General features: G+C 33.2%; 1 protein-coding gene across 1 annotated transcript; it reads left to right on the forward strand.

The window, feature by feature from the left end:
• The first annotated feature begins 42268 nt into the window (after positions 1-42268).
• On the forward strand, positions 42269-60681 carry LOC139847122 (lysine-specific demethylase JMJ17). The gene is made up of 34 exons (XM_071836732.1): positions 42269-42393; positions 42512-43861; positions 44673-44730; positions 44867-44989; positions 45276-45333; positions 45408-45544; positions 45678-45839; positions 45939-46025; positions 46159-46341; positions 46490-46642; positions 46742-46933; positions 47012-47083; positions 47165-47260; positions 47352-47438; positions 47533-47649; positions 47734-47941; positions 48069-48133; positions 48406-48464; positions 48554-48685; positions 48986-49136; positions 49247-49582; positions 49676-49855; positions 50035-50096; positions 50270-50348; positions 52041-52190; positions 52354-52487; positions 52597-52702; positions 57942-58015; positions 58442-58586; positions 58719-58868; positions 59458-59553; positions 59658-59753; positions 59860-60065; positions 60183-60681. Exons 2-34 carry the CDS (start codon positions 42549-42551, stop codon positions 60418-60420), a joined length of 5505 nt encoding a protein of 1834 aa, XP_071692833.1. The 5' UTR covers positions 42269-42393; positions 42512-42548; the 3' UTR covers positions 60421-60681.
• The last annotated feature ends 4511 nt before the right edge of the window (positions 60682-65192 follow it).

Here is a 65192-nt window from a genome sequence, read left to right on the forward strand (position 1 = left end):
AGAAAAAGTTTCTGCATCACCCTTTAATTTCAGGTACTTTAGAAATTCTAAGATATCATCGTATTTTTCGTTATAAATACCTTCGATATTCCTAAAGATACCTTCACAGCTATTCTTGTCCGAAATTAATTATCTCCCCGTGCTATCTATGCTATATCATAAAAGAAACTGTTTTAGTTTCTATCCTTCTATAAAATTTGAGTTTAAATTATGAATGATTTTGGAGAAGTGTAGGGAATTGAAGCATGAATTAGTATAATATAATGACGCCCGGCCAACGTGATTATATTACATTAAGTCATGCTAAATTTCTAATGGAATGTGATGATGGTTCACAGATCGTACCCTCATCATGTGTCATGTTACACGACTCTTTCATTCTACCTAATATCTAAGCATATCACGGAATTATTTCCTTGATATTTCTGTTCTTCCGTAATTCCAATAGTTTGCTAATAAATCGTGCTATTTCATTTTCTTTCTGAATAGAAGATTTCCTTAAATTCCTTAAATTTCAGAAATCCACCATGACTACGTCAAAAGTTAAGACGAAACTTTTCACTCTTTTGAGATAGCTTCACTCGTACGCTTCACATGATCGAATCGTTTTATCTATATTAATCAATAATGATAAACTCTATTTATCAACTCCTTTTCGTCATGAAAAACAATTCTTATTGTTAGCCATGACGACCTCACTCAAATTTCGAGGACGAAATTTCTTTAACGGGTAGGTACTGTCACGACCCGGAAAATTCCGACTAATTTTAAACGAAATTCTTGATACGATTCATTATCTTTGACACGATAAGCAGAGTCTGTTAGGTTGAGTCTCAAATTTTTTTGAACGGTTTCATATATTCAATTGACCTTCGACTATTCTCGACGATTCACGAACAACTATTTGTAAATAGATACATATATATGTATATATACATGAATGTTAATTGTAAATATATTTATTTGAAAATATATATATTTAGTTATATAATAAGACCTGATATTAAAATGTATTTATATATACATATAGTATATGGAAAATAAATGATTTCGAGCTTAATTAGTAAACATCTATAACATTCGGTTGACATCTCGTTAATGTTCATATAGATCTAATACGACTTTAAGAAGATTTAAAATAAAAGTTGAACTATAAATCGATTACGAAGATTATAGGTTTGATAAAAATATTTTTACCTTTTTAGTATTAAATTTTAGTACTCCGTACATATTAAATAGAACAGAAAATAAATAATTATCGAACATCATTGATCAGGTTTCAAAAAGTTAATGAGTGAAATAATTAAATATATTTAATCTAAAAATTTGGGATTTTTAGGAACAATTTTATACATTAACTGTTTAGCAATGGACACGATATAGCACTTCATGGGAAATGTGTCGGTAGAATAAACCAAAATATTGGCTGGTGAACTATTACATTCACAGGTGTAATTACTGTATCTTCTTTGAATTTTAACTTCATTATTATATTAATTATTATTATTATTATTATTATTATTATTATTATTATTATTATTATTAATTATTATTAATATAATTTTAATTTATGAGTATATATGTGTAAGAAGGCAGAAAGAAGTGAGATATCTATTCACCCATATCTCCTCATCCCTTAGGCTATCACTCAACCAAAATCACATCCCCACTGCCGGAACAACCATGCTATCACCACCTTGCACTATCATCTCTCTCCCTCTTCTCTCTTTCTTTCTTGATGAAAATACTCTAACCGCCATCACCATCTTATGAGCTATATAAAAGAGGCAGCTGCACTCTTTTTTATGTTCGGACCATGAACATCTACAACCACCCTATTATCAAGCCATTATCAAGAACCGTTGTTCGATCAAACAACCACCATCCTCACTATCTTCATCACCCAACTCGATCACGAATAAAACTATCATTTAACTGCTGTCCGAACAGCCATGATCCACTCGAAAACAATCACTATTTTCAACCCACTAATCACCTTCATCACCTCTATAATCCCTGCTGCGTTTTCCTCTTTGGTCTCAACCATCGAGACCACCACCTCATCTCTCTTTCTCCCTTTATTGATCGAGAAACCACCACCTGTGATATTTTCAAGAACCACCATCACCAACTGTTGTTGGATTTTGATTACTACTCCAAAACTTAAACCCATTTGCTCACCATCGAAACCCACTTCCCATCAACAAACTCGTTTTACTCTTGCTGCTGTGATTCACGACCACCTCACCCTTCGGTTTTCATCCTCAAACAAACATCGTAACCATCTCTCATCCAACCCCTTGTAATTTTGTTCTTGTGAAACCCATTTCTACTACTACGATACCGCTATAATCTGTTTCTATTCGAACTTTAGAACCACCACCATCTTCAACTCCTAATTATCTAGTGCTGTTGCTATTTGTACGTGTTCAACTCGAATTTTTCTACTGTTTTTGCAGTCACAAACCGTCACCCATAGCTGCTATTCCTATCCATTTGAACACCACTCATTACCACTTAAAACCCATCTCAATACCATTGCTGCTGTACGCCTTTCCCTTTTTCTGTTTTTACTGCTACAGCGACTGTTTCTACTTCTGTATTCTGTTAACAAAAACAACGATGGTGATGATGTTATATTAGGGAAAAAGGTGATGAAGATTAGAAGTAATAAAAAGAAAAGTTAATGATTGTGAATGATGATTGATGTTGTTGTCCTTAGCTAAACACCGAACCCCACTTGCTTTTCACAAAATCAAATAAAATCTAAGTAAATATTCTGGCTGCTATGTCCCTGGTTCCGAATTAAAACACAAACAAGTGTTGGGCCGTGATTTTTTTAACTTGAGCCACATTTGTTTATGATGATGGGCCAATGTGTTCTATTTTCTAGTTGGGCCGAAAATCCAACACATGTTTCTTACTTGGTCTGTATTACGAATCATACCATAAAACGTTTACAGCCACGTTTCAATTCATGTTTCCTTGTATGATTAAGATTCATTGAAATGATGGTGAGACGATGAAGGGGATATACAGTGAACGGTGTTACAAAAGTGATGATAATAATTATAGGCGTAAGTGATTCGATGTGATGATGATGATGTATAATCTATGATTTTATGTGACCATAATCGTGATTTGAAGGATGATGAAGATCGAATCTTATTTAGATGATGGCGGCAATAATCATATGATGATAGGTATGATGATGATAATAGAGATATAATGATAATAATTATATGATAATAATAAGTGTATATTGATAATAATTAAATGATGATGACGATACAGTGAGTATGATGATGGTGAAATTATCTCATGTTGAATATAATGATAATATGATTATGATTATGATTATGTTCATAATGATGATCATCGTGATGATGATCATGGATGTGGTGACGATTATAATTATTAGATGATGAATAAGGTAATGGGTCCTTTAAAAAGGAAATCGAATTTTGTGTTAAAACGATTTGGATCCGTATTATACTAGGAAATCACAAATGGAGTAATAGTTAAGGATGTTATGGGTTAGCGGGACGTCGAGGGTTCAAACCCGGGCTTGGGCATTTTTAAGGACTACTTATTTGAGGTAGTTATTTATTATTTATTTATTTTTATTATTATTATCTCATAAATACTACCTAGATAAAAAAAATATATTCATTTCATATATCATAACTAAATTAATATAACATACTAATTTTTAAATAAAATGTTATTAAATATAAAAATATAAAATAATTATAATTAATCTAGTTATTACAATAACATATAAATTATCAAGATAACAAGTATATTAATATTAATAAATAAATTTGTGTGAATATTACATATTTAATTTATATAACTGATATAGGTTCGTGAATCTGAGGCCAACCTTACACTTGTTAAATGTCGTCATATGTATTTTTACTACAAAATACAGTATGGTGAGTTTCATTTGCTCCCTTTTTAATTGCTTTCGCAATATATATTTTTGGGCTGAGAATACATGCGCTGTTTTATAAATGTTTTCGAAATAGGCACAAGTACTAAAACTAATTCTATGTGGGTTTAAACCAGAAATATACCCTTAGCTTGGTAACATTAAACTACTTGTCTATGTACGGTAGGCGCGAATCCTAAAGATAGATCTATTGGGCCTGACAAACCCCATCCTGACTATGGGATGCTTTAGTACTTCGAGGTTATTTTAAACACACCTAATCTGGTGTACCTTAGAGGGTAAAACATAAACGTTAATGCTTGTTACCGGGTGCCTACAACTTATAGAATACTTTTATACACTTGCGAGTGTACATATATTTATAAATGGAAATCTTGTGGTCTATTAATATATTGAAATGATTGTTACGATAAACCTATGAACTCACCAACCTTTTGGTTGACACTTTTAAGCATGTTTATTCTCAGGTACGAATTAAGTCTTCCGCTGTGCATTTGCTCATTTTAAGGACATTACTTGGAGTCGATCATCGCAATGGGACCAAATGTTGATGATTTCGTCCAGATGGATAAGGACGGGGTTTTACATTGGTTGATCCATTCCGGTCACAATGCTTTCGGAGCTGAAGTGGGATTCCATTTTGGAATCCGAGGAACTTGAATTAATGACGAATTCCATTTTGTACGATTGAATAAAGGATTTTTTTCGATATAGAAATGATTTTCCGGCTATCGGGTGGTATTCTATTTACATAGGATATCTATATGTATAGATCAAAAGATTTAGTAGATTACGGAGGAATTTACGAAATATATCAGGCAAAGTTTAAAGTAACAGATACAATAAGATATAATTTTTGTCTATACACTACTCATGCAATTAATGTAGCAAGACGTGTCTAGACTAATAGGTAATTTCCTAAGGATGATAAGCAAATGATTTTCGACTAGAAATGATAAGCAAAACTTTTGACATGCAGACACGGTCGAAGTCCAGACTCACTAATGCATCCTAACGACTTATCAGTTAGACACACTAATGCAGACCTGGTTCGCTAAGACCACCGCTCTGATACCAACTGAAAGGACCCGTTCATATACATTATAAACGATTCACAATAGTTGATTACTTCGCGAGGTATTTGACCTATATATGATACATTTTACAAACATTGCATTCGTTTTTAAAAGACAGACTTTCTTTACATCGAAAATTGACAGACATGTATACCATTTCATAATATCCATTATCCAACGATAAATTGACTTAATAATAATCTTTGATGAACTCAAAGACTCGAATGCAGCGTTCTTCGAAATATGCCATGAATGACTTCAAGTAATATCCTTAAAATGAACAAATGCACAGCGGAAGATTTCTTTCATACCTGAGAATAAACATGCTTTAAAGTGTCAACCAAAAGGTTGGTGAGTTCATTAGTTTATCATAATCATTCATTTCCATCATTTTAATAGACCACAAGAATTTCATTTCCATTTCTCATAAATATACGTCCCATACATAGAGACAAAAATCATTCATATGGATTGAACACCTGGTAACCGACATTAACAAGATGCATATAAGAATATCCCCATCATTCCGGGAAATCCATCGGACATGATATAAAAACTCGAAGTACTAAAGCATCCGGTACTTTGGATGGGGTTTGTTAGGTCCAATAGACCTATCTTTAGGATTCGCGTCAATTAGTAGACCGGTTTACTAATTCTTACTCTACCAAGCAAAAAGGGGCATATTCGGCTTCGATCATTCAACCATAGAATGTAGTTTCAATTACTTGTGTCTATTTCGTCAAACATTTATAAAAGTTGCGCATGTATTCTCAGCCCAAAAATGTAAAGGGTAAAAAGGCAAATGAAACTCACCATACTGTATTTCGTAGTAAAAATACATATAACGTCATTGAACAAGTGCAAGGTTGGCCTCGGATTCACGAACCTAAATTAAGTATATATATTTATATGTTGGTCAATATTTGTCTAACAAATTAGGTCAAGTCATAGTGTACCACAATCCTAATGCTCGAGACTAATATGCAAAGGTCAACAAAAGTCAATTTGACTCAAACTGATTTCCAAAATTTATACATGATTATTATATAGTTTAAATATCGTCGTCTTATATTTTTAAATATTTTTAAAAGATTATATTAGAGTAACTAATATAATTCATTTATTATTAAAATTTATATATTAAAAATATACTTTTATATATCTTAAGTAATAAAATTTATAAAGTTCATTTAATATAATAAGATATATAGTATTAACGTAATTATTTTACACGTAGTAAAATATCTTTGTATTACATATTTATTTAATAAAATAACATTGATAATAATAATAAGTAAAATTTGTATTATTTTGTAATAATAATTATTATTACTCTATTAATAAAAATATCAATATTTATATTTACTAAAAGTGATATTATGATAAAACGATAATTCTAATTATGATAACATTAATATTTACGATACTTTTTGATATTAACTTTAAAATAATAATTTTATTTAAAATGGTAATAATAATGATATTTTATAATAATAATGACATTTCATTTAAAATGATAGTTTTGTTAAAATGATAGTTTTTGTTAAAATGTTAAAATGATCATTTTTAATAATAATACAAAATTTCAATTGACTATAACTTTTAATCCATTAATCGAAACCATTCGATATCTAAATGAAAGGTTCTTAATTTTTCGCTAGCTTTCCAACGACATGCATATCTTATACCTTATCTCAACCGCATATGTAACTAATTCAGGATTCAACATATCCTATCTAATGACAATATCAAGAATACAAGCATGCATAATCCTATATGCTCGAGCACTAGTCAGGGATACACTATTAGTATGTAAAAATTAAATTATGAGCGCTTACGTATCAATATTGAGATTCAATATTGCAGGAAAGGTTCGTAAACGCAACGGAGATGATAAACACTATATTGACCTCACGAGCATACCCATAAACATTACCCATCACCTCCATAGTTATAACCCATAATTTCCTTAGCCCTATCCTACTCGAAAACCAGTTTTGAAAAATCCGTTTTAAATCACTCGAGCAGCACTCCGTCGTAGTATTTTAGGTGTAATACTAATAATAATATTACTCCTAACCATAATATTAATCTAAGTAATAATAATAATAATAATAATAATAATAATAATAATAATAATAATAATAATAATAATAATAATAATATAAATAATAAAATTAATAAGAACAGAGGGAGTAATATATTGAATGTATATGTGTGTGTGTGTCTAAACTGATCGAGCTCGCAAGCTTTATGCAAGTTTTCTGATTCCAGCATCCATGCGATCGCATGGTGTATGTGAGGGAAGGCCATGCGATCGCATGGCTCCCATTTACAGCTAATATGCACGATCAAATATCTTGCCGACGGTTTATAATAATGTTTTAGATATAATATATTTAATTTATATAATTACTTATATATTATATTATATTTACGTGCATAGTTAAATTGTAATTTTTGTTCCAAAGTCTCGTACATTGTCACTCGACTAATGTCTCGGTTTTGGTTTCTCGAACTCTCGTTCGTACGTTTAGATAACTAACCTTTTACGTTATGCGACGTGTACCCCTATTAATAATTTGACTTACTCATCAAAAAAATTACCTTATGATAAATGTAACTTACAAAATTGAGCGTTGTGGTCATTTGCTTCTATAAATCAGAGTCTCGTGGTTTATCAAAATGTATCATTTTAAATCATCTGTTAGATATTATATTTTGTCACTCGTATAATACATATATATATATATATATATATATATATATATATATATATATATATATATATATATATATATATATATATATATATATATATATATATATATATGTATATGTATATCCTTATTTAAAATATATATTTGTTCATATTGAAATATGTAATAATACAATATTTAGTTTTTCAACTAATTATATTTTTAAAGTTTATTTTGGAATTGTTTAGATAGTAGAAAAATATTATATCAATCACGTTTACATTTTTGAAACGCTTTATCTACTTGTAATTTATAATATAAACTTTATTTAAATTCTTCAAAAGTCATATATAAATTATCTTATAAAACGTCCTAATTAATAAAGTTCTTTTTAAACTGAAACGTTTTTATACATTTAAATCAAATATGATAACTTTGTTTTTTTAAAACTAAATATATAAAATAATCATTTTATTAAAAGGTTAAAATATAAGAAGTTGTTATATCATAAAATGTTTTAGAAAAGTAAGATTAAATATACTTTTAATAGATTTCAAGTTTTTAACGTTTGTTGGTGCAACGTGATATAAAGTCTAAAGGTTATATAAACATATAAAATCATTTTAATGTAAAACGTTAATTTACTTAACTTGTCGATATCCATCTTCTAAGCTATCTATATTCTATAATTTTACTTCCACGTTAATTAATATACAAGTTTAATAGTTTATCTTATCAAAAGTCACGAGACAATTATTGTAAAGCATAAATTGAAAATCAAACGGGAATCTCCACTAACCCTTGTCTAGTTCCCGTTAATTGACACTTTTGTTCCTTCTAATAAATCACTTTACCAATTATTTCGAATACCGTTAAAAAGAATAGATTTCTTAAATCATAGTGGACCTCTTAACAGAGACTCGTAATTATAATTCAATGTATCTAATTATTCAATCTTTTGATATCATCTTTTAATTCCATCGATAACTATTAGAATATATTTTGAAATAAATACGTTTATATAAAGTATTATACGTCTAATACTTTGTTAATGTTTTCAAGTTATAATATATACACATATACATATATAATCATGTTCGTTCATATAATGGTTCGTGAATCATTGAAATTTGGTCGAGGTTAAATGAGTATATGAACACAGTTTAAAATTCTTGAGATTCAACTTACAACCTTTACTTATCGTGTCGGGAATATATAAAGATTAAAGTTTAAATTATTTCATAAATTTCCGGGTCGTCACACAATCCATACCTCGAACTTAATCATCGTTCTACGAATCCTCCTACATCGATTATCTTCATTCGACATGGCGATTATGTAATCTCTAATGTTTTAGAGATTATATATTCTTATTCTAACGGTAAATCAAATGAGTTTAATATTATGTTAACTCATTAAATCCATGATTACATCTGAAGAAAATATATATGTATATATATTTTCATAAAGACTGTAATTAAAAGTTCTTTTGTACATGTTAATGGTGAAAATATTTTAACAGGTAGGTAATACCCGAGGAATATTTAGATTTCATATTAACATGCTATATTGTACATTCTTCGAATCTGATTCAACAGTCATTTACTATCCCACTTACATCCACAGATATACGAATCCGTTCACCACAGAATAACCATTTTCATTCAATTTTATATTTGGATTTTGACTTATCAGAATCCAACAAGTGGCATAATGAAGAAAACATTGGACAAAATAAAATTTGTTAGAAACAAACAAATTAACTATGAGAAATTTTGTTAAGAATCCACGCTAACAAAATCCTAGCTAACTGTTCCTAACTAATTGTTAATTCCTTATTACATTTTATTTATCGCAATTTTAATTCTCACAATTTTATTTATCGTCATTTAATTTCTGTTATTTATTTTACGCACTTTAAATATCGTCGGGACACATATACAGTATTTTGACATATCATATCGACGCATCTATATATATATTATTTGGAATGACCATAGACACTCTATATACGGTAATGATCGAGTTAGCTATACAGGGTTGAGGTTGATTCTAAATAATATATATACTTTGAGTTGTGATCGAGTCTGAGACATGTATATAATGGGTCAAGACATGTATTAATTAATTCAAATATTATATATTAAACTATATATGAATTGTTAAACTACTAATTGTAGACTACTAACTGTGGACTACTAATATTGGATAATTAAAATGAATTAAAATATTGATTATAACATATGAAACTAAAAATTTCTTCAAGTTTTCCACTTGATCTCATCTTAAACCTCATTTGTATCTTGACGATTACAATCTTCGTTCAAACCTTTCATGATTCTTGAAAATACCCCAATCGAGAGTGATAATGCTAAAAACGAACATATATTTCATAGCATTATTCCTCAAGAAAGACAAGCTTTTAGTTGCAATTGTTCTATTTACAAGTGATATTCGTTTAAATAATAAATGGTGAAGACAAAATGAAAGGATCCGAAACTAATCATCCGGACATCGTCCATATAGATTAAAAACGAATTACAATAGTTGATAACATCGCGAGGTACTTGACCTCTATATGATACATTTTACAAACGTTGCATTTATTTCTTAAAGGCAATATATTATTACATCGAGAGTTGACATATTAGCCTAACATTTTATAACCACCAAATGATCTAATCTGCCATTTTCATAACAATAGTCTTTAATGAACTTCAATGACTCGAATGCAACGTCCTTGTATCATAGCTTAAATGGTCCCAAGTAGTATCCTTAACATGAGCTAATGCACAGCGGAAGACTTAATTCGTACCTGAGAATAACATGCTTTAAAACGTCAACATAAAGTTGGTGAGATATATAGGTTTGATGCTAGCAGCGTTATAACAATGGACCACAAGATTTCGTATATAATTATTTCAATAAAAATATTCTAAGTGGTTGAGCACTTGGTAACCATACTTAACATTTAATCACGTCGCATATTCCCTTTAATATGAAATCTTACTACACCGTACCAAGGTGTAGTCGCAAAACGAAGTACTGTGCAACCGTTGAATACTGGTCGTCCAGTCCGGTTGGGGTTGTCAGGCCCGATAGATCTATCAACAGGATTCGCGTTTACAATACCGCTGTAAATAACAGTTACCAAGCTACAGGGAAGTATGCCAGTGGTACAACTCAACGTAGAATATATTTTTCAGTTACTTGTGTCCATAACGTAAAACATAAAATACATGTATTCTCATCCCGAAATATTTAGAGTTTAAAAGTGGGACTATATACTCACTGTTGTCTCGAAGATATATATATTTTTGACTTGGTCTTCCGGTTGATATCACGAACCTATCCATATATAATATATCAATATATTTTCATTTTAAACAAACATCTCGTATATATATTTATAATACTTTTAATACTTTGAATAATTCCTTAGTCCGTAGTTAGCGTTTCGATGTTAGTAATTCAATTTTAATGGTTCATTTTTAGATGTTTAATATACCCGCAATAAATAAACCCCCAACGAAATAAATAAAACTCCCATAAAACCCCATCGTATATGTGTTGGTCGAGATTAATCTTGACCCATGGTACCGGTGTTGTCAAATGACGTGTTGCGTACATAAAGTACCGGTGTTGTCAAATGACGTGTTGCGTACAATCATGGGATCTTATGATTAATCTTCTCGTGTTGTTTACGGGTGATCCTGAACCATATGAAATTGAATTATGAGTACATATATATAAAATATCATGTTATCTTAGAAATATGTGATTTATATCTTTTTTTCCAATTGATCCCGTAGTTGAAATGATCTAGGATAACCAATTTTGTTTCGGTCATAGTTTCTTCGTTACAAGTCCGTTTTCGTTGATTCAAATTGCCATCTTCTTGGATCGAGTTCTTCTTTAAGACTATGAACTGTAAATACCTTGGTTTGTATTCAAAATCATACGGCATAAGTGAAACATTAGTGAAACATATGAAGTTAAACATTTTGTTACAAAAAAAAATCATTTAATGACCATTTTTCTAAAAATACTTATACTTTGAAAAACCAAGTTTTACCTTATTAAATTAGCATATATTTAAGTTATATTACAGGTCTTGAAGTATTTTAAAAGTTAAGTTAGAAGGATCTATTTAGTTTGCAAACAAGTTTGAAAACATTCAAACTATGTTCTTGTTGTTAAACTTTTGTACCACAAAATAAGATAGCTATATATATATGAATCGAACAGGGTTATGAACATAGATTCTACCTCAAGTTCCTTGGATAAGTTTGCTGTAAAAGAGGAGTAAGAAGCTAGAATCAAAAGGGTGATAGAAGTGGATGAAAGATTGGAAGTAAGTTGGTGTTCTTGGAAGGTTTTCTTGAAGTGTTTTTGTATGGTTTTCTTATGGTGTTTATGTAAGGTTTTTGAAGCTAGATCTTCTTAGAACTTTACTGAATTGTTGAAGGTGTTTAAGGGTTATAAGTGTGTGTGTTTTAGCTAGGAGATTGAAGTAGTAAATGAATCAAAATGATGATACATATATACTCCTAAAAATGTGATCTTTAAGGATAACATGACAAAATTTTAGTTTGTAATCTTATGTATTTGTCAAACAATAATACAAAAGCAATTACCTTATACCTAGGGTAGTAACAAGGGCTGGTTAGGTGGTGATTTGATGTGTATATACCAATAGTAAATACGTATAGAAGCTAGGTATGATACGAGTACAAATACTCTAGATATACGTATAGAAATTTTGTGAAAAATGGAATGAGGATTCAAATATAGCTATCTTTTGTGAATACACTTATATGATTTTATGTATTTAAGTCTTAAAAGTGAGTAAATACATTACTTATACGATATATGTATAAACATTATAAGTCTTAGGTATTTATGTCAAATAACGTTACGTATAGTTATCGTTTTGAAAACTTAAGTTAGTAGTTTCAAAATATACTTATAACTTATAGTTTTTGATACAAAATAAGATATTAAAACATTCATTAATCATGTTAAATATGTATATATACATATATATACGCAAACGTATAATTATCATATATTGTATAGTTCGTGATATCGTCGGTCAAACTAGACGGTCAAACGTTGTGTAAAACTCTTTTCGGAAATATAAATCTCGACAATTTGGATTACTTATCATGTTGGTAAGTTTTAATTTATGTAAATATTAATCTTATAAGTATAGAACGATCGAAAAAAAATGCGGGTCAACTTTAGGGTTTTTGCTTATCGTGTCGGAACCATATAGAGATTAGAGTTTAAATTTGGTCGGAAATTTCCGGGTCGTTACAGTACCCATCCGTTAAAGAAATTTCGTCCTCGAAATTTGGTAGAGGTTGTCATAAATAACCATAGGAATGTTTTCATGACGAATATGAGGTAATAATGAAATTTTATCATTATTGAAAGATTTAGATAAAACGATTTGGTTATGTGAGACGCACGAGCGAAGCTATCACAAAAAAAAAAAATGAAATGAGTAAATATGGAATCGTTTTTAATCGATGACGTGGTTTAGAATTGATTTCCGGGATTTAAGGGATTTAGGAAAAATCTTACGTAATAAGATTTGGTTATTCGGCGATCAGAATCTTCTTTGATTTAATGCGGTAATCTGTTTCGATTTCTTTGTCGGATATTTCACTATAAATCCACCCCTTCGTTTCCTTATTTTTCACAACTCGCATCTTCTACTCTTTCTCCTTAATTCCTACTTTAAGGTATCCTTTGAAATGCTTCATCCCGTTCTGATTTTTGTTATACTTCTAACTTTTATATCTTTCATTCTTCTCTTCCATCTACCGCCAGAAGAATCTATTCACTTTTATGATTTTCTTGGAATTATAATGTTTCTAATTCTCCCGTGTCTTTACGTCGCCATACGTATTGATATACATGGTTTGTAGTTTCTGGGTGGTTGTTGGGTTTGATATCTTTCCTTATACTTCGATGCTCCTGCTTCTGTTTTCCATAATCATTGTCATCCATAGTTAATATTCTCTCCTATTTGCTGTGATCTATACCCCAATTTCTATTTTGGGACTTTGTCCCTTCGTTTCTTCTTCCCGTCCTTGAGTCAAGCGATCAATAGTTCAGAATTCGTAGGTATAAAATTTGGAATGAACCTAGCTATTGGTTTTAGAATAAAATTGTAATGGCACGATCTTGATTCGTTAAATTACTCGAATATTCCGGAAAAATAGAACTATCAAGGTGATACGTTCTAATATGTTTGGAGACTTGATAGAATGTAAGAGCCGTGTAACATGGCACATGATGACGGTACTGTGAATCATCACATTCCATTAGAAACTTAACATGACTTACTGTAATATAATGAAGTTGATCAAGTTTCATTATATTATACTAATTCATGTATCAGTTCCCAATACTACTTCAAAACATTCCTATTTTAAACTTGAAGGTTTTAGAACTTAGAAACTAACACAGTTTCTTTTATATTGTAACGCAGATATTACGGAGAAATACATGATTTTGGATAAGAACAGTTGTGAGAATATCTCCAGAAATATGGAGGATATGTATAACAAAAGATATGAAGATATCTTATAATATCTAAGATAAGATGATGATGAAGAATATCATCGGGAAAGGTTTAGGATAAGGGGTAGGTTTTTTTTTTTTACTAATGGTTTCAGCAAGCACTGAATCGTTTGAATCCTTTGAAAGCAGATTCAGTTCTTGTGATTTATCTACATCCTCCTTCATACTTTGCTCAATCCGTTTTCCAGTTCCAACTCTCCTCTTTTTCTAAGTTTTACCAATACAATGTACTTCATCATTAAACTTTTGACTGTTAAAGTCGTTTACAGTTTTTTTTTTTTTTTTTTTTTTTTTTTTTTTTTTTTTTGCTTCTTCAGCATTTCAAGAATTACTTCATAGTCCAGGATGTTTTTCAGAACTTCACATTCGAAAAATGTAATTCTTAGGGATAGTCGTTCTCGGTATAACTGGGAGAATTTCTACGAGATTTTCAAAATACTGATTGCGGGTTTCGCCAAAGAGATAACGAGTTGCTGGTACGTCTGCTGATGATGTTGTGAAAAAGGTTCTCCGGTAACAACGTCGAAAGGACAAAGTATAAATATCGAGATTATAATAGGAGTAGTCTCACTGAGAAGTCGAAGTGGAGCTGTGACAAAATTAGCTTCTTGAAAAGGAATCGTATGATTGTTTTTGATAATGAATGATAAGGAATTCGACGCGGATACGTTTTAACTATAACTTCGGTTTCGAAAATTTTTCAGGTGCATCACTGTATGCATAAATCTTTCTTCCGTAAACGAGGTGCGGCTGGTTCAACTTCTCGATCGAGGTGTTTTCAAGAATCATGAAAAGATTTGAATGAGGATTATAATTGTCGAAGTACAAATGAGGTTTAGGATGAAATCAAGTGGCAAAATTGAAGAATTGTTTAGTTTCATATTTTATAATCAACATTTTATTTCATTTTAATTGTCCAATGTTTCTTCTTTATGCCACTTGTTGGATTTGGATAGGTAAAAAAAAATTCAAATATGAAATTTAAATGGAAATGGTTATTCTGGGGTGAACGGATACGTATATCGATGGTTGTAAGTAAAATAACAAATGACCGTTGAATCAGATTCAAGAATGTACAATATAACTTATTAATGTGAATTCTAAATATTCCTCGGGTACTACCCACCCGTTAAAATATTTTCATCATTATTAGTTTGTACGAAGGAATTTTTAATTACTATCTTTATGAAAATATACTTGCATATATATTTTCTTCAGAGATAATCATAGATTTAATGAGTCAATAAGATAATAAACTCATTTGATTTATCGTTAATTCTAGATTACATAATCTCTAAGACTTTAGAAATTACATAATCGTCATACGATACGTAAAGCGAAGATAATCGATGTAGAACGATATATAGAACGAAGATCATACTCGAAGTACAGATATTGAGTCGTGTGATGTTGATATTCGAGATACAGATTGTGATGTTGAGATTTTGGGGGTGACAAGAGTACTGTCGGCGTTGATGATGGTGGTATAGATTATGCTGCTGGTGCTGCTGCTGGTGTTTGTAACCTTCGCACCGTATTTTCTAAAGCCACTACCCGAGCGCGAAGCTCGTTGACTTCTTCTATTATACCGGGATGATTGACGGTTGGAACGAGCGAATGAACAAGATTCGAAATATGGGATAGTATGTAATCATGACGAGATACTCTAGAAATGAGCGAGAAAATGGTGTTTCGAATAGGTTCACCGGTAAGTGCTTCAGGTTCATCGTTAAGAGGACAATTTGGTGGATGGAATGGATCACCTTCTTCTTGCCTCCAGAGATTTAGTATATTACGAACCCATCCCCAATTCATCCAAAATAGATGATGGGAAATTGGTTGATCCATTCCGGTGACGCTGTTCTCGGAGCTCGAATGGAAATCCATATCGGCGTAGCTATCGAAGTCGGAGGAATTCGAACTGGATGAAGAATCCATCTTGTATAGTCGGAGAAGTGAATTTTTGGTTTGGAATAGATTATAGGAGTTGGGTTTGGTACTCTTCAATACATAATTTACATATGTATATATAATATCAAAATCCCATGAATTACGGAGAATCTTTGAAATACGTCAGGCAATGTCTATAGTAACAGATACGCTAAGATATGAATTTTGTCTATACACTATCGATGCACTAAATGCAGTAAGACGTGTCTAGACTTAAGAATGATAAGCAGGCAGTTCCCTAAGGATGATAAGCAGATGATTTCCGACTAGGATTGATAAGCAAAACTTTTGACAGGCAGACACGGTCAAAGTCCAGACTCACTTAATGTATCCTAACAACTACTAGTTAGACACACTAATGCAAGGCCTGGTTCGCTAAGACCAACGCTCTGATACCAACTGAAAGGATCCGAAACTAATCATCCGGACATCGTCCATATAGATTAAAAACGAATTACAATAGTTGATAACATCGCGAGGTACTTGACCTCTATATGATACATTTTACAAACGTTGCATTTATTTCTTAAAGGCAATATATTATTACATCGAGAGTTGACATATTAGCCTAACATTTTATAACCACCAAATGATCTAATCTGCCATTTTCATAACAATAGTCTTTAATGAACTTCAATGACTCGAATGCAACGTCCTTGTATCATAGCTTAAATGGTCCCAAGTAGTATCCTTAACATGAGCTAATGCACAGCGGAAGACTTAATTCGTACCTGAGAATAACATGCTTTAAAACGTCAACATAAAGTTGGTGAGATATATAGGTTTGATGCTAGCAGCGTTATAACAATGGACCACAAGATTTCGTATATAATTATTTCAATAAAAATATTCTAAGTGGTTGAGCACTTGGTAACCATACTTAACATTTAATCACGTCGCATATTCCCTTTAATATGAAATCTTACTACACCGTACCAAGGTGTAGTCGCAAAACGAAGTACTGTGCAACCGTTGAATACTGGTCGTCCAGTCCGGTTGGGGTTGTCAGGCCCGATAGATCTATCAACAGGATTCGCGTTTACAATACCGCTGTAAATAACAGTTACCAAGCTACAGGGAAGTATGCCAGTGGTACAACTCAACGTAGAATATATTTTTCAGTTACTTGTGTCCATAACGTAAAACATAAAATACATGTATTCTCATCCCGAAATATTTAGAGTTTAAAAGTGGGACTATATACTCACTGTTGTCTCGAAGATATATATATTTTTGACTTGGTCTTCCGGTTGATATCACGAACCTATCCATATATAATATATCAATATATTTTCATTTTAAACAAACATCTCGTATATATATTTATAATACTTTTAATACTTTGAATAATTCCTTAGTCCGTAGTTAGCGTTTCGATGTTAGTAATTCAATTTTAATGGTTCATTTTTAGATGTTTAATATACCCGCAATAAATAAACCCCCAACGAAATAAATAAAACTCCCATAAAACCCCATCGTATATGTGTTGGTCGAGATTAATCTTGACCCATGGTACCGGTGTTGTCAAATGACGTGTTGCGTACATAAAGTACCGGTGTTGTCAAATGACGTGTTGCGTACAATCATGGGATCTTATGATTAATCTTCTCGTGTTGTTTACGGGTGATCCTGAACCATATGAAATTGAATTATGAGTACATATATATAAAATATCATGTTATCTTAGAAATATGTGATTTATATCTTTTTTTCCAATTGATCCCGTAGTTGAAATGATCTAGGATAACCAATTTTGTTTCGGTCATAGTTTCTTCGTTACAAGTCCGTTTTCGTTGATTCAAATTGCCATCTTCTTGGATCGAGTTCTTCTTTAAGACTATGAACTGTAAATACCTTGGTTTGTATTCAAAATCATACGGCATAAGTGAAACATTAGTGAAACATATGAAGTTAAACATTTTGTTACAAAAAAAAATCATTTAATGACCATTTTTCTAAAAATACTTATACTTTGAAAAACCAAGTTTTACCTTATTAAATTAGCATATATTTAAGTTATATTACAGGTCTTGAAGTATTTTAAAAGTTAAGTTAGAAGGATCTATTTAGTTTGCAAACAAGTTTGAAAACATTCAAACTATGTTCTTGTTGTTAAACTTTTGTACCACAAAATAAGATAGCTATATATATATGAATCGAACAGGGTTATGAACATAGATTCTACCTCAAGTTCCTTGGATAAGTTTGCTGTAAAAGAGGAGTAAGAAGCTAGAATCAAAAGGGTGATAGAAGTGGATGAAAGATTGGAAGTAAGTTGGTGTTCTTGGAAGGTTTTCTTGAAGTGTTTTTGTATGGTTTTCTTATGGTGTTTATGTAAGGTTTTTGAAGCTAGATCTTCTTAGAACTTTACTGAATTGTTGAAGGTGTTTAAGGGTTATAAGTGTGTGTGTTTTAGCTAGGAGATTGAAGTAGTAAATGAATCAAAATGATGATACATATATACTCCTAAAAATGTGATCTTTAAGGATAACATGACAAAATTTTAGTTTGTAATCTTATGTATTTGTCAAACAATAATACAAAAGCAATTACCTTATACCTAGGGTAGTAACAAGGGCTGGTTAGGTGGTGATTTGATGTGTATATACCAATAGTAAATACGTATAGAAGCTAGGTATGATACGAGTACAAATACTCTAGATATACGTATAGAAATTTTGTGAAAAATGGAATGAGGATTCAAATATAGCTATCTTTTGTGAATACACTTATATGATTTTATGTATTTAAGTCTTAAAAGTGAGTAAATACATTACTTATACGATATATGTATAAACATTATAAGTCTTAGGTATTTATGTCAAATAACGTTACGTATAGTTATCGTTTTGAAAACTTAAGTTAGTAGTTTCAAAATATACTTATAACTTATAGTTTTTGATACAAAATAAGATATTAAAACATTCATTAATCATGTTAAATATGTATATATACATATATATACGCAAACGTATAATTATCATATATTGTATAGTTCGTGATATCGTCGGTCAAACTAGACGGTCAAACGTTGTGTAAAACTCTTTTCGGAAATATAAATCTCGACAATTTGGATTACTTATCATGTTGGTAAGTTTTAATTTATGTAAATATTAATCTTATAAGTATAGAACGATCGAAAAAAAATGCGGGTCAACTTTAGGGTTTTTGCTTATCGTGTCGGAACCATATAGAGATTAGAGTTTAAATTTGGTCGGAAATTTCCGGGTCGTTACACAAAAGACAGATTCGACGAATTGAAGACGCAAACGACCAAAAAGCTCAAAAGTACAAAAGACAATAAAAAAGGTTCCAATTATTGATAAGAAACGTCTCGAAATTACAAGAGTACAAGATTCAAAACGCAAAGTACAAGATATTAAATTGTACGCAAGGACGTTCGAAAATCCGGAATCGGGACCAGAGTCAACTCTTAACGCTCGACGCAACGGACTAAAAATTACAAGTTAACTATGTATATAAATATAATATAATATATAATTAATTATATTAATTATTTATATATTATATTTATAAATAAAAACCGTCGGCAGAGAAAGACTCTAAAGTTGTGAGCTGGAATTTCAAACTCCGCGACTCGCGGAGTTTGAAGGCAAAATATGCCGCTAGTCGCGGAGCCCCAAAATGAAAAACTCCCTATAAAGCAAACCGAAATCTGATCATTTTCATCATCTTTTTCTTCTTCTCTCATATATACGTAAAATATATATTTATAATTTATATTTTAATTTTAATTATAATTCTAATAATAAGGGTATGTTAGCGAATGTTGTAAGGGTGTAAGTTGAAATTCTGTCCGTGTAACGCTACACTATTTTTTTAATCATTGTAAGTTATGTTCAACCTTTTTATATTAATGTCTCGTAGCTAAGTTATTATTATGCTTATTTAATCCGAAGTAATCATGATGTTGGGCTAATTACTAAAATTGGGTAATTGGGCTTTGAACCATAATTGGGGTTTGGACAAAAGAACGACACTTGTGGAAATTAGACTATGGGCTATTAATGGGCTTTATATTTGTTTAACTAAATGATAGTTTGTTAATGTTAATATAAAGATTTACAATTGGGCGTCCCTATAAATTACCATATACACTCGATCGGACACGATGGGCGGGGTATTTATATGTACGAATAATCGTTCATTTAACCGGACTCGGGAATGGATTAATAGCCACTAGAATAATTAAAACAGGGGTGAAATTACATTCAAGGGTAATTGGTGTAATTGCTAACAAAGTAGCAAAACCTTGGTTTACACGCAGTTGATAACCTGGTGTATTCATTAAACAAAGTATTAAAACCTTGTTACAATTCGAATCCCCAATTAGTTGGAATATTTAACTTCGGGTATAAGGATAATTTGACGAGGACACTCGCACTTTATATTTATGACTGATGGACTGTTATGGACAAAAACCAGACGGACATATTAAATAATCCAGGACAAAGGACAATTAACCCATGGGCATAAAACTAAAATTAACACGTCAAACATCATGATTACGGAAGTTTAAATAAGCATAATTCTTTTATTTTATATTTAATTTCCTTTATTTTATATTTAATTGCACTTCTAATTATCGCATTTTTATTGTTATTTTATCGCAAGTTTATTTTATCGCACTTTTATTATTCGCAATTTCATTATCATTATTTACTTTATGCTTTAATTTAAGTCTTGTATTTATTTTTTTACATTTGGTTTTAACTGCGACTAAAGTTTTAAAATCGACAAACCGGTCATTAAACGGTAAAAACCCCCCTTTATAATAATAATATTACTTATATATATATTTGTATTTTTATAAAAGTAAACTAATATAGCGTTAAGCTTTGTTTAAAGATTTCCCTGTGGAACGAACCGGACTTACTAAAAACTACACTACTGTACGATTAGGTACACTGCCTATAAGTGTTGTAGCAAGGTTTAAGTATATCCATTCTCTAAATAAATAAATATCTTGTGTAAAATTGTATCGTATTTAATAGTGTTTCGTTGTAAACTTCAATAGTATTTTATACCCCTTAGCTTTGACATCAAGTATTTTTGGCGCCGCTGCCGGGGAACTCTCTTAAACGCCGGAAGCGCAACGCTAATAAAAAAAAAAAAGATTTTTAGTTTACTTCTATTAAAAGTCGCTTTTGTAAAAATACGTTTTAAATATTCGAAAATATAAAAAGAAAAACAAAAATATAAGTATTTTTAAGATTTTGTTAAATATTTAAGTTTTATAAGTTTCTTTATTTTTATTTTAGTTTATAAAAATATAAGTTTTATTTAAATATCTTTTATTTATATAAAAACAGAAAACAGAAAATAAAAAAAATAAATAAAGAAAAACGCGTCGAATTTAATAAGCTGTCATCTGAATTTCTGAACCCCGCGACTCGCGGGGTTTTCTTTATAAATTACCGCAACTCGCGGAGTTTCTCTGACACCGACAGAAACCCTAAACTGCATTTATTACGGATTATTATTAATTATAATTATTATTAACCCTAATTATTATTATTATTATAATTAAGTTTATTTTTAATTTAAGTTTTATTTAATTTATATTTTAATTAAATTAGTTTAATTAAATTATAAAATTAATAGTTTAATAAATAAATAATATAAAAATAATATTTTTATAAAAATTGTACTTTTTACAACTTTTTGTATATTTTTATATTTTGTCCCTTTTTCAATCGTTTTAGCGTAATATTTGTATTTTTAGCTCATATGTAATTTTAAACTTAGTTTTTGCCATAGTCATTTTTACTCCTAGATTTTTAGGCCTTGCCGTAGAATTCCTTAAGTGCTTTTTCTTTAGACTAAGATTTAGGTACTTTAGAATTTTGCGACGCCTTTTTAAGTTTTAGTTTCTTTTTAAGTTATTTCCATTTGGGATTTAGTTTTTCCTGTAAGCTTTAATATTTTTAGACACCTTTTACTATGTATCAATTATCATTCCAATTAGTAATTTCAATTTGCAATTATAATTTTAAGTTAGTTGTAGTAATAAGGTTAGGTTAGTCAAGTATTTTTAAGTTTTTATAAGTTTCTTTTATTTTTCCGTCACCTTTTATTTTTCAACCATTTTTCTTTTTCGACCTTTTTCAACGAACTCTTTTTCTTTCTTATTTCTCGCTATTATAGTTTTTAGGACATAGATTTTTATTCTACTTCTTATCTAAATTTCTTAAAATTACGAAAATTTATTTTAAGTGGTTAAATTAATAGACATCAAAATTTTCTGGTTCGTAGTAATAGTTGGATTTGTACGTGGACCGGGTTATTGGAGCCAAACAGTCCTCAATTATATTGAGATCAAACGAATCCTGCCCCTCTGCTGCATCTTTTGGCTATTCAAAACGTGGGCAAAATCAGAAAAGTCTATTGATTGGATAACTTATTATAATTTTTCTTTCCTTTTTAAAACTAATAGGATATTCAGTGAATGCACCGAGCAAGACGTTCATCACCTTTTGTACGTTCACCACCTGTAACTAGATCAAGACATTTAGCAAATATAACCGCCGTTGATTTTTCTTTAGAATCGTCATCCAGTCGACCAAGTACTTCAGTTCAAATTTCCGATAATCCATTTTTTTGAACCCAACCTCACAATTGAGAATCCGGAAAATATTCAGGAACGGTTCGTAGATCCTGAACCACTAAACTTTCCTCCGGAACCACCAATCATTCAAACAGAGATTGTTGAGGAACGAACCATTAAATCAGAATCATCTAGTGATACCGATTCAACAAATTCAATTATGGAGAATCTGGAACCTTTAAGTATGGAAGACCGAATGAGAGCTAAACGCACTGGCCAAGGTCACGCAATTACTCATCCAGACATTAATGCACCAGATTATGAAATCAAAGGACAAATTCTACACATGGTGACTAATCAATGCCAATTTAGTGGTGCGCCGAAGGAAGATCCAAATGAACATCTACGTACCTTTAATAGGATCTGCACACTATTTAAAATCCGAGAAGTGGAGGACGAACAGATATATCTCATGTTATTTCCCTGGACTTTAAAGGGAGAAGCCAAAGATTGGTTGGAATCATTACCTGAAGGGGCGATTGATACATGGGACGTTTTAGTTGACAAATTTCTTAAACAATTCTTTCCTGCATCTAAAGCCGTAAGACTTCAAGCAGAAATTGTTACGTTCACACAGAAACCAAATGAAACTCTATATGAGGCGTGGACTAGATATGGAAAGTTGTTAAGAGGATGTCCGCAACATGGTTTAGACACCTGTCAAATAGTACAAATATTCTACCAAGGATGCGACATCACTACAAGGAAAGACATAGATATAGCAGCTGGTGGTTCTATTATGAAGAAAACCGAAACTGATGCTTACAAAATTATTGATAACACTGCTTCCCACTCACATGAGTGGCACCAAGAAAAAGATATCATTAGATCATCTAAAGCAGCTAGAGCCGATTCTAGCCATGACTTAGATTCCATTTCCGCAAAGATAGATGCTGTGGAGAGACGAATGGAAAAGATGACTAAGGATATTCACTCAATACAAATTAGTTGTGAGCAGTGTGGAGGACCACATTTGACAAAAGATTGTCTCAGTATTGAATTAACAATGGAACAAAGAGAGAATATTTCATACATAAACCAAAGGCCTGGAAATAATTATCAGAATAATTATCAACCGCCAAGACCGATTTACAATCAAAACCAGAATTATAACAGAAATATTCCATACAACAACCAACAAGGTCCTAGCAATCAACAAGTATCCAATAATACTTATAATCAGCAAAGACCTAATTTTCAAAACAAACCACCACAACAAACCGATGATAAAAAGCCGAATTTAGAAGATATGATGACGAAGCTAGTTAAAACTCAAACGCAGTTTTTCACATCTCAGAAACAAACCAATGAACAAAATGCTCAAGCATTTAGAAATCAACAAGCTTCTATTCAAAATTTGGAACAGGAAGTAAGTAACCTAGCAAGGTTAATAGGTGAAAGAAAACCGGGAAGTCTACCTAGTGATACAAATACTAACCCCCGGAATGAAACAGCTAAAGCCATTACCACAAGAAGTGGTACAACACTTAAACCACCTGAAATACCTGTAACTTCTGATGAAGCCATTCCTACTCCACAAGAACCACAACCTGATCAAGATAAGGAAAAAGAACCGGTAGTTGAAAAGGTTAATGAAGATAACATAGTTAAGGATAAACCTTATGTTAAACCATACCAACCACCACTTCCTTACCCGAGTAAAATGAAGAAAGAGAAACTTGAAGCCGAGCAATCCAAATTCTTGGATATGTTTAAACAGATAAATGTAAATCTTCCTTTCATTGATGTGATTTCAGAAATGCCTAGATATGCTAAATTCTTGAAAGATCTAATCTCAAATAGAAAGAAAATGGAAGAACTCTCGGCTGTTACTATGAATGCTAATTGTTCAGCAGTGCTGTTAAATAAGATACCAGAAAAATTATCTGATCCAGGAAGTTTCACAATTCCATGTTTTCTAGGTAGTCTTAGTTCAATAGAAGCATTGGCAGACTTAGGTGCTAGTATAAATCTAATGCCGTATTCACTATACACTAAACTAGACCTTGGAGAATTGAAACCAACCAGAATAAGCATACAACTAGCCGATAGATCAATAAAATATCCTAGAGGGATAATGGAGAACATGCTAGTTAAAGTTGGTACTTTAGTATTTCCAGTAGATTTTGTTGTTCTGGACATGGAAGAAGATTCTCAAGTTCCTCTCATATTAGGAAGACCATTCTTAAACACGGCTAAAGCAATGATAGACGTGTTCGGTAAGAAATTGACCCTAAGTATAGAGGATGAGAGTGTTACCTTTTCAGTTGATAGAGCAATGCAACAACCACAATCTGCAGATGATACATGTTATTATATTCAAACTATAGATGCACATGCAGAATTATTAGAAGAATTTCCAGAATTACAAGGAACAGGAGAATGTTCTTTAGGAGAAGGTAATGAACCAATTGATGAAGCTGAAATGTTAGCTACACTTATAGCTAATGGATATGAACCAACAACAGAAGAAATTCAAATGCTAAAAGAAGAAGACAGATATCGATACAAATCATCGATAGAAGAACCTCCGAAATTAGAGTTAAAGCCACTTCCAAACCATTTGGAATACGCTTATTTACATGGTGAATCTGAATTACCTGTAATAATATCGTCTTCTCTTACTGAAAATGAGAAATCACAACTCATTTCTGTGTTGAAAGCTCATAAACCAGCCATTGCATGGAAGATTCATGATATTAAAGGAATAAGTCCTTCGTATTGCACACATAAAATCCTTATGGAAGAAGGTCATAAAACGTATGTGCAACGCCAACGAAGACTAAATCCTAATATGCAAGATGTAGTTAAGAAAGAGATTATTAAACTGCTAGATGCAGGTCTAATTTATCCAATCTCTGATAGTCCATGGGTAAGCCCAGTTCAATGCGTGCCTAAGAAGGGTGGCATGACTGTCATTACAAATGAGAAAAATGAGCTTATTCCTACTAGGACTGTAACAGAATGGTGTGTGTGTATTGATTATAGAAAATTAAATGACGCCACCAGAAAAGATCACTTTTCCTTACCTTTCATAGATCAAATGTTGGAAAGATTAGCCGGAAATAGTTACTATTGTTTTCTAGATGGATTTTCCGGATATTTTCAAATTCCAATAGCACCAGAAGATCAAGAGAAAACCACATTTACATGCCCTTATGGTACTTTTGCTTACAAACGCATGCCATTTGGACTTTGTAACGCCCCTGCAACCTTTCAAAGGTGTATGATGGCAATTTTTCACGACATGATAGAAAAATGCATGGAAGTATTCATGGATGACTTTTCAGTCTTCGGTGATACATTTAAATCATGTCTAGTTAATCTGGAACGAATGCTAATTAGATGCGAAAAATCAAATCTAGTACTTAATTGGGAGAAATGCCATTTCATGGTTAAAGAAGGCATCGTTCTTGGACATAAAATTTCAAAAGAAGGAATTGAAGTGGATAGAGCTAAAGTAGATGTAATTGCTAAACTTCCATATCCCACCAATGTTAGAGGAGTTAGGAGTTTTCTAGGGCATGCCGGTTTTTACCGACGTTTCATAAAAGATTTTTCTAAAATTGCCACTCCTATGAATAAACTCCTAGAAAAGGATGCTCCATTCATCTTTTCAGATGAGTGTATCAAATCTTTTAATATTCTTAAAGAAAAACTCACTAATGCGCCGATCATGATAACACCAAATTGGAATCTACCATTTGAACTAATGTGCGATGCAAGTGATTTTGCAATGGGAGCCGTTTTAGGACAAAGGATTGAAAAACGATTTCAACCTATATATTATGCTAGTAAGACATTACAAGGAGCACAAACGAACTATACAACTACTGAAAAAGAACTCCTTGCTATTGTCTTTGCTTTTGACAAATTTCGATCATATCTCGTTCTAGCAAAAACGGTGGTCTATACCGACCATTCTGCTCTTAGATACTTATTTTCAAAACAAGATGCTAAACCAAGATTAATCCGTTGGATCTTACTCTTACAAGAGTTTGATATTGAAATCCAAGATAAAAGAGGAGCAGAAAATCTCGCCGCTGATCATCTTTCTCGTCTTGAAAATCCTGAATTAGAAGTTCTAAATGAATCGGCCATACAAGACAACTTTCCTGATGAATATCTATTGAAGATAGATTATAAAGAAATTCCATGGTTTGCAGACTATGCAAACTACTTAGTTTGTGGATTCCTTGAAAAAGGATTATCGTACCAAAGACGAAAGAAATTCTTCAGTGATACAAAACACTATTTCTGGGAAGATCCACATCTGTTTAAAAGTTGTCCCGATGGAATAATACGCCGATGTGTATTTGGAGATGAAGCTAGTAAAATTTTAAACCATTGTCACACAGGACCAACAGGAGGGCATTATGGGCCTCAACTAACAGCAAGAAAAGTTTATGAAGCTGGATTCTATTGGCCTACAATTTACAAAGACGCACACCTTCTTTGCAAATCCTGTGATGCATGTCAAAGGGCCAGAAAAATAAGTCAACGTGATGAAATGCCACAAAATGTCATCCAAGTATGTGAAGTATTTGACATTTGGGGTATTGACTTTATGGGTCCATTTCCAAAATCTCATAATAATCTATATATACTCGTAGCCATTGATTATGTATCTAAATGGGCGGAAGCACAAGCTCTCCCAACTAACGATGCACGAGTTGTAGTCAACTTTTTAAAACATCTTTTTGCAAGGTTTGGAACACCGAAAGCTTTAATAAGTGATCGGGGTACTCATTTCTGTAATAATCAACTTGAGAAAGTTCTTAAAAGATATGGAGTAACTCATAAAATCTCCACCGCATATCATCCACAAACAAGTGGACAAGTTGAAAATACCAACCGAGCTTTAAAACGTATTCTAGAGAAAACCGTAGGATCAAATCCGAAGGAATGGTCCATTAAATTGGAGGATGCACTCTGGGCTTTTAGAACAGCCTACAAAACTCCAATTGGAACCACACCTTTTAGACTTGTTTATGGAAAAGCATGTCATCTTCCAGTAGAAATTGAACACAAAGCATTTTGGGCTTTGAAGACATGTAATCTTGATTTACATGAAGCTGGACGTCTACGATTAAGTCAACTAAACGAATTAGAAGAATTAAGACATGAAGCATACGAAAATTCGTTAATCTATAAAGAAAGAACGAAGAAATGGCATGATAAAAGAATCAGAAGTTCAAAAGAATTTAAAGAAGGAGACAGAGTTCTTCTTTTCAATTCACGATTCAAGCTATTTCCTGGAAAATTGAAATCAAGATGGTCTGGACCATTCATAGTCAAAAGAGTTTTCCCATACGGAATGATAGAATTAATAAATTCAAATGAGATTGAATTTAAAGTTAATGGTCACAGAGTTAAACATTACATACATGGTCCGATGGAAGTCGACAACGAAGTTAATCACAATTTTGACACCACAGCTAACTAAGTGTGGGGAGAATCAAGTCTTTAAAGGATAATATGTATTTCTGTTAGAGTTAGATTTTCTGTTTTCGTGTAGTTCTCGAAAATGGAACCCGAATGGTCTTTCCCTAGCAGACCCTAAAGAACTAGTCTTCTCCCCCCATTCTGAATTTTTATTTTTTAGGTTTTTACAAAATGAAGACTGCCTGTGAACTAAACCATGGTCTAATGCTACACGCTTTGATCACTAAACGTAATAATGACATACTACCGAGTGAAATAGTATCAGTAATCAGAGAAAGAATGGACGGAGTTAGAAAAGAATCCAGATGCGAAGATAATAAGTTACAATTTGGTAAAGGAAAATCAAAATCCGCAGCAAAAAGAAGAGCACGACACCTAGAAAGATGTCACAAATGCAGAAAATGGTCACATGGAGGTAAATGTTCAAATAATCAAACCTATTCAAATACCGAATTTGTTACTTTATGCAGATACGGACCGTTCATATGTTTAGAAGAAAAGACACTGAATGCTCGAGGTTACGCCTATGTAGCTATGGAAAATCAATTAAACCGACTATCTTATGAATGAGATAGATCATATAACTAAGAAATCTATTCCACAGGTATGTCTGTACAGTTTTTATTTTTATTTTTATTTTTAATCTTTTGATAATAAACGCTAATTTGTTCGCTAAAAAGTATTAAATTGGTATTAAATAAAATTAGGTTTGGCGACCGAAATTATTGATATCATTCAAAAATTTATTACATCACTGCGAAATTTAACGTTTATTCTTAAGGTATAAATATCTTTAATCAATCAACACAAAATATTTCAAAAATTCGTCATGAGTTAAATTAGGTCTTGGAACCGAAATTACTTTACCGAAAAGAGGGGCGCATATTTTTGATAATATTTGATTGATTAAAGTGGGATAAAAAGACAAAAAGATTTTTAATTTTATTCTTACCATGTTTTTAATATTAATATTTAAATCTTAAATTAATATTGTAAACTTTGTAAAAATAATATATTTAAAATTGTAAATATTTGAAAAATTAATATAAGTTTGGTATGAATTTATAAATTTTTAAATTAAGTTTGGTGTGAATTTTTAATTTTTAAAATATAAATTTTTAATTTTATGCATTTCAATTTTAAGTTTGGTGTGAATTTTTTTTTATATTTAAGTTGTGTGAATTTAAAAACAAAAATTTACTTTATCTTATTAAGTTAAAAATATGATTTTTAAAATTCGTCGTAAGTTGAAGACTAGGTCTTTAAACCGAAATTGCTTTACCCGAGGGAGGGACGAGTACTTTTATTATCATTATTTTTAATCTTATTGAATTAAAGTATGCCAAAAACATTGAAAAAACCCAAAAATCTTAGCTTTTAAAACAATCGCTACAAAAAGACAAATTTTAAAATTTTGTCGAGGGGCGGACTAGGACATCGATCCGAAACGACCTCGTCCTAAATAACAAAGGAAACAAAATTTTAAAATTAAGTACTTAATTGTTTCATAAGTTAATGATTATAAAAAAAAAAATAGCAAACTTCGCGACTCGCGGAGTTTGAAGTGCAATTCGCCGCGAGTCGCGGAGGAGTCGGATTACAGAAAAAAAATAAAGAGCTGCAACAGCTCAGTTTCACACACCACAACTCAAAAATACTGCGAAAAACACTCCGAAAATACACCCAAAAACACCCCAAAAATCACAATTTTTAACCGTTAATCACCAAATCTTTTGCTAAAATCATGTTGAGAAGGATGCTATCTAAGAATTACTCAAGAAAAACGGTAAATTTCTACACCTAAACACCATTTAATCCGAAATTTGGTGTTCTTGAGTCATTTTTTTCCCAATTTGATTTTGATGCTTTTTAGTGTAATTAGGCTTAAATTGTTTATGTATTATGCTTGTATAACCTAGATTGATGCTGTTTAACATGATTAGAAGCCTTAAACTTCAAATTTTGAATAATCTAGGGTTTGTGTTCTTGAGCAAATTTGGGGCTTTTTGATATAAACAAGTTATGGCCGATTTTTGTCATGAATTGTTGCTAAAATAAGTAATGTAACATGTTTAGGTAGTTAAATGATCCAAACTTTGAGCCTAAATATGATTTTTGAGAATTAAAGTGGACTTTTTCAAGTCTAAAATTCATGAACTTGATTTTTGAAATATAATGCCATTTGAGACTTGTTTAATTGCTAGTAATGATTATTTTGACATGTTATTTGAGTTGAATGATTATGAACTTGGCGAACATTTTCGTATATGCTTATTTGAAAAAGTGTAGATTTGATAAAAATATGAAAATGGGCTTAAGTTTGATATAAATTGATAATGTCATTGTAATTATTTTGATTGATGATTTTGCTGACACTAATGCATATTTGGATGCACAAAAATTGTGTTTGATGTGTTTTGCAGACTGAAAGGGGTGAATCTTCATCCCAAGCCCGCAATGCTCCTGCTGAGAATTTGGAATAACAGGAGGTGGATAACTACTACAAGCAGGATATACCTCATCCAGTCATGACCTTTTCTGATATACACTTGGAAGAATTACACCCGAACCTGAGATTTGACAGACTTTGGATAGATTATCCAAAATACCAAAGGGGTTTGCATACTCTTCATTCTAAGGTTGTTGAGGTACCGAGGGTCATAGAATGGGGACCCTTAGAAGCTGTAGAATTGGCCGGGCCAATTAGGGAATTACTTGTACAGAGGTATGGTAATTCTTCTTTTAATGACTGGGTACATTTATTCACCATGCGTAGACCTGTATATAAAGTATGGTGTGAAGAATTGTTATGTAGTATAGAGTTGAATGATCGGGTAGCTAGTTTAACCGATCGTTCTTTTATTAGATTTTTGTTAGGCGGTTCGATGCGCCACATGTCTTTAATGGACATGGCTCAGGCTTTACGTATATATACGCCTGAGGAGTTAGCGTCTGCCGATTGTAGAGGATTGATACTAAACGGTAGAAAGATAGATGAAAATTTTGATACACACGGTGTGTAGAGTCAAATGACAAGCCATCACCGTTTCAAAGGGGGAAATTACTCTTATTTGGATATAGATAGAGCAGAATTAAGAGTGATACACAGGTTTTTAGCTAATTCGATTATACAAAGGGGTAAGAACAAGGAAAAAGTAAATGAACAGGACTTGTTTTACCATATGTGTATTCGAGACCCACAAAGCGCTGTAAGTATACCATATTGTGTGGGTTATTATTTATCAGCTATGGTTCGGGGGATGCGACCGCATAGCATAATAGGAAGTGGTATTTTTATTACTTTGATTGGTGAATATCTCGGTGTGGATATAAGTCGGGGGGGATTATTAGTAGAAGAACCAGAACCCCGCGATACTATAGGTTTAAATGTATACCATGGTGCGAAAGTTTTGAAGAGGCGAAATAACGCCGCAGTACGATACCATGGTAGACATCCACAGGTGGAGAGAAACCAACAGCAAGGTAATGTAGGAGGGGGGAATGAGATGCAAGAAATGCAAAGGTTTATAGCTTCTCAGGAATACGAAAATGCTAGACAGAGAGCATTTGAAGATTGGCAAGTTCATCAGAACCAAATCATAGCTCATTGCCAACATATAGGTAGAAACTATATTCCTACACCGAAACCCATCTTCCCTCCCTGGTCTATAGAGATGCAGCCACCGTATCCTACGTATGACCCTGCCGAAGCATTCTATAGCACCTATGGTTATGCCTGGAACCCCTATTGGTACCAGTATCATCCCTAGTTTACTTATTATTTTTTTTATTTTGTAATTTGTAATTATTGATACGTTTAATACTTTTGTTAATATTGTAATCATTTTTATAATTGTCTAACTTTTATTCTTAGATTTTAATAATTTTTGAATGTGGGGTAATATACCAAACATCAAAAATATGTATATATATTTGCAGTTTATCTTATGTACACAACAGGGTAAAACAACGCATTTTCAAAGACTGGCATTAAGTTCAGCAAAAGCAACTAATTTTGACGACAAGATGCAAAATATATGTGAAATAACAACAAGACGGAATGAACAAATGATGTGCACCATTTATCATTCAGCAAACAAACGCCAATGTATTTGGAAACTTTGGTAAAATTTAATCATTTTCACACAAATCACCCTCAATAATTTAAATTGTTACTGATTTCTTGCAAATGAGGGCATTGCAAGATCTTAAGTGTGGGAAGGGGTTAAATTCTTTCGGATTTTAAAAATTTTTACTTTATACACTTGGTTACCATTAAAAATACTAGTAAAACAGTAGTTGTATTAGAATCTAGTGCTCTCTGATAATAAAGATCGGCCCTGGTCTTATATACTGACTACCCAATTCTAGTAAAATTTTTCAAAATTTTCAATTAAATGAACTAAAAATCATGTTTATACATATTTATGAACGATAAAACTAGGTTTTAACACCGAAATTATTGTTACCTAAAAAAGGACATAAATTGAGAAACAAACCAAAATGTTAAAATTCATTTAAAATGGAATATAGGACGATTAAAATGAAAATAAAAGCCAAGTGTGGGAAAATTTACCAAGTTATCTTAAACATATGTCACATATATCTGTAACAAATAACTGAAAATACTTCTGCTTTGGACTAAACTAAACTGTTTTACCCAATGAAAGAAAAGAAGAGATGGATCTACACGATGAATCAATTCCATCATTAAAAGGAAGTAAAGTCTTCCGAAAAAGAAACGCGCTTCTTGATTTAGGTCATGAAGTTGTCGTCCAGACCAGCTGTAGGTTGACGAAAAATCTAGAAAAGTCATCACTAAAATCAGCAGGAAATCCACGGACCTCAGCATTAAACAGGGTCGCCAAGTGGTCAGATTTATCCTAACCATGAGAAGGATTTATCTCGTACAATGGGGGGGCACCATGCAAATTAGCTGGATAAGACTAATGAATCAGATCCCCAGAAAGGATAATCTCCTTAAAGATTAAAAATCAGCTTTTAAGACTGATATTACTCAATCCTAGAGATTGACCTTAAAGATTGAGAATTCAAACTCATGGAATTCAATGATATCTAAACTCGAGCTTGAACGAGAAAATATTTTGATCAAAATTATAAACCGATTTGTTTTCTGAAAACCCATTTTCAATGCGTTCATTACCATTGAACGTAAAAACCTAGGAATTCACCTGGAATTCATTAGGTCACCTGAACTAAATCGAGTGTCAACCGTAAGAACGGTGGTTGCATAGTGGTCAAAGACAGGACCTTGTGCCATACCGAAAAATTATAAGGGTGAGCTTTACTATTGCTCCTACCAAGGATAGTAATTGCGTCCAACACGTTATAAACCATAATTAAAAGCATGTCAGGGGACATTGCCTTAACAGTTGCTTGTTCAACGCTTTCCTTTACAACCGGACGGTAGTTTACCGAAAGGTAATATACGGGACAAGTAAACTGGACGTGTTGCTTTCCAAATACAAGGTTAGCAAGTGGGTGACACAAAACCATAAGTTTTGAGCTAAAATTTTCAAATCTGAAACCCACCAAACCCACAAAAATATTTTGCAAACACCGGTAAAGGGTTATCCCGGAAAACTTATCTAGGGTAAAAACTAGATTTAATTTTCAAAAGATCAAATGTTTTCATAAAGATCCAATTTCCTTAATGGATCTAAATTTTTATAGTCATATGGGACTGTAAACCATATCGTTACTACCATTGTTCATACCACCGTATAGAAATCACTGATGTACAAAGTGTGAAGAATAAAGAAGTGATTCTTGTATTTCAAGACGATATTGCTTGAGGACAAGCAACGCTCAAGTGTGGGAATATTTGATAATGCTAAAAACGAACATATATTTCATAGCATTATTCCTCAAGAAAGACAAGCTTTTAGTTGCAATTGTTCTATTTACAAGTGATATTCGTTTAAATAATAAAAGGTGAAGACAAAAGACAGATTCGACGAATTGAAGACGCAAACGACCAAAAAGCTCAAAAGTACAAAAGACAATCAAAAAGGTTCCAATTATTGATAAGAAACGTCTCGAAATTACAAGAGTACAAGATTCAAAACGCAAAGTACAAGATATAAAATTGTACGCAAGGACGTTCGAAAATCCGGAACCGGGACCAGAGTCAACTCTTAACGCTCGACACAACGGACTAAAAATTACAAGTTAACTATGTATATAAATATAATATAATATATAATTAATTATATTAATTATATATATATTATATTTATAAATAAAAACCGTCGGCAGAGAAAGACTCCAAAGTTGTGAGCTGGAATTTCAAACTCCGCGACTCGCGGAGTTTGAAGGCAAAATATGCCGCGAGTCGCGGAGCCCCAAAATGAAAAACTCCCTATAAAGCAAACCGAAATCTGATCATTTTCATCATCTTTTTCTTCTTCTTCTCATACGTAAAATATATATATATATTTATAATTTATATTTTAATTTTAATTATAATTCTAATAATAAGGGTATGTTAGCGAATATTGTAAGGGTGTAAGTCGAAACTCTGTCCGTGTAACGCTACGCTAATTTTAATCATTGTAAGTTATGTTCAACCTTTTTACATTAATGTCTCGTAGCTAAGTTATTATTATGCTTATTTAATCCGAAGTAATCATGATGTTGGGCTAATTACTAAAATTGGGTAATTGGGCTTTGTACCATAATTGGGGTTTGGACAAAAGAACGACACTTGTGGAAATTAGACTATGGGCTATTAATGGGCTTTATATTTGTTTAACTAAATGATAGTTTGTTAATGTTAATATAAAGATTTACAATTGGGCGTCCCTATAAATTACCATATACACTCGATCGGACACGATGGGCGGGGTATTTATATGTACGAATAATCGTTCATTTAACCGGACACGGGAATGGATTAATAGCCACTAGAATAATTAAAACAGGGGTGAAATTACATTCAAGGGTAATTGGTGTAATTGCTAACAAAGTAGTAAAACCTTGGTTTACACGCAGTTGATAACCTGGTGTATTCATTAAACAAAGTATTAAAACCTTGTTACAATTCGAATCCCCAATTAGTTGGAATATTTAACTTCGGGTATAAGGATAATTTGACGAGGACACTCGCACTTTATATTTATGACTGATGGACTGTTATGGACAAAAACCAGACGGACATATTAAATAATCCAGGACAAAGGACAATTAACCCATGGGCATAAAACTAAAATTAACACGTCAAACATCATGATTACGGAAGTTTAAATAAGCATAATTCTTTTATTTCATATTTAATTTCCTTTATTTTATATTTAATTGCACTTCTAATTATCGCATTTTTATTGTTATTTTATCGCAAGTTTATTTTATTGCACTTTTATTATTCGCAATTTCATTATCGTTATTTACTTTATGCTTTAATTTAAGTCTTGTATTTATTTTTTTACATTTGGTTTTAACTGCGACTAAAGTTTTAAAATCGACAAACCGGTCATTAAACGGTAAAAACCCCCCTTTATAATAATAATATTACTTATATATATATTTATATTTGTATTTTTATAAAAGTAAACTAATATAGCGTTAAGCTTTGTTTAAAGATTTCCCTGTGGAACGAACCGGACTTACTAAAAACTACACTACTGTACGATTAGGTACACTGCCTATAAGTGTTGTAGCAAGGTTTAAGTATATCCATTCTCTAAATAAATAAATATCTTGTGTAAAATTGTATCGTATTTAATAGTGTTTCGTTGTAAACTTCAATAGTATTTTATACCCCTTAGCTTTGACATCAGAGAGGATGAACTAACCGCACTTCATCTACGGAAGAAAAGATTGGTGCATATAGTTATGCACCTGAAAACACTCGGAACCTGAGTAAACGTTTAACATGTATCTGTGCTAGCTCCATTGGCGTTGTTATTACCGAAAATAACTTTGCAATCCCTTTCCAAATTAGCCAATTTTATCACAGCTCCAGCAGATCAACTTCGACTTTCATTCGGATTAGCCTTATTATAACCCTGATATATAAGTTTGCCTTTTATCATCGTTACCAGAGAACCGTTTATATCTCACTACATTAGCAGAAACTTACCAACAACTTCATTACTCATTGGCTTAAGTCGCTCCGAAGAACCATTATATTGTTCGTTGAAACTCTATCATGTACTCATCTACATCTTGTAACAATACTTGCCATACCAACTACCGAGAATCAGCAATTAGTATTTTGAAATCTCGCATCATGTCTACATCAACAGTTATATGTATACATATAACATTTATTTCTTAGAATTATGATCTTCCATTCTAAAAAGAAAAGCACCCAGTCTGTGAATCATTACTCGGAATATTGAAAAAGCTGAATGAAGCAGCAAAAACTGTAAACGATCTTAACAGCCAAAAGTTTGATGATAAAGAATAGTATGTTGACAAAACTCAGAAGTGTTGGAACTGGAACACGGATTGAGCAAATCATGAAGGAGGCTGTGGACAAATCACAAAGACTAAACCTGCCTTCAAAGAATCTAAATAATTCAGTGTCTGCTGAAGTCATTATCAAATACCTTACTCCTGACTCTAAACCTTACGAACAAATCTTCATCATCATCCATCGATATTAGAAATTTTAGATATCATCGTATCTTTCATTATAAATATCCTCTATATTTTTGAAGATATTTTCATAACTATTCTTATCTGAAATTATTTATCTCTTCGCGCTATATGTATTACATCATGAAGGAAACTATTTTAGTTTCTAAATTCTGAAAAATTCGAATTTTAAAGGATGAATGTTTTGAAGAAGTGTTGGGAACTGAAGCATGAGTTAGTATAATATAATGACACTTGATCAACGTGATTATATTACAATAAGTCATGCTGAGTTTCTAATGAAACGTGATGATTAATAGACCATAACGTCATCATGTGCCATGTTATACGACTCTTACATTTTATCTAATTTATAAACATATCAAGAACATATCTTCTTGATAGTTCTATCTTTTCTCTTGAATTCTGGTAATTTGGCAAGTCAGATCGTGCTATTACAATCTCTCTCTTAGAACATTAGTCATATTCATTCGAAACTTCATATCTACGAATTCTGGACCATTATTCGTTTAACTTAAAGTTGTGAAAGGAAAACAAAAGGATGGAACTCTAAAATATAAAGAAAATGAAGAGGGTGGATTTATAGTAAAATCTCAGACAAGAGCAATCAAAACAGATCATCGCATTTAACCAAAGAAGATCCTAATTTCCTTAATTACCGAAAAATCAAATCTTATTACGAAGATTTTCTCTAAATCCCTTGAATTCCGAAAATCCACCGTGACTACGTCACCAGTTGAGACGAACATGCATTTATTCATTTCACTCTCTTGTGATAGCTTCACTCGTACTCTTCACGAAATCAAATTGCTTTATCCATATTACTCACTGATGATAAACCCTAATTTCTAGCTCGTATGTGTCATGAAAACATACTTATTGTCAGCCATGACCATCCCAATCAAATTTCGGGACGAAATTTCTTTAACGGGTAGGTAATGTGATGACCCGGAAATTTCCGACCAAATTTAAACTTAATCTTTATATGTTTCCGACACGATAAGCAGAGTCTGTAATCTTGAGTCTCAAAATTTTTGAACTATTATCATGTATGCAATTACCCTCGACTATTTCCGACGATTCACGAACCACTATCTGTAAATAAATACATATATATTTAAATATACATATATATAATATATATATATATATATATATATATATATATATATATATATATATATATATGAAAGAGAAACTTATGGAATTTAATTCATTTGTGTAAATAAAAATAATATATGATTTTACTATAATATATATATATATATATATATATATATATATATATATATATATATATATATATATATATATATATATATATATATATATATATATGATTTAGAATTTATTTAATAAACGCTAGTAGCACTCGTTTGTCTCTTGATAGTTATTAATCAAGTTAAAAACGAACTTATGTGATTTTAAAATAAACGGTGATCCAAAAATGAGTTCTATAAATTTTAGGCTTACTAAAAATGTATTTAGGATTTAATTATTAAATTTTAACATTTTTTAAATTTTACCCAGAATCAAGCGCGGACAGTTGAGTTAATTTTTAATTAATAATTTCCAGTCTTTATATCATAATGACTAAAATAAATAAATATATTTAATTTAAAAATATGAGAATTTTTCCATATACTTTTATTCAACACTGATTAACAACAGAGCGAGATTTAGCATTCAGTGGAAAACTGTCGGTATAAGAATTTAAAGAATTGCCAGCTATACATTTGATTCCCACGTTTCTTATTATTAAATTATTTAATGTAGTAATATTATTATATTTACGTTTATATTTATTATTTATTTATATGGATATCCGATACATGCAATGCATATTGCAAATTATTACAATCAACTTGCTTTTTGTCAATTTTACTACCCCACCATCCCATCTTGTTGAATAACAATTACAAAACTACTTCTGTTACTTCTTTGACTCAACTAGACGAATTATATGCATAAAATTATATATATAATCCATACACATACATGCATGATATCACATTCATCAAAACACTCTCTAAGTTACTGTTCCTTTTTGATTTCATTTCAACTGCATCTTATATCTTTCTTATATATATTATATATTTACTGTACTTGATTGATTGTTTTGATAATTCAAACCATATGTACATATATCTTGAAAATCCATTTGCATTTTCTTTATTCTTCTTTCTTTGTCTCATCGACCCAACCAAAGAGACCTACAATCACCTTTCTTATCTTGTGATCAATTTATAACTAATTATTATTACTATATTAAATTTACTACCTAATCTATCTACATATATGTAACATACATATACATGTACCATATTTTTATAGGTAGGTGACACACCTCTTATGTATATACACATATACTCGATCAACTCATTTCCAGTTTACCCACCACCTTTATATCTCTTGAATTCATATCCATTTAATCATCACCACTTGAGTTACTACTACTTATGTTTGAAAACATCACACAACCCATAAAACTTTTGCTCGATCCTTATTATTGTTTTCCGGCCTGTCGAAAACCAAATCAACCAAAACCCATAACCCAACCAAATAATCTATCGTGTTTATTGGCAACTCCAGTAACGAACCCACTTACAACTTGCAAGTTACTGTGGCTACTCTTGAACACCACCTTGTGTCGGCTGCACTAGCTCTCCTCTATTCGAGATTACCTTAAAACGAAAACCCACTTCTTTCGTGCTTCTTCTCCGAACCACCATTCCACCACCCATCTTCAACCTTTTTCTTACCACAATTCACCATTTCAACAACCATCATCAACAATTAATAAGCTACTACTGTTGTCCTTTGTTTCTACTTCGTTTACTACTAACCGAGAACGAAACCCTACTATATGAACACCTTAAAACTGCTGCTCGTTTTCTATGTTTTCAGCCCAAACCACTTCACCATTGACACCTTGACACCACAACACCACCAAAGTCACCGTTACTCATTCCTGCTTCTATTTACTGTTCGTTAACAACCATTAACCACCGTGCTCACCATTACATCACCACCATTACCATGACAGCCAACAACCATCACTATTGAATGCCGAGTAATCTTCTCTTTCTGATTTTAACCAAACCCAAGACCACTCAAAAGAAAAATTGTTGCTCGATACTTCTGTTAGTGAGATTATGATCAAACCGCCATTTTTTTCTTTGCTTTTCCTACCCAAAACCCATTTGTTAAATAAACAAATGATAGTGTTGTTTGCATGATAGTTCCTTTTTTTGTGGCCGAAACTATGAAACAAGTAACTCCCACTTGTTTTTGTAATGAAAAATAATATCTTGTTACAGCATGTTTTGATGGGCCACGCATATATTCAGTTTTAATGGGTCACTACATTTTTGGAAAGCTGGCAAAAATTTATTAACTTTTCATTTAGAAATCGCGTGATTTCGATGAACGGATTAGAAGATATGGTCAACTGAATTATGATTAACATTAATTGAAATTGCTTTTGAATCTACATTTGATATTTAAACAACTTGTTTATAAGATTGATAAATTGGATTTTTAAATATTACTAAGTGAGTAAATAAATTTCTATATAAGGCACGTCTCGTTTTGGTAAACAATTGTCAAAGTTGACTGTCTTTTCATGTTTTAAAGCTTTATAAACACTATAATCTGATTTTACAAGTATAATAATAAAATATTTTCGATCGCCATGGTAATTCAAATATAATATAGTTCATGAATTAAATAATATTTTGAGTTTGATAAACTATAAATTCGTTCAATTATCAAGACTGATACTATGTTAATATAATAAATATGTATAGATTTAAAGATCATATTGGGTCAGGTTGACTTTTGAGATGACTTTTGTTAACTTTTGCATGTCGGTCTCGAGCATTTTGCATGTCGGTCTCGAGCATTAGGATTGTGATACACTATGACCTGACCTAGCTTATTAGACATGTATTGACCAACATATGTTCTCTAGGTTGAGATCTACGGTTAATTTGCATTCCGAGTTTCGGTCACATTTCGGTGAATGACCTTATGTGCTGCTAAGGTGAGTTTATACTGCTAAGGTGAGTTTATAGATCCCTTTTTAATTGCTTTTGCAATCTATATTTTTGGGCAGAGAATACATGCACTTTATTTTAAACGCAAAGGACACAAGTACATACTAAATTCTACATTGAGTTTGAACCGAAAATCCCTTAGCTTTGGTAACTAGTAGCTGCCGGTTATAAGAACTGGTGGGCGCGAATAGTTGTATATGGATCCATAGGGCTTGACATCCCCATCTGTTCCAGGTATAGAAACCCTAGCCTGAACTATAAAACAGACGTATGCTATTTGAGGTTAATACACGTTGGATTGCGTGTATTGTACATGTTGGTTGCATGTATGTTAAAATAAGGGTATTTATTATATAGACGTTAAAGTTTAGTTACCAGGGTGCTCAATCTTGTAGAATATTTTGATAAACGTTTCTGGATGAAATAACTGAAATATTGTGATCCACCTTTATATACACATTATGCGCAATATTAAAACTATGAACTCACCAACCTTTGTGTTGACACTTTTAAGCATGTTTATTCTCCAGTTCATAGAAGCCTTCCGCTGTTTGCTTATACGATATACAAGCTATGTGCATGGAGTCATACATGCTTTATTCGAGAAAACTTTGCATTCACAAAATCATCACCATGTATCTTATTTTGACTGCATTGTCAACGGATGTAGTATTGTAAACTATTATTTACGGTGATTGTCTATATGTAGAAATCATCAGATGTCAAAGACCTTGGAATTAGATATTCACTTATGGTGTGCCTTTTCAAAAGAATGCAATGTTTACAAAACGTATCATATAGAGGTCAAAACCTCACTATGAAATCAATGAATGATGTATTCGTCCAAATGAATTTGAACGGGTCATCACATTTACCCAAGTCCCCGAATCTTTACCCATGGTTAGCAAGTTTTATAATAAAGCATTATTGACATAGATAAAAACTATCAAGGACTAAACAAGAGCTTTTAATATAAATTCGGGGACTAACCATTTAACTTTTTCTTATTTAAACATTTTGGGAAAAAAATAAAATACATAAAAAACGAAAAAGACGACGGATAGTCGGATACTCCGATACCATAAAAAGGCCACCGCCCCCCGGATGCAATGAAAACAAAGGCACCCAATGGCTGTTTCGTAAATAACTCAATTTTTAAGTCCAATACTAAAAGACTCAGTTTACCGCAAACCTAAACCCAACAAGCAAACTGCCGATCACGACACCGTTTTTCTTTTTCTGAAAAGAAACTTAAACTCAACCAGAAGTACAAACTAATTATCACTCACTTAAACTCATTATAATTCAATATTCATATATTCATATATACATACACAAAGCGTGTATACTGTTCCACAAACCAAAGGTGAGTTCATTCTTTTTATTGCTATTAAATAATATGCTATATACTATATATTGATATTGATTGATGATGCGGTTATATGTTGTTAATTACTGTTATTATGTAATGAATTAATTATTAGGTTATTGAATTTTGTAATGTTTGAGGATTGATTACAAATGGGGAAAAGTAGACCTAGGGCTGCAGAAAAGAGGGTTTTAGGGCAAGGTTCAATTGTATTAACATCAAATTCATCATTAACTATACCACCTGCACCTGTTTATCACCCTACAGAAGATGAATTTAAGGATCCGTTAGGTTATATTTATAAAATCAGACCGGAAGCCGAAACGTATGGAATTTGTAAAATTGTTCCTCCACCGAATTGGAAACCGCCTTTTGCCCTAGATTTGGATACTTTTACGTTTCCGACGAAAACACAGGCGATACATCAGTTGCAAGCAAGGCCTCCGGCTTGTAACTCGAAGACATTTGAGTTGGAGTATAATAGGTTTTTGGAGGAACATTGTGGGAAAAAGGCTGCGAAGAAGGTGATTTTTGAAGGGAAGGAGTTGGATTTATGTAAGTTGTTTAATGGTGTGAAACGGTATGGAGGTTATGATAATGTTGAGAAGGAAAAGAAGTGGGGGGAGGTTTTTCGTTTCGTGAGGTCAGGTGGGAAGATTTCTAATTGTTCGAAGTACGTTTTGTGCCAGTTATATAGAGAGCATCTGTATGATTATGAAAGTTATTATAGTAAGTTGGATAGGATTAAAGAGAAGAGTTGTAAAAGAGGATTGGATAATGAGAAAAAAAGTGGACAACAAAGTTGTAAGAGAAGTCGAGTTAGTGAATCGGGTGAGAAAGTTAAAATGGAGAATGAAGTATATGATCAAATATGTGAACAATGCAGAAGCGGGTTGCATGCTGAGGTCATGCTTTTGTGTGATAGGTGTAATAAAGGGTGGCATATTTATTGTTTATCGCCACCTTTAAAACGAATACCGCCTGGTAATTGGTATTGTTCAGAGTGTTTTAACTCTGAGAAGGATAGTTTTGGTTTTGTGCCTGGTAAACAGTTGTCATTGGAAGCTTTTAGGCGTGTAGCTGATCGAGCTAAGAAGAAATGGTTTGGTTCAACTTCGGCTTCAAGGGCACAATTGGAAAAGAAGTTTTGGGAAATAGTGGAAGGATCTGTTGGTGAAGTTGAAGTTATTTATGGTAGTGATTTGGATACTTCTGTTTATGGTAGTGGTTTTCCTCGTGTAGATGATCAAAGACCATCATCTATAGATGTTGATAGATGGAATGAATATTGTGCGAGCCCATGGAATCTTAACAATTTGCCCAAGTTACAAGGGTCAATGCTTCAGGCTGTTCATCATAACATTGCCGGTGTTATGGTGCCGTGGCTTTACATTGGGATGCTATTTTCATCCTTTTGCTGGCACTTTGAAGATCATTGTTTCTACTCAATGAATTATCACCACTGGTATGTAATTGATTGGTCTTAGAATCTGTTACTACTTTACTTTTTTGTTTACTCAATGCATGTGATATTTTTAGAATGAATCAGCATACTTAAGCCTCAAGATTGGATACTTAGTTCCAACACTTTCACCCCGACATAAGATTAATGTATCTGAACTACTGTAATTGGTTGACAGTTTTGTAAATTTGCTACCTTCTAAGTTGAACCGTTGCTTAAGTAATGAGTCTTTAGGCTACCAATATGAATATGACATAACTAGTTTATGAGCATCTAAGTTCAGAAACAAGTCGTAGGCACGTTAGGTAAAAAAAAACAAGTTGAAAGGAACTTATTTAGAAAGAGTAGCAATACAGTTGACTAATTTTATATAAGCGTTCAGATGGCCTAAAAGAAAGTGAAGCTACAAGATATCAGTATAAACTGTCAAAGAGTCAAGTACGTTAAGCTCTCAACCATGTTTGGTTTTGAATATTGGAAAAAGGGTTAGGCTAATTTAGCTCTAGATTTACTATTTTATGAATGTGGTTATTGTGATTATGATAATGTGACTCGTTTACATAAACAAGACCTGCCACGGTGCCACCTTCAATCTTTTTGTATGCGGGTAAAAGATAAACACCTAAAAGACTGAAATAAAAAATGTAAGTACAAACATGCTATTTTGGGAAGAACTAGATAAAAGAACTATATCAAGGTCAGTTCCCACATAATGTGCTGCCGAAGATCATTACTGCACTTAAAATCTTTGATCAACTTCATGTTATCTTTATATTTGACCATGACTTAATATGTTCTTTTAATATACTTCTAGGGGAGAGCCCAAATGTTGGTACAGCATCCCTGGTAGTGAAGCCAGTGCTTTCGAGAAGGTACATTTACTTGTAGTTAATTGTAAATATAAATAATATTTTATTATTTAGCTTGACCATGAATTTTACTTGACATAGAAGTTTTGTCCAAGTCAAAAGAGTATTTTTGACCTTATGGACTGATGTGATATCGCAGGTGATGCGGAACAGCCTTCCTGATTTGTTTGATGCTCAACCTGACTTGCTCTTTCAGCTGGTCACTATGCTGAATCCATCTGTCTTGCAAGAAAACAATGTCCCAGTTTACAGTGTATTGCAGGTGTGTTCAGTGAATAAGTACTTATCTATTCCATGTGAATGTCTCTTTCAAGTATTGTTATAATATCTTCCGGAAATGTGATCATAGCTCCTTATTTTGTCTTGGAAGAAAGTAAAATGACGTGAGTGATCTTAGAGATGCTACACTATTATGTTTTGGCCACATGTTGTTTTCATTATTACTATGTGTGGATTTTGGTTATAAGTTATCATCCACTTGGTCTTACACCATAGCGTTAACCTGTTGATTATGGCGAGCTAACTTTCCTTTTTTATGCTTCTTCCAGGAACCTGGGAATATTGTGATTACCTTCCCTAGATCTTATCATGGAGGTTTCAACTTTGGTGAGTCTATATCTACTCGAAAATAGATTTCTATCAATCTTATTGTTTCATTGATCACCTCTTGGTTTTGTCAGGCCTTAATTGTGCAGAAGCTGTCAACTTTGCACCAGCTGATTGGTTACCTTACGGTGGTTTTGGAGCTGAGCTTTATCAGCATTATCGCAAACCTGCTGTTTTGTCTCATGAAGAACTCCTTTGTGTGGTAGCAAAGGTCAGCAGTTCGTTGCATGGGTCATACAGATGTTATTTTTTCTTTTTCTTTTATGTTTGTTTAAATAGCTACTTCACTACAAGATCACGTGACTATACCTGTTATGTACTTTGATAATGCCTTCATATTGCAGAATGATCATCTAGACTCCAATGCGCTACCCTACTTAAAGGATGAGTTGCTTCGGGTGTACAATAAAGAAAAGAGTTGGAGAGAACGACTTTGGAAGAATGGCGTTATCCGTTCTTCACCTATGGCTCCTCGAAAGCAGCCAAATTCTGTTGGTGTTGAAGAGGTAAATGGAGTCATTTGGCAGTTTTTGTCATGTTATGAAGCATCCAATGTACTGGTAAATATTTTTTTGATGAAAATTGTGTGACAATAAATTTTGTAGGATGCAGCATGTGTTATATGTCAGCAGTTCTTGTATCTATCAGCTGTTGGTTGCACCTGCAGGCCTTCTGCTTTTGTTTGTCTAGAGGTAATTTGAGTTTTCTACTGAGATAGTCTAACCTAATTTCTATGTAATAAAAATTGACTCATTAATATTATATTTATTTGTGGGATGCCCTAAATTTTCCTGTGTCTGCTAACTAATTCCATTACACATGCAGCATTGGGAAAACCTGTGCGAATGCAAGCCTCGCAAGCGCCGTTTTCTTTATCGACACACACTTGCAGAACTAAATGATTTGATCATGATGATGGAGACACATAGTTCAGATGACATGATCGAGAAGAGAAACAAGAGAAAGCAGTTGACTTGTTCCAGCGAGTTATCCTCTTTATCAAAGAAGGTTATAAATCCAACCACTATTTTCTGTCTTACACATTATTAAGATAATGAGTTATCCTCTTATCATTATATATATTAGTTTCTTATATGTATCAATATTGGTAGAATTATATTCCTATTAACGATGTTTATATTTGTAATATATATAGGTTAAAGGTAGTCCTGTTACAATCACACTACTTGCTGAAGAATGGCTCCTGAGGTCTTGTAAAATTCTTCAGATGCCATATTCAAAAGATGCTTATGCTATTGCTTTAAAAGAAGCTGAACAGTTTCTGTGGGCTGGTTCGGAAATGGATCCAGTAAGACTATATTCTGATCATAGATTTTTCCATTTTTATATATTTGGTTAATGGTTAATCAGCCCGCATTTATTTATATTATAATGGAATTGAAAATAGGTACGAGAACTGGGCAAAAATTTGGCTGAAGCTCAGAATTGGGCAGAAGGCGTAAGAGATTGCCTTTCAAAAATTGAATCGTGGGCATCACACAATAACTGTGAGATGGAAAGAGTAAAGATGGAAGATGTGATAACGTTGCTTAATGTCAGCCCTGTACCTTGTAATGAACCTGGACATCTGAAGTTAAAGGTCAATATTTTTTGTTTTATACCATTTTCATTAAATGTTTATTGAGTCACTTAATAAAAGTGTGTTTTTCTATCATAGGATTATGAAGAAGAAGCCAGAGAGCTTACTCAAGAAATCTGTTCTGTTCTATCAACATCCTCCAGTGTTTCGGTATGAAATCTTTAAAATTGAGTGATCCTTTTTGTTGATGATGCTATCTATTGTTTTAATCGCATGCTGTTAAATTGTCAGGTTGCTGATTTGGAAACTTTGTACTCTAAATCTTGTGACTCAGCTATATATGTAAAAGAAAGCGAGGAGTTATTAACCAAGCTATCAGCTGTAAAGGTGATTTAATTTTATTATCTCATCTTATGACACTTTAAGATCTTTTCATCACTTTCTGATATTTTCTTTCTATTTTTTTTTTCCGCTTTAGCTCTGGCTACAAACTGTAAGAAATTGCATCTCAGAGAAATCTCCTTGTGCGATCGAGGTTGATACTGTCAATAACTTGAAATCGAAGGTGACTATGATGAAATTCTTCCACCTTTTGGTATATTTTCTCTATATATTAGAATACAGGAATTCATTGTTTTATGTTTATGTCTTCTGATCAGATCGTTGAACTTCAACTTCAAGTTCCTGAAGTCCCAGTCCTTCTAGATTTTGTAACTCGAGTTGAATTATGTCAATCTCGATGTGCTGAGATGCTGAGAGGTTCAATAACGCTAAAGGTTGGTTATGTAATTATTTATGTAGTAGAAGTTTGAGATGGTATGTTGTACTATTTTATGTAACATGATGCATATGATGTGCAGAACCTTGAAGTGCTAATCCAAGAATATGATGGTTTTACTGTTAATGTTCCGGAGTTAAAACTTCTGAGGCAATATCAGAGAGATGCATCTGACTGGATTTCATGTTTTAATAACATTGTGAATGACGTTCATGAGCGGGAGGACCCCGATAGTGTTATCGATGAGTTAAGAAGCCTTGAGAGAAACGGATCACTATTGAAGGTTCAAGGTATGCATCATGCCAATCTACATTCGTTTAATATCAATCATATTATAAATGCGTGTTATGTTTGTTTACATTTCTGAGTTCATGTTCACTTAATCATTTTGTTCGCTTCATATTTTTTTTATTGTAGTTGATGAGCTGCTTCTTGTTGATTTGGAGATAAAAAAGGCTTCTTGCAGGGTGGAAGCTTGGAAGGTAAACTTCGTGCATGCCATTTTAATTTATTATATTATATTATATTATATTATATTATATTATATTATATTCTGGTGACACTGTCTCAACGTGGCCATTCTTTCCAAAATACCACTGTTACCATCTTTAAATTCAGTATATTCTTCTGCACTATTATAAGTTGAATTTGATGCATTTTACAAAGCTGAAAGACGTTGCAGTGTGATAGTTTTTAACCAAGATTCAAAGATTGACCCGCTTTATATAAGCTTTTTCAATTTACACTTCCACAGGTGCTCAGTAGTAAAATGCCTTTGGAGCCTCTTCAGCAAGTAATTGCTTTGGCCACCGAGTAAGCACTCTTGGCTTGATGTTTGTAGAATATCATAAATTTAGTTACATTTCTATAGTGATTAGTAAATGTATGCTGATGTCATGTAGACTCCACATTGAAAATGAGAAGGTGTTCAAGAACATTTCCGACGTACTTGTTCAAGCTGTGTGTTTGGAAGAAAAAGCTAAACATATTCTTACTTGTGAGGTTCCGATGTCTGATTTCGAGGATGTCATAAGGTTTGTTACATTTTATTCTGAGTGGGTTTTTCTATGTTGTGTTTTAACTGTTGCAGCCTCCTTATTCATTTTATTAGAATTTCTAGATTATTTTTGTAACAATATTGTTTTGTTTATCATAATGAACGGATGTAGTGTTTAGAATTTGTTTTAAGAAATGGACAAAAGCTGTTAGTACTCAGTCCGTTATATAACCCATACTGAAAAGGACCCATTTTAATTTGAACCCACTATCTGACTTGATTAATTCGCTACCTATATATGTGCCTTTTAATATCTTCTAACCAAAAAACTTTTCAGGATGTCTGAAGACCTTTGTGTACTTTTACCTTCGATCGACGATGTCAAGAAAGCTTTATCAGTTACAAAGTCGTGGCTAATCAAGTCTAAACCATACTTGGTATCTGATCACTCGGTTGCAAATTCTTCGCTTAAAGTTGACGAGCTCAAGGTTTTAACTATGTCTGATTATAATTATAATGGTTATTAAAATATGAATAAATATGCTATGCATGAGTGGTTTCTTAGTCGCTCATCTCGAATTATGTTTCAATATTGCAGGAGTTGGTTTCAGAATCAAAATCATTGAAGATGTATATAGAAGAACGGTCTTTACTTGAAAATGTCTTAAAGAATCATATTCAGTGGGAGTATAAAGCATATTCTGCATTGAATGACGCAGAGTTACTGTTGGATATTCTTGATGTTGGTGATGATATTTCTTCCAATCTCGTCCCCAAAATTGCAGATCAGATTACAAAAATGGAGTCTATCATGAATGCGGAGTTAAAACTACATTTTGACTCCCGTGCGGTTCCAAAACTACAAGAAACTTGTGCTATTTTCCGTTGGTGCTTCAAGGCGCTTAATTTCAGAGCTGTTGTTCCCACACTCGAAGTTTGTTCTTATACTGATCCTATAATATGTTTTTTTTTATCTGAAAGGCTTGTTAAAGTGATATACCATATAAGTGTTATTCGCGTTTTATAGGAAGTTGAAAGGTTGTTGGAGGATTCAGAAAACCATCATGTTACATATGCATCTCGTCCTTTCCGGAGGTCATTGGTTGATGGGATTAATTGGCTTAAACAAGCTGTTGAGATTCTTTGTCCTTGCAATGTTAAAAGATCTGATTTAATTGATGTTGAAGAAGTGTTGACCAAATCTAAGGTGTGATTTTCTTCTGTATTTTTCTGTGTTGACTTTTAATATGCAATTAGTGGTTGAAATGATACCCTCTTCAATTTTATATAAACAATACGAAAAGCGTAAATAAGACGCGGACCACGTTTCTACATTACACTCCTTTTTTTCATTTCATCTATTTTAATGACATTTTCTAATGGCAGACGAGTAAAGTATCATTCCCATTGATCGTTGCTCAATTACATGATGCTATCAAGAGACACAAGTGAGTTTCACCAACATGCTTTGAAATTCTCTTTAATAAATCATTGGATACTTGCTAAATTCTCCACTACACGGACATATATATTTTGTTACATATAATCAACAATTAAATGAAGTTGTATACCATCTTTATGTCATTACTTCAGTCTTCATAATTAAAAATATGATTCTCAGTGCATGGGTGAACGAAGTGAAAGCATTTTTTAACAGAAGCCATGGAGGCCGATCCTGGTCTTTGTTACTGCAGCTAAAGGTGATATAATTCTCTCAAGTAATATATATATATATATATATATATATATATATATATACACACACACAGTTATTATGAAAACATATATATATATAATTATAAAAAAGTATAAGATTTACCATCTCCATGATTATACTCTCCTGTCAAATTCAAGAAAAAGATTTTGTAAGCCACATCATCAGTGATCATGTTGGTGAAAATATCATCAACGTCTTCAATCATCATGTCCACGAGGCTTTTTATCTGCAAATCGAAAGCAGTCTGAAATAAATACTGAAAATTATGAAGCAAATTAGTTAAAAAAAATGATAAATGAACACGAATACAATATAAAATTAAACGAAGAGTAACCTAATGTACTCGTATAAACCACCTAATCTGGCCGACGGTTATCAACCTGATACAACTTTTTTGCAGCTAGCTCCCTCCTAATTCTGGGAGTCTCAAAAACTTTCATATTACGTTTTCTTCTAAACATACGATACTGATCTTTTAAACATCTTTCACCCTTCGCTTTTCATGGTAAGGTCTTCTGTCATAAGCATTTGCCCATTCAATACTCTTTCTTCATATCGCAGCCATTGAATTCATCTTGTGTGATCTTTATGGAGTGAAGATTCTGAATATAGATTTTTGAATCTCTCACAACAAAAAAAAAAAAAAAAAAAAAAAATCTTCATACCGATTGAACCTCATTGATTCGGCTAACATAACTACTAGAGTAAAAAAACTTCTTGAAGATTCATAATTGTTATCGTTCCGGACTCTCAAGTTTCTAAGACAATTATTGCTTCATGAAATCCATGATATGATACCCGAATCCCGTTTACAACATGTGCCTCGTAACTGCCACAATAGTGTAATGAGGATTTCACGTATCGTATCATGGATTTCGTGATGCAATTGATTGTCTTCGAAACTTGAAATTCCAGAACGATAACGATTATTCTTTCTAGAGGAGTTTTTTACTCTGTTGCTTGTTTTAGGCGAATCCATGAGATTCGAATGATATGAAGATTATTTTTGTGAGAAGTTCAAAGACCGATATTCAGATGAATCATTATACAAAGATCAACCACGAATGAGTCCAATGGCGGAGATATGGAGGAAAAGTAGTGAATGGCCTGATGATTTTGACAGAAAACCTTACAAGCGAAGGAGTGAAAGATATTTGAGAGATGAATATCGTATGTTTAGGAGACAACGTAATATGCAACTTTTTGGGACTCCCAGAATTAGGAAGGAGCTAGCTGCGAAATTCTTTATCAGGTTGAGATGCAATCCTCGGCAAGGTGGTTTATACGACTACATTAGAGATAATATTCGTTTTATTTTCTATTGTATTCTTGTTCAATTATTCTTTAAAACTAATTTGCTTCATAATTTTCTGTTTTTTTTTCCCTTCTGGCTGCTTTCGATTTGCAGATAAAAAGCCTCGTCAGTGACGATGAGTCTTACAAAATCTTTTTCTTTCTTGAATTTGACAGTGGACTATAAACATGGACATGGTAAATCTTATACATTTTGATAATTATAATGTCTAAAAAGACCACAAATTAAACATGGACATGAATCTGATCCTCTTCTATTTCTTTTGGTTAAAATTTTTCGTGAGTAGCAAAATTTCATGATATTTAATTTGTGCCCTTTTTTAGGCGTTATTATAATAATAATATAACTGGATCTATGCAGGATGTTGGTAGCACTGATGCTTTCAGTTGCGACGAAATGGACTTGGTCAAATATGAAGTTCAAAGGGTCAAAGAGTGGAAACAGAGAGTCGGGGACATTGTTGGGGTTAAAGGTGGCGATGATTATCTGCTAATAAACGCTCTATCCCGGGTACAATGCTCTTTAGCCTGTCTTAGCTTTTGTATTAATGTTAAGGGAATGTTTTTCAATGTTATGCGTATATTTTAACTCCCAGTATATAACTTTACATCATAATGAGCTTCTTACCATATTAATCTTGATTGATAATGCTATATTTGTTGATGTTTTGCAGATACTAAATACTCTAGACGGATCTTTGTACGCCTATAACAAGCTTGATGGGTGTGAAGAAAGACATTTATGCATGTTTTGCTCAAATGACTCTCAGCATCCGGAACTCTCTACTTGTTCTGTGTGCACAGATTGGTAAACTGTCATTGTCCTGTACTTCATTTATCATTGATATGTTTGCTCGTCTGTTTCTTATTTTGATAAATATCAATTGTTAATTTTGTGTGTATTGGATTGCATGCAGGTACCACATAGAGTGCATAAAACCTAGTTTAGGCTGTGCAAGTAATTCTGCGGATCTCATATGTCCTTATTGCCATATCATTGAGAGCGGCAAAATCTCTCGGCTGGTATGTATGATTCAGTTGAGTTGGGAATCTGTTTATGTGAAGAAATTTGGTACCAGATTATAAGACAGAATAGTAAAATTTAAGAACAAGAACTTATTGGAAATCCTTCTCCAATTATAGAAAAACTCTTATTACAATCTCCTTATTACATCCAATAGTTGATTAACCTTATCCATTAAGTTAATCAAGTCTAGTCTAGAATAATCTAGGATAACCAAGTCTAGAATCATCTAGGATAGTCAAGTCTAGAATAAAGTAGAAAAGTCAAGGAAGAAGCAAAATTGAAAACAATGACGGCTAGCCCACTTGTTATCCGTTCACATGTTCCACCTCCTCAAATCCATTTGAGATATAATTTCACAAAATAAACCTCTAACTTATTACTTTATGTCAAGATTGGTCCAACAATCACCCCCCAATCTTGACCTTGAGTAATCATTTATTTCTTTGAGTCTTCAATCCTTTGAACCCCAAGAATCTCTCTCATTTCAGCAAAATTTAACTTCGGCAATGCTTTTGTAAGAATATCAGCCCGTTGCTGATCCCCACTGATGTGTTCAACTTTAATCTTCTCCATTTCAACACATTCTCGTATGAAATGATACCGTGTGTCGATATGCTTACTTCTTCCATGAAATACCGGATTTTTCATCAATGATATTGCTGACTTATTATCAACTTTGATCACGACGTGTTCTTCTTTTCTTCCAGTTATTTCAGCTAAGAGTCCCCTTAACCATATTGCTTGACAAGCTGCTGCAGTAGCAGCCATAAATTCTGCTTCGCAGGATGATAAGGCCACTGTTGTTTTTGTGAATTCCAAGCAATAGGTCCATCATCAAAGTAGAACACTAATCCAGTAGTACCCTTTCCATCATCTGGGTCCACCGAGAAGCTGCTGTCACTAAATCCAAGTAGGTTATTGCTACCATTCCTTCGATAATGAATACCCAGGTCTACTGTACCTTTCAAGTACCTGAGAATTTGCTTAACAGCTTGAAGATGAGTAATTTTAGGAGTTTGCATATACCTACTTGCATATCCCACCGAGTATGCAAGATCCGGCCGTGTATGAGTTAAATACCGAAGGCATCCAATTGTTTTCCGGTATTCAGTTGCATCAACACATTTGCTGCCATCATCTTTCATCAACTTCAGACCTGGTCCCATTGGATATTTGGTGAAATTGCACTCCCACATTCCTGATTCCTCTAGGATTCTTTTAGCATATCTTGATTGATGAATTTTTATTCCATCTATGTCTTGTATTACTTCGAGTCCGAAATAATATGAAAGTAAGCCCAAATCACTCATCTCGAATTTATCTTCCATTTGCCTTTTGAATTGTTTGATTTTCTCCAGGTTATTACCCGTTACAATCAAATCATCAACATAAATTCCTACCAAAAGTGATCCTTCTTGTGTTCTTTTTGTGTATACAGCTTGTTCAAGCTTACACCTTCGAAATCCGTATTCCTTTAGAACTCCATCTAATTTTGTATTCCAAGCACGTGGGGCTTGCTTCAGGCCATAGAGAGCCTTTGACAGTCTGTACACCTTTTGTTCCTTCCCCTTTATCACAAAACCTTCCGGTTGAGATACGAAGACTTCTTCCTTGAGGTCACCGTGTAGAAATGCTGTTTTAACATCTAGGTGATGAACATCCCACCCTCTTTGGGCTGCCAAAGCTAGAATAAGTCTAACAGTCTCAAGTCTAGCTACGGGTGCGAATACCTCGTCAAAGTCTACACCATGTGTCTGGATGTAGCCTTTGGCAACTAGCCGTGCTTTATGTCGTGTGACATTTCCTTTTGCATCCCTTTTAATTTTGTATACCCATTTTAGTCCAATAGGTCGGTGTCCTTGAGGTAGATCCATTAACTCCCAAGTATTATTCTTTTCAATGGAAGCTATTTCACCTTCCATAGTTTGCTTCCATTCTTTATGTCTTGTAGCTTCCTTAAAATTTGTTGGTTCTCCTTCGGTAAGAAGAAGATCATATATATCACTTTGATTTTTCCAACCTCGAGGTGGTGTATCATCATATGTCTCCTCTTCTGCCATAGATGGATCTGACTCATTGACTGTATCTGTCGGGAGACGAGACAGCATAGGTCCTCGTTGTTTTACTGTTGTTTCAGGACTGCTAACATCAGAATGGGTTATGCTTTCCTCATTGGTCGATCTTCCTTGACTTGAGGAGTTACCGCTTTGTGGGCTATATGAGCTACTTGGGCTGCCTGGTTCAGTAGGCCCATTTTCGGAATTTTGATCAGCCGAGAAAACTTCACCGGGGTTTATATGTATCACGAATTCTCCTTTGTGATTAGGTTCTTGATTGTATTCTACTCCGGAATGCCAATCCCATTTGCGTGCTTCATCAAATTCCACATCTTGACTGATTACTATTTTCATCTTCTCGGGATCATACATACGATGTGCCTTAGTTCCTGGTTCAGTTCCTAAATAAACCATAGGAATACTTCTGTCATCAAGTTTTTTTACTTGATCTGAAGGTACTTTCACATATCCAACACATCCAAACAACCGTAAATGATCAAGATTTGGTCTTCTTCCTTTTAAAGCCTCATATGGTGTTTGATTTTTCAGAATCTTCGTGGGCAACCTGTTTAGAATATAAACCGAGTGACGTACTGCTTCAGCCCAGAAACTTTGTGGCATATCCATTGCTTTAAGAATACTCCTTGTTGTGCTCATCACTGTTCGATTTCGCCTTTCAACGATACCATTCAGCTGTGGCGTGTAAGGTGCAGTCAACTGTCTTGTGATTCCAGCATAATCACAATACTGATTGAACTCGTTGGATGTAAATTCTCCTCCCCGATCAGTTCTAAGGACCTTTATTTTCCTTCCATATTGATTTTCAGCAATCGCCTTGAATTTCTTGAATTGCTCAAATGTCTCTCCTTTGGTTTTTAACATGAAAGACCACATAAACCTGCTGATCATCAACAATCAGCATAACGTACTTGTTTCCCGCTTGGGTGGCAGGCGATATGGGTCCGCACAGGTCTGCATAAACCTGTTCCAGTGGATTTTGGGCTCTAAAAGCCGTCTGGACAGGAAAACTTTGTCGTGAATGTTTTCCTGCTAAACATGCTTCACACATCTGTGTAGGGTGATCAATAACCGGCACTCCATCCACTAGATTGCTGGTCCCTAGCCGCTTTATTGTATCAAAGTTCACATGACCGAGACGGGCATGCCACAACCATGTTGGATCATCAATCTTGGCATGTAAACAGATTGGTGTCCCAACCTCGAGATTAATTTTATACAACCGATTAGGGGACCTTTGAACCTTCATTAGCAGCGATCCATCTACCTCAAACATATATAAGAAACCATGTTTGATCAAGATTACACAACCCCCTTCTTCAGCTTGCCCAAGACTAAATATGTTAGTCTTTAAGTATGGGATATAAAGTATGTCGGTCAACAAACGTTGTTCACCATTCTTACATGTTAAAAGAATAGATCCTCTTCCTTCTATATCCACACACGAGTTATCCCCAAATCTCACTGTACCACCAATATCCGTATCAAGTTTTGAAAACAGTCCTTTGTTTCCTGTCATGTGGTTTGTTGCTCCAGTATCTAAGTACCACATGTTTTCTCCACCATCATGTGACTCATACTTTGCTGGAAAAACCTTCTTTTCACTTAGATGAATTACTTCCTTCTCGCTTCTTTGATTGGCTACGGACATCAATAGTGCAGGTCTGTCATCATTAGCCACTGGTAGTTCGGTTGATCTAGCTTGAGTCAAATTTGCTTGTTCTCTTTTCTTTCGTGTTGGACAATCCGATGAGAAGTGTCCAAATGCATCACATCGAAAACACTGCAGCTTTGATCGATCTTTAGTTAAGTTTTCAGTTATTTGTCTACCAGCAAAAAAGTTTTGTCCGCGGCCTGAACCCCTTCCTCGACCACCAAACTGTCCACGACCTCGGCCCCTACCCCGGGTGTCTTGGCCATTCCCTCGACCTCGACCAAAGTTGTTTTCCCTTTTCTTTCTTGAGTCCCATCCTTCATAGGACAACAGAAGTTGGTCATGGCTGTTATTTGTAGTCTTTAGACTGGTTCGTTCTTCGTAAGCTTTTAGCCTACCCACAACTTCCTGGAATTTCACCGTTTTGAGATCAACCAGTTGTTCGATAGTGGCTGCCATATTTAAGAATTTTTCTGGTATGGCAGTTAATATTTTTCTCACCAACGTGGTTTCCTCAATGACGGTTCCAAGTGCAGCTGATTTTGAGGCAATTCCAGAAAGTTTTGCTGCAAAATCATCAATTTTTTCGTTATCTTTCATCCTTGCTGCTTCAAATTCAGCTTTAAGAGTTTGAAGCCTAGCCTCCATCACTCGTTCAACTCCAAGGTGACGGGTCTTGATTGCATCCCAGATTTCCTTCGCATGGGTGCAACCTGCAACTTGAAGAATCAAGTCTTCAGGTAAAGACTGATACAGATAAGCGATTGCAGCATTATCCTTTTTCTGATCGACATCAGTTCCAGGTTCAATTGATTCCCAGATTCCATGTGCCTTAAAAATCGCTTTGATCCTAAGCGACCAGATGGGATAATTGGTCGCAGTTAGGATAGGGCACTGGAACGTAAGATGGCTGGTATCCTTGATTGCATCCGAGGTATTGATAATATCCCCCATGAATCTGGTCTTCGATCGACGCTCGTGTTTTTCTGTCTTAGAATCTGGTGATTGATCTAGTCCTTTTGATCAACAACACGATCCCTTTTGTAACTCAGCTCTGATACCAATTGAAGAAATTTGGTACTAGATTATAAGACAGAATAGTAAAATTTAAGAACAAGAACTTATTGGAAATCCTTCTCCAATTATAGAAAAACTCTTATTACAATCTCCTTATTACATCCCTATTTATAGTTGATTAACCTTATCCATTAAGTTAATCAAGTCTAGTCTAGAATAATCTAGGATAACCAAGTCTAGAATCATCTAGGATAGTCAAGTCTAGAATAAAGTAGAAAAGTCAAGGAAGAAGCAAAATTGAAAACAATGACGGCTAGCCCACTTGTTATCCGTTCACATGTTCCACCTCCTCAAATCCATTTGAGATATAATTTCACAAAATAAACCTCTAACTTATTACTTTATGTCAAGATTGGTCCAACATGCTTGTTGCTTGCTTGAGATTCATTTATTAGTTTATCTTATTTTTTTTTTCTTTTTTTTTTGTAGAAAATTGATGCCAAACGTCCAGCGTTGAATCTGTTTTTGGAGCTTATATCTGATGCGGAGAAGTTATGTGTCGAGTAAGTGCCTTCTTTTCGTCCAATTGCGTTCTTCATATAGCATGTGATACATGTGATCTACACCGATTGCATGATTTTTGGCATGTGCCGAAATGGTCAGGTTGGGTTGACCTTGACCGTTCTTTGACCAAATGTATGACTTCGTTTGATATATATAATTAATGAGTTAAATATGATCACTAATTTATATATTTATATCAAAATTGATACTTCATTTTCTTAGAGTAGCTGGGTTTTATGTATTAATATTCTACTCTGGGCGACTTACAACCCACTTGACCCATTTCCTGGCATCAAATTTGATTTAACCCAATTATACCTATTCAAAAGTAAATGTGTCAAAATTGCCACCTTTATTTACTTGTTATGTTCAGCTTCTTTACTAGATCTGAGACTGATTTGTTCTGATCAATTGGTGTTTTGCAGGATTGAGGAAATAGCTATCGTACATGAAGTTACTGAGAAAGCCCTAAAGTACAAAGCTTGCTTAATTGAAGTTGTAGATTTTTCGTTGGCTTATCTGGGCCAAGACACGAGCGAGGTTATCTATAAACTCTCTACCGCTTTAAAGGTAACAATAATCTGCCTGTTGCTAATCTAATCTTTTTTTTTTTTCCTAGTCTAGCTATAATCAAGCTATATTAAATACCAGATGTTTGGTTAATCATGTGTAATAGAATATATGTTATTATTTATTATTCAGGCAGCTGAGGTGGCTGAGATCTATGATCGTGAAACCAACTGCAAATTTGAGGTTGCATTAGCAAGAAACTCATGGAGAGTTCGTGCTTCCAAGTTATTAAACGGTTCACAAAAACCATCAATGCAACAAATTATGCGGTTATTAAAAGAGGTACAATTATGCTTGTTGATTATAGAGTTTAGTTTGCATAAACCCTGACACTAATCTGCCCACACTCTTACCTTATCTGTTAGAAATTGAGATACCTATAATGTCATCTTCTCATTATCTGTGAGAAATTGAGATACCTCGTGGTTTACAATTATTGTGTGGATAGTCCTTCTGACTAACGCGCGTTAATGTTTTCGTTAACTTCATTCACATGCTAGACACTTGAAGGTATTTTTGTCTTTATATCCTTTTCTTCTCTTTAAGAAATAAAATGTTGTGTACTACATTCGATACCAATTGTATAATTCACCTACCATCATCACCATTCTCAGTTTCTCACTCATGTGCAAAGCATGCGAGTTAATTTAACACTTTAACGATCGTTAGCGCGAGGACTATCCACATAAAAAATGTAAACCATGAGCACTAGCAATGGATAAAAAAAGCTTAGGGACTATATCCGCAAAATGGTGTTAACCACGGGAACTATCCGTGTAACTATGTCCAAAAAAATTGAATGTTCTGCTTTAACAGTTACGTCGTGAACTAGCTGTTTGCCTGAATCTGTTATATGATAATATAATTTCAGGGTGTTACTATAAACATTCCTCTGGAAGATTATTACTGGCACACACTTGAGACAATAAAACACACTGGTTTGCAGTGGGCGATGATGGCCAAAAAGGTTTGTGGACTTCAACTATAATCTTTGCCAAAAAAGTTTATAAATAAATATAATTTTTTTCAAATAAATATAAACAAATATTATCTTCGTGTACTACTCCGCAGGTTTCGACGGATTCTGGTGCACTTGAACTGCATAAAGTGTTTGAACTTATAGAAGAAGGAGAAAATTTTCCTGTACACTTCGATAAGGAACTTAAGGTAACAAGATGAAAAATCTGATTTTTCATTGTAGCATGAATCCTTTGTTTTGTTTGGTTTTTCTGTTGCATTATTTTTATTCTGTTATGTTTGTTGTTGAGTGCAGTTATTACGAGAACGTAGTATGCTTTACTGCATATGTAGGAAGCCGTATGATCAGAGAGCAATGATTGCATGTGATATATGTGACGAATGGTATCATTTTGATTGTATTGAGTTATCTTCAGCACCAAAAACTTATATCTGCCCTGCTTGTGAGGTTGATACACCAGATGAACATAAATGCACTTCATCCTCAATTCAACATCAAAGGCAAGTGTAATAACATAAAATGTACATAGCCAACAATGGTTTAATAAAAAAACATAGAACTTTGTATCAGTTCTGATATTCAAAATTAGTATTGTTGACCTAATATGGTTTTGACAGGTTGAATGGTGAATGTGAAGAGCCTCAAACACCATCTCCAAGGCCAGTAGAACTGAGAAGAGAATTGGAGAAATCGAGCTCAAATACAGCTCGTAAAATAGCGGAAATCGATGACATTAGTACCAGGCGTCAAAGTGGTATTGAACGTCTCTTATGGAGAAACCGTAAGCCTTTCAGAAGGGCAGCTAAGAAACGTGTAGAGCTTGAGGTTTTTTCACCATTTTTTCATGTACATTAATAATAATCAAGTCTTAGTATCGGGTTAAATGGAAATTTTATCATTTAATTCATTCAATTGATTCTAGGTTTTAAATTTGGCCTTTTGTTTCCTGCATTATTGCCTTATTTTGGTAGGTATTAAGTGACAAACTAGATTTGTCATCTTACAGTTATAGTTTGGTCGTAATGTTAAATCCTTTTGGTTTATAGACTAGTGGTACTAGTGATATATTCGAAAGGGATGTGCTAGTTTGTCTTAATCTGTCTTTTTTTTTTTTTTATATATATATAAACATGAAGTATCCAATTGGTTACTCATTTTTGGTAAAATCATGTTGTAATAGACTGCATCTAATAATCTATGTTTCAATATTGCTTATTGTTCGCATTTTATTTTTCAATTAGATTGTTAACCTTTTGAATGCCATGCTCATTAACCTGTAGGATAGTATAGTTAAAGGAACATTCGAAAATTGAAGGACCGTAGATGGTAACTTCACTCTTAAAAATGTGAGTGTTCTGTTTGACATCTAAAAGCAACTTCAAAGTATGACTTTAAATTATTGTAAATAGAGATGGAGATTTAAAATTATTATTATTTTTTAATTTGAAATCAAAAAGAAAAAGAGAGCATGTACAACAGTTATCAACGAGTGAAGAAATGCTTGAGGCGACAAATGATTTTGATCGTAAACTTTAACATTTTGCGGGAAATCATTGCCACAACGCATGGTCTCACTAAATCGTTTGCAGTAATACATAGTTCCGATTATAGATGCACAAACCGGATTAAAAACCGGATTCGGACAAAAAAAAAACCGGATTGTTTTGTCCGGATTTTTCGGAACCGGTTCCGGATCCGGTTCCGGTTCTCGGCGTCGGATTTTTTTCGGATTTTTTTCCGGAACCGGTTCTTTTTCGGATCTCGATCGGATTTTTTCGGATTTTTCTTGGACTAGGATTCGATTTTGCGAATTATATTTTTACCGGTTCTATTTTTTTAACGTTTGACAACAATAATATAATCGGTATAAAGAAAAGTTATAATGCTCAACTGCTTAACACAATAGATAATATAAATAACAATATTCGAACAATACAATTATATAAATAACACTTTTATTCGAACGATACAATAATAAAAATAAAAACACTTTTATTCGAACAATACAATTATAATTAATACATTTCGAGCTTCGGCATGGCCATCACCCAATAATGTATTAAGACTAAAGTATATCGAGCTTCGGCATGGCCATCACCCGTTATACTTTAGTCGTCAAATGACCCAAATGTGTTATCTTGTTGAGCGCGTTGAGGATGGTGCCTTCGATCGTAGTCTTCAAAAGCGGGGTCATCAACTAGAGAAAGGTAAGCTTGTTGGTAACCCGATACATTCATTTCGGTTTGGTCCATATCAAACGGTTCATAGTCACCTTCATCCACTTCGTTTAGTTCATTGTCGGAATTCTCTTCGGTTGTTGTAGGTGATAATCCCGCTAAATTTTCTTCAAACTCTATACATTCTTCAATGTCGTTATATAACGGACCTTCTAATGAAGTTTGATCTTGTATCCTATCTACCCCATCCAAATAATCTTTCAAACATACACATACTTTCACAGCCTGGGGGGTAAGTCTTGACCTTTTTTCCGATATAATTCGACCACTCAAAGAAAATGCCGATTCGGAAGCTACGGTTGAAGCTTGAACGGTAAATAAGTCACGAGCCATAATGCTTAATATTGGATATGTGTCTTGTTTTGTTTCCCACCATTTTAAAATGTCAAGGTTGTTAAATTGTTCTTCACTCATGTTTAGTGCAAAGTTTGCCATCTTATAATTTCCCAACTCGCTTGTGGGTGCCGATGTTCGTGCGCATTTGGAAGCGTCTTCACGTACCAAGTTAAAAAGACTTATTTTGAGGTCTCGGCTCCTTCGAGAAGATGATCCGGGTTGGTCAACAATTGGGTTTGATTGTCGACCATATTTTGTTGCATAAATACCAAATATATTCTCAAAAACATCATTAAAAGCGTGTACTTGGTTCAAAAGATAGTTGGGTTCGGCATCAAAAACACCATGCACACAATCAAAGTTGGTATATATTGTTGTCATCAATCGTTCAACCCCATTAAAATTTAATCGTGGGTCAAGTGCGGTCGCACATAAAAATACCTTCGGTATCTCTCCAAAATAATTTTTTAGTTTTTTTCTTATATGAAAAATCGCTTGTCTAAAAATAACATTATTTGAGTTCGCAAATTCGCATATTTTTTCCGTCATTATATAAAATTGTTCTAAAACTAGTACGCTAGTTGGGTAATAAACACCCGATAACATTGTTGATGCCTCTTTAAAAACTTGTAAAAAACTTGTTAATGATTCCAAGTCATCCCATTCGTCGTCACTAATTGGTTCGGAAAATCCCTCTCTAAGTAGTTTTCTATTAAAAGCGATTAACGTTTCTTTTTGACGTAAAATATTTTCGAACATTAAACAAGTAGCATTCCATCTTGTATTATTATCAAAATAAGGACCTAACCAAGTGCCACGACAATCTTTAACAAAAGCCTTATAGTTATGATGTCGTGCGTTGCTCGTACGATAAATCGTTACTAATAATCTTCTAAATTTTTCTTTTAATGAAGAACAAAAAGTTAAACAATCTTGAACTCCCAAGTTTATAATATGAGCAACACAACGTGTATGAATAAATGCACCATTTAAAATCGGTCTAAGTGCAATTTTTAACTCACTCATGGCCGCATCATTATTAGATGCATTATCTAGCGAAATTGTAAAAACTTTATCGATTAAATTATATTCTTCTAAAGTGTCTTGTAACGCTTTTTTTATATTATTACTATGTGGATAACCAAATATTTTAAAATCGATAACACGTTTCATTAAAAGCCACGAATCGGGATTAAACCAATGAGCGGTAACGGCTAAATAAGAATTTGCCGTTCCATGTGGTGCGCTCCAAACATCACAAGTTATAGAAACCCTATGTTTATATGTTCGAAAACCTTCAATTATTTCAGTTTTAGCTTTTTTCCATAATTTAAAGGCGTCACGTCTTAAGGTAGAACGACTTACATTGCTATATCGCGGTTGTAGTCGATTCCGAATTAGCTCTGTAAGCCTTGGATTGTCGAAGTGGTTGAAAGGAAGCGCTTGTTGAATGACAAACCTTGACAAATCTTGCCGAAGAGCTTCGGCATCGTATTCAAAAATCGAACCATCGGCCCGCATTGTTTGTTGTCTCGGGTCTTGCCTTGCACTACAACTTTTGTCAAGATGTTTTCTTAACGTTGTATTACCCGAAACACCCATGAACTTCATACATTGTGTACAACGAGCTTTTTCCGTACCATCCTTCATTACACACAACTCGAATTTGGACCAAACGTCCCCTTTTCGCTTTGTTTCTTTTTTGTAATCAATATCGGCCGTAGTGTAGCCTTGTGAAGATGTTCCAACGGAAGCGGAACCGGAAACGAAAGCTTGTGAATTATCCATTATGGGATAAGTAGACTAGAGATTAGAGAATATTTAGTGATTTAGAAATAAATATGAGAATGTTTGTTGGTGCATTTTCAACCAAAGCATTACCATGTATTTATAATGGACTTTGTGGGGTTAAAATGGTAAAAAAAAACTCAAAAAAAGGCTGAAACTGCAAAAAAAAAAAAAAAAAAAAAACGGCTAGTTTTTGAAAAACCGGATCGGATAAAATCCGATTTATATCCGGAAAAAATCCGGTTTTCTTGAAAATCTGGATCCGGGTCGTACCGGATCGGATCTCGGATCCGGATCCGGTTTTTGCTGTGTCCGGTTTTGCTTCTGTCCGGTTCCGGATCGGGTCACCGGATCGGATCTGGATCCGGTTTTTTTGCCCATCTATAGTTCCGATACATACATTGAATAATTTTATACGGAGTAAATACAATACATATATAAAAAATTGGTGAAATTTATAGAATGAAAAGTACAATACTCAATCCTGCACATGCGAGGTATGAGAATAAAATGGAAAGTAAAAAAAATATATTAAAGTGACTTTAAAAAAAAAAAAAAGAGCACTGGACTGTGTATACATTAGCCGGCAAGAGATTACGTAATGGGCAAAGGTTTGCTTTTGCTCGATTTGCGAACATTAGCTGTGAAGATGCTCATATGCAGAGGTTGGGTCAGATATGTTTTGATGGTAATCCGATTAGGGTGTTTAAAGCCTTTAAAAGGAGACCGGAAGTAGAGGTTCACGAGAAGAGAAATGTCAACAGATCGACAAATGCATGGTCGAATGTTAGAGATGACCGTGGATACAGTGAAGTCTTGGGTCAGAAAGGGGGTGATCTAAGGGACAAACTTAAAAACAAAGATTTACGGGATAAGCTATCGAATAAAAAGGCGCAGATGCACAACGACTCTACAGAAAAGGTGAATCGAATCAACATCGGTGGTGCTGTTCATAGTGGTCGTCGCTTTAAAAGATTCATCGTTGGTTCTGTACGTGATTGGAGGACCATAAACTATTTAAATATTCTTTGTAAAGCTGAAGGTATGGTAACTTGTGACCTAAAATACATTGGTGGTCTTGATGTTGTGTGGGTTTTTGATTCTTCTATTGAGGCTGAAGAGATCCTAAAAAACAAAGATCATGCTATCCATAAGTGGTGTAGTAAGGTTGAATTACTTGATCCATCTCATATTCCTCTAGAGAGGCTCGTTTGGATTGATGTCAAGGGGGTACCTATTACATGCTGGAATGATGATGTATTCTCA

The sequence above is a fragment of the Rutidosis leptorrhynchoides genome, chromosome 5, assembly GCF_046630445.1.
Source record: "Rutidosis leptorrhynchoides isolate AG116_Rl617_1_P2 chromosome 5, CSIRO_AGI_Rlap_v1, whole genome shotgun sequence".
Taxonomy (NCBI): Eukaryota; Viridiplantae; Streptophyta; class Magnoliopsida; order Asterales; family Asteraceae; genus Rutidosis; species Rutidosis leptorrhynchoides.

Coding starts and splice junctions, on each gene's coding strand:
- LOC139847122 (XM_071836732.1), top strand. CDS start 42,549: ATGGGGAAAAGTAGACCTAGGGCTGCAGAAAAGAGGGTTTTAGGGCAA. Junction 46,934..47,011: donor CTGGACATCTGAAGTTAAAG/GTCAATATTTTT, acceptor TTTCTATCATAG/GATTATGAAGAAGAAGCCAG. Junction 47,084..47,164: donor CAACATCCTCCAGTGTTTCG/GTATGAAATCTT, acceptor TTAAATTGTCAG/GTTGCTGATTTGGAAACTTT.